The sequence below is a fragment of the Dipodomys merriami genome, unplaced genomic scaffold, assembly GCF_024711535.1.
Source record: "Dipodomys merriami isolate MVZ:Mamm:240054 unplaced genomic scaffold, mDipMer1.0.p SCAF_151, whole genome shotgun sequence".
In the NCBI taxonomy this organism is placed as follows: domain Eukaryota; kingdom Metazoa; phylum Chordata; class Mammalia; order Rodentia; family Heteromyidae; genus Dipodomys; species Dipodomys merriami.
In genome coordinates, this window is record NW_027202838.1 from 853,778 (window position 1) to 925,866 (window position 72,089).

Consider the following 72,089-nt stretch of genomic DNA (forward strand, 5'->3'; position numbering starts at 1 on the left):
CCTCCTCCTCCTCCTCCTCCTCCTCCTCCTCCTCCTCCTCCTCCTCCTCCTCCTCCTCTTCCTCCTCCTCCTCCTCCTCCTCCTTCTCCTCCTCCTCTTCCTCCTCCTCCTCCTCCTCCTCCTCCTCCTCCTCCTCCTCCTCCTCCTCCTCCTCCTCCTCTTCCTCCTCTACCTCCTTCTTTTTTCGGACATGGGGCTTGAACTCTGGGCCTGGACGCTGTCTCTCAGCTCTTCAGCTCAAGGCTAGTGCTCTACCACTTGAGCCACAGCAGCACTTCCAGTTTTCTGAGTGGTTAATTGGAGATAAGGGTCTCATGGGGCTGGGAAGGTGGCTCAGTGGTAGAGCACTTGCCTTGCATGCCTGAGGCCCTGGGTTCGATTCCTCAGCACCACATAAGCAAAAATAAAAAAGCCAGAAGTGGTGCTGTGGCTCAAGTGGTAGAGCATTAGCCTTGAGCTGAAGAGCTGAGGGACAGCACCCAGGCCCAGAGTTCAGGCACCACAACCGGACCCAAAAAAAAAAAAAAAAAAAAGAGTCTCCCAGACTTTCTTGGCCTGGGCTAGCTTTGAACTGCAATCCTCAGATCTCAGCCTCCTGAGTAGCTAGGATTACAGGCGTGAGCCACCGGCACCCAACCTTTTTCATTTTTGACATACTGTAGAGAAAAATGTCAGTCATACCTCTCAGAAGACATATCTATCTGGACTATATAATTCCATTTCAGATTCTTGATCATAAACTGTCATAGGCAAAATGACTAGAGATGAGGAGGGAAGAAAGTCTGAGTTGCTGTGCTTGGTTTGCCCACATGGTAGTCAGGGTGGACCTGAGGGATCAGCAGGGCAGGGGCCAGAGTGTGTTACCCCAGGGACTCCAGGAATGCAGTGTGTATGTGCTATCTGTGGGGGTACCATGCTCTGGTGAGTCACCCAAGTCCCTTCTCCCATTGCAAGAAGGCCACTAATGTAGAACCTGGACAGCAGGGCTGACCTGGAGCAGCCACAGTGCAGATCACAGCAAGTCACATGAGTGTCATTGTCATCCTGTGGGGCGTTGGGAGGTGAGCGTGAGGGCTGGGGTGTCAGGAGAGCTGATGCTGCCCTTGGCCAACTTACCCTCATCTCCATGGGAACATATGGACAGTCTCAAACAGTGGCCCTCATCCTGTGTGTGCAGGGTCAGCTGGAGGCCATGCGATGCTCACTGGATCCTCACCTGTAGCTCCTCCCGGGACCGTGGCCCTAGGCAGGGCCCTGCACATGACATCTCCAGCATGGACTTAAGAGACAGCAAGTCTTTTTTTTATTGTGAAAATACTGTACAGAGGGGTTACAATTACATGGGCAAGATAGTGAGTACATTTCCTATCAAGCATTGTAGCCTCCTCCTTTGTTTACCCTTCCCATCCCTTCCCAGTCCTCCCCCCCCCCAAGGTGTAAAGTTCGTTTTTGACATGACAACTTGTACTTCTCATTGTTGCAACGGGTCCACCTGTATCCTTATTTAAACGACTTGTTTTTCCCCTTCCCCTCCACAAATTATACCGACATCAAATACAGTGAAAGCAGGGGTTATACTGTGGGGGAAGGACATACAAAGCAACAAAGAAATATCTTATAAATGCTTTAGAAACAAATGCATGAAAGAAAAAAAACCATTTAAATACATATCTTAGGGTTCATTTTCCTAACATCACCTTATCTGACCCTTTCTGCTTGACTCATATATATACTAGATATTGCAAATAAGAGAAACCATGGGACCTATGTTTCTCTGGGCCGGGCTTACTTCACTTAGTTTCATTTTTCCAAGTCTTTCCATTTCCTAACAAATGGGGCAATGTCATTCTTTCTGATGGAGGCATAGAATTCCATTGTGTATATATACCACATTTTCTTGATCCATTCATCTACGGAGGGGCATCTGGGTTGGTTCCATATCTTAGCTATGGTAAATAATACAGCAAGTCTTTTCTGTGAATCCTTTGGTACTATCCTCAGCTCACTTCACTCCACACCCTCCAGATCTCCTCCCTCTGTGTACTTGTGTCTCCTGTGATAACTCCTTGGCCCCAGGTATGGGGCAGTGTCTGTGGGTCTCTACTCAAGGAAGCGTGTTCAAAGAGACTTTTGACTGTGGCATAGGGGGGTCCTAGACGGAGATGGGCACTGGAGTGAGCAGAGAGCCTGTGCATGGTCTAGGGACCATGGAACAGAGCCTGGAGGGTCCTCTGCAGAGGGCTGTAGGAAGAGCATGGCTGCTCAACTCTGGGTAGTGCCACACGGGCATCCAGAGAACAGATCCACCTACTAGTACAGCAGTCAGAAAGTGGAATGCAGGACTCCTGCATTCCCCATTAGAATTAGATTCGGGGAATCCCAGGTGGTGTTGGGGCTTTGGTGCTCAATGGCACCAGGACACAGCAAAAGTGGAACAGGAGGAGAGGACAGATCTCTGGTGAGGTTGAAAGGTGAAGTGTGCCTGAACCCCAGTTTGGGTGTCCTGAGAGGAGCTCTTAACACCAGCTGCCCACCGGGTGTGTGCCATGGGCAGGTCCCCTGCTCTCTGAATCCATACATGTTTGTTTTTGTATGAGCAGCGGTGGTGGCTGCACACAGGTTGTATTTTCTTTTCTTTTCTTTTTTTTTTTTTTTTTTTGCCAGATCTGGGGCTGGACCTCAGGGCCTGGGCTCTGTCCCTGAGCCTCTCTATGCTCAAGGCTAGCACTCTACCATTTGAGCCACAGCACCACTTCCAGCTTTTTCTGTTCATGTGGTACTAAGGACTCGAACCCAGGGCTTCATGCATGCTAGGCAAGCACTCTACTACTAAGCCATATTTCCAGCCCTGCTGGTAGGATTTCAACCAGATTCTGTGACCGGGCAGCTCCTGTTTCCTGAATGGAGGGTTGGGAGTTTTCCTCCACTCACTGATGGCTTTTTCAACTCACAATAGAAAAGCTGGGGTCCATCACCTGTCATTCCCCACAGTGCCCTCTGACCAGAACCTAAGCAGAACTCCATTGATATTGACTATGTGGACACGGATACCTGGCCAAGCTCCCCAAGCTGGGACCATAAGGTACAGGGTGTGTGGGGAGGGGTGCTACTGTTCAGCCCCAGAGGGGTCCTTGAGCCTGAGGAGGGGTCCCATAGGCCAGGGCCCCTCACCCTGTCCCATTCCATTCATTTCTAAGTTCAGCAACTGTCCTGTGCTTTAAGTCAGGTGCCCTTTGCCCTGGCCATGCTGTCCGGCTTGGTCAGCCAGCCATCAGGTCTGCGTAAACACACAAGCCTGCTCTGAGCGGAGTTACAGGAAGTCAGTCTAGGGTATTGCTTCTCATTCTGAGTTCAGATCTGTGAAGTAAGGTTGCTGGGGAAGTTGCACCATGGGGGTTGCTGCCAAGGCCACCAAGCAAGAGCCAACTTCCTATGCGTGTCCTCTTCAGGGGAGTTGTGGAGAGCTCCTGGGACACACAGAGTCTGTGGAAAGCACCAGCACATTCCGGCCCCTGGATAGGAAGGGGCAGAGGAGGTGGAGTCCAGAAGGCTGCAGGGTCCCTGGGAGCTGAGATCTCAGAATCCAGCACAGCTATTTCTTCCAGAGGGGTTGATGGCTGGAGGTAAGAACTCTGATGGCGTATTTGTACACGGTGGTAGGGTCACCTCTCTTGTGGAGAGAGGGAAGCAGTTGAGCCACTTCCGGTCCTCTGTGGCTGACTTAGGAAGTGTCCCCGTGCCCTCGCCACCGACAACCTGACCTCTCTTCCTCCCAGGAGCTCTTGAACTCTCTCTTGCAACTCCAATGAACTGCACACCTTCATGGAACCAGAATATGTTCCAATGGGCCCAGAGGGGGTACCGAGGTACCAGGACCTGCTAAACAGCATGGGGAGGAGCAGGTGACAGTGCAGAAGTCTCAGGGCCTTCCCATTGTGACCTTTTGTATTAGGAAATACCATTGTTAGTGAGCCAAAGTAGCAATTTTAGGATGTGTGTATAGACTCTGAGATAGTCTTTCTACAATAAATGTAGAGGGGTTTTTTGGTAGGGGGGGGGTCAGTTGTGAGGCTTGAACTCCGGGCCTGGGTACTGTCCCTCAGCTCTTCAGCTCAAGGCTAGTGCTCTACACTTGAGCCACAGCACCACTTCCAGCTTTTTCTGTTTATGTAGTGCTGAGGAATCGAACCCAGGGCCTCATGCATGCTAGGCAAGCACTGTACCACTAAGCGACCTTCCCAGCCCCTTAAATGTACGGTTTTGTGTTGGTTTTGAGAACCATGTTGTCATCACTGCCTGTGGTTATGTCTCCAGTTCTCATCTTCCTCTTCTTGGGGTCTTCCCTGGGGTGGCCTTGGGGTAATCACAGAGCCAGGTGAAGCAGGGAACAAGGGGGCTCAATATCCTGACCTGAAGCCCTTTCAAGTCTCCACCTTGTGCCACTCAACAAAAGAGCAAAGGGACTCATCTGGGGTCTTGGGACTGTGACTGTCCAGGGCTATGACAGTACTGCTACAGGTCTGTGGCAGACATGGGGGTGTTGTACCCACCTCTGGTCTTGGCCTCTTATCTGAGGAAAAAAATAGCTCATTTCTCCTAAGCTAATTGAAGGCTGGATGCCTGTGACTTCCTGGGATTGGCCACTATTCTTCCTTGCTTGGGTGAGCTGTCGACAGAGTTAAGAGTGAAAGTCCAGACAGCAAATATCAGCTCATGCTGTACTGCTTCCTCATATCCAATGGAGGAAGACAATTTCCAAGCATTTCAGTTTCCTTTTCTCATCTACCATTCAAGGTCAAGAGCTCCTTCAGCGATAATAGCTGGAGATCAAAGTCCCTTAACTGTCTACCTTCTTTGTGTGTTTCTACCAAGCTATCGGTCAAGTACAATTTATGAAGAGCTTCTGCCCTTTGCTCCAGAGTACATGGCCCCTGTAAATGTCATGGCACTACCCACCTACAGGGATGAAAAGTCAAAAGCGGTTACATGCAAGAGCACACTGCATATCACACCTGAGCTGCATGCAACAGCTAGATCTGGGCTTGGCAGAGTGTCATTCTCAGGTTTTAGGTTTGGAGTGAGACTCCCAGGGGGTTCAAATTTGCTATCTTTCAGGCCTAGCCATTTTCTCAGGCATCTGTGCCACAATTCAAATATGAATCAAGAACCTGGTGATGTGGAAGCAATGCCCTGGGTTATCCAGCATGATCTGGGTCTCTGCTTACTCTTTCTGGTGCTCAGTTATCCCCCTCCTCCTACTCCCAAGTCTCTCAAAGTGCTTATTTCAAAAGAAGCCCACAAGGAGTTTTTAAGTCACAAGCAAGAATTAAAGAGGAAGTTCTTGCTTTAAATTTAGCTTGATTTGGGGCCATAGAGGGCAACAAGTTCTGAATTCTAATTTCTTATCCTTGAGTTTAGTTTACTTCTATACATTGGTCTGTTCTTGGGCAGGGCAGGTCCATATGGGGTAAGCTGGCTGTAGCAGCTCCTATCATCAATTACATTTAATAGAAGTGGTCATTTAGCTATTCTGGCAACAGCACATTGCATTTCTTTACCTTTGATTGAATCATGCATCCATCCATCTAAAGGAAACTGTCATGCTTTGGTTGGCATGGATTTGAGACAATACATCCTGGAGCTGGGTGGAATCTATACAATGCCAGGGACTGAGTGTGGCCAAGATGTGTTGCTCCCACAGAAAGCAAGAATAGTAGTGTATATTGTCCCTATCTAAGAAGGTAACCAGGTCCCCTTGGTTCCCTAGTGGCTGGAGTGTGGGTGTGCAAACCACATCTCTGTACAGACCACACATATCATGTGCACTCTGGTCCAGTGCTCACATTAGCATGACAAGGCACATATAATAAAATCAGTAGCAGTGATTATGGCCATCCTGTAGAGCCCCTACTACATGGCATGCACTTTTAGACACACTTTGGTGTAAGTTCTCTGGCATAGTCTTTGAACTAACACTGCAGAAGGTGTTACTAGTCCATTTATCACTGGGAAAACAAACTTTGGAAGTGTTAGGGTTTGCTAAGTCACATTGTTAGTGGAGAGGCCCTGGGGAGGAGACTCCTCCTGGTGAGGAGCCCTTCTGCTGAAGTGTCCAGGATTCAATCATACTACCACATCATCCATGTTCCTCTTATGGATCTATTTATTTGCAAGGTAATTGGGATTTTATTAATGCTTCCTGATAAATCAAAAAATGGAAAAGCATTTTCATTTAGAGAGGTCAGGACTTAATGAGGTTGTAAACCAAAATCTGTGTGTGTGTGTGTGTGTGTGTGTACACGCATGCTGTTTTAAGAATGAAGAGAGTTGAAGCCCTATAGTGTGGGTTTGTATTTGCATTTTGTCTTTAGTAGAAAGGTTTCTGAAGCTGATACTTGTCACTGGTCCTTGAGTGATGATGTGCCAGTGGTTGGAACATCTGGATGCTGTCAACTCTGCCATGGTTCCAGGAGACTTGCAGTAATCATGGAATTGGATACAGAAGGGAAGACATTGCATGACTGTCTGGTTCAGGGGAGACGCTTCAAAGACCAAGTTCATAGTTTAAAGGCACTGCACTGGCAATGTGTCTTGCGATATAGGAATGATACCATCTAGGACTAGATTCTTTTCCTCTGCCAATTAAAAAACAAAAAGGACAGAAAGAGCCAGGTGCTGGTGGCTCACGCTTGTCATCCTAGCTACTCAGGAGGCTGAGATCTGAGGATGACGGTATGAAGCCGGCCCTGGCAAGAACATCTGTATGATGCTTATTGCCAATGAATCACTCAGAAAAAGCTAGAAGTGGTGCTGTGGCTCCAGTGGTAGAATGCTAGCCTTGAGCACAAGCAGGCTTGGCAGGAAAAAATAAAAGGCCAGAAAACATTTAAACAGATGTTTATCGAAAAGGAAAAGGAAAAGAAAGAAGCATTAGTGAGAACAGACTTAGTATCTTCAATCAGTTTGCTAGGCCCTTCAGATAAATGATTCCCAATTCACTTCCCTCTTGGGGGAGAGGATCTTTGGTCTGATTGGGTAAGCAGCAGCCACGTGCTGCTGGAGACCTATCTGATTGGCTCCCCCTGCCTGGCGGAAGCGGGTGGGCGTGCCTTTCTCACCTGCTTTCTGATTGGGAACGCAAACGTGGCAGTTCCCTTGTGATTGGTTGTCTTCTCTCCCCTCGCCCCTCGGAGCAGGGAACAGGGGGAGTGGGAGGGGCTTACCTTCCTTCTTCCGCCCTCCTCCATTCACCTTCCATCTTCTTGCGCCTCCCGCCTCCCCTTCCCTGAAGCGCCCTTGTCAGTCTGGAACCTGCAATGCCAGACGGGAGCAAAATCCTGGCGGGAACGAGAAAGGCGATTTATGCTGAGTCACTGTCCCCCGCCATGTTGGCCTTTGTCCCAGTCGCCATTTTCTTCTCGTGACTTCCCAGCCGGAGTCAACGGGCCCAGTAAGTTAGCTGTGGGATGGACCGGCCTGCAGACAGGACGGCTTCTTTCACAGGGTCCTCCAGGTGTCCTCCCCCGTGGCCCACGCTGCAGTTCTACAAGTAGGCCTGGTGTGTCTGTCAGGTGAGCCGCTCCCGCTTCCTGGACTGTGGACAGGTAACTTTCTACTTCGCTGGTGGGTAGAATCCACATGGGATTAATTTTTGCCCAAGGTAGGTGCTCGCCACGTGCTTACGAGGACATTCATTAGTTCATCAGCTCCTAGATGAGCCCCTGCTGTGTGCTGGGCTTGTTTTTTAGGTGTGAAGGAGATGGTGGTAAAGAGAAACAGATGATATTTCTGGTCCTGAACTTGGGGAGAGATCTCATTCTGACCCCCCCCCCCATAAGTGCATCCAGCACTCTGGAGGCTCCCCTGGTATTCTTGCCTGAACGTCTGATCTAGTCTAGGAAGCCTTTCTTTAGGAGCTTGGACTTAAAAGCTGTCTTGTCTTCCAGTCGTGAGGAAGAAAACATCTTATTTCTCTGGCTTGTCATTTTGCCAGTGCTCCCAGGTAAAGAGAGCTGAAGGAGATATTTCCTGTTTGCATAGTGGAAGTTGCTTGTTCTGTGTCCAAGGCCTCTTTGGATGTTGATTAGAAACCCAAACGAACAACAACAAAAAAACCTGATTAAGGCTGAAAGGAAGTTGGGGGTGGGTGGGTGGGACACATACATCAGTGCTCACAGGCTGAAGATTCTATTACTCTCAAGCTTTTAGGCTGGGCCAGGCCAGGAAAAACACCCATTTTGCCTCAGTTCATGGTGGGTCTTCACACCAGAAAACTCTGGGATTGGCCTTGGCTCACCTTTGCTCCTTAGTCTTAACACTTCTGATGGAGAAACTCCAGTGTTAGCATGGTACTATTTATTGTTTTAGAAAATTCCCTGTAAGCAGTGTGTGACATAAATTTCAAAGAATAGAAAATCATTAGTTTCGGTCAATAGATCCCTTATTACAGTAAGACCTTGTATTACAAGGAAATATGGAGACTTTCTTATTGAGGTGGGGGGGGGCATTTGTACAAATATTTTGTTCTGAATTGGGGATAAGCATCTTTAAGATCATTCTTGCTAATTTATATTGAATTTCTATATACAGAAATGTGTTCCAGAGTTCACAGGAAAGCTTGATGCACCTGAGATTTGTAGCAATGTTTTCCTTCTTTGTGTGGGAAACACAAAAAGTAGAACACTGAGCAGAGAGGGTAGAGTATGTGCATCCTTTTTTGTTGTTGTTAGTCATGGGTCTTCAACTCTGGGCCTGAGCAAGGCCCCTCAGCTCTTGAGCTCAAGACTTAGCACTCTACCTCTTGAGCCACAGCGTCACTTCCAGTTTTCTGAGTGGTTTATTGGAGATAAGAGTCTCACGGAGGAAGGTGGCTCGGTGGTAGAGCGCTTGCCTTGCATGCCTGAGGCCCTGGGTTCAATTCCTTAGCACCACATAAGCAAAAAGAAAAAAGCCGGAAGTGGTGCTGTGGCTCAAGTGGTAGAGCACTAGCCTTGAGCTGAAGAGCTGAGGGACAGTGCCCAGGCCCAGAGTTCAGGCCCCACGACCAGACCCCCCGCCCCCAAAAAAAGAGTTTCATGGACTTTACTGCCCATGCTGGCTTTGAACCATGATCCTCAGATCTCAGCGTCCTGAGTAGCTAGGATTACAAGCATTAGCCACCGGCGCCCGGCAGGGTATGTGCTTTCCTGTGCTTGCTTGCTTACTTCATTGGTTTTTGCCCTTGAGTTTCAGCAACAGCCATGGTGCTAAATATCTGCTGTCCTCAGGGGACTCACACAGAGTGGTATCTTCTCATGCTTTACTCTTTACCCTCACTATGATGCATTCTGCCAATCACTCCATACCCACATGGCCCAAGCACAGATTCAGCTCTTGGTTATGAGAGCCGTCAACATTCATGGTAGAAATTCAGAACACATACAAAACATAAGGAAGAAAATTGGGCTGGGAAGGTGGGTCAGTGGTAGAGTGCTTGCCCTGCATGCATGAGGCCCTGGGTTCAATTCCTCAGCACCACATAAGCAGAAAAAAAATGGAAGTTGAGCTATGGATCAAGTGGTAGAGTGCTAGCCTTGAGCTGAAGAGCTGAGGGACAGTGCCCAGGTCCAGAGTTCAAAGGCCCCATGACCGAAAAAATAAAATATATTTTATAAATAAATAAATAAATATGTATATATGCACATATATGTATATATGTGTATATATATATGGAAGAAAATAAACTTGAGGGTTCTACTGTATCACAGATAACCCATGGGAGGCCTTTTGGCATATTGCTTTGCCTTCTTTCTTTATGCCTGTGTGTGCCAGGTGTATTTTTTTTTAACACTTAGGAACAAATGATGTATTTCATATTCTGTGTTGCTTTTTAATTTCTATTTCTCCTTCTTAACTACTCAATGTTTTATAAACTTAATTAAGTTTTATAAACTTAATTTAATATCATAACTTGAACCCATTTCAGATATACAATTCAGTGAGTTTTAGTAACATATTCCATTCATACAACTATCACTACCATCTTTAAAATTTTTTTCATTGTGAAAATATCGTACAGAGGGGTTACAATTACATGGGCAAGGTAATGAGTACGTATCACTACCATCTTCATTGAGAACTGTGGCCTTCCACAGTTCAGGTTCCCATTTTACCACTAACCTCTAACAACTCCTAGTCTGCCCTGGGCCTCTCTAATATATGGTGTGTAGAGTGGGGTGTCCTGTGGATGCAATCATGCCCCATGTGGTCTTTTGCATCTGGCTTTGATCTCTTAAGTGTCTCTGAAGAAAGTTTCCTGGGAGGCAACAATGGAGTCTCTATCATGTCAGTGGTTGGTTCCAGTGTTCCCACAGGCCCAGCTCTTTTCAGGGCATTGGGTACTGTCATTTGGATATTTTTTTCTCCTTTTTTTATTGTGAAAATGCTGTATAGAGGGGTTACAATTACATGGGCAAGGTAATGAGTACATTTCTTATCAAGCATTGTTGCCTCCTCCTTTGTTTCCCCTTCCCAGCCCTATCCCTCATCCCCCCCCCCCAAAGTTGTAAAGTTCATTTTTCCACGTAACGTCTTGTACATCTCATTGTTGCAATGGGTCCACCTGTATCCCTATTTAAATGATTTGTTTTTTCCCTTCCCTTCCACAAATTATACCAACATCAAAAACAGTGAAAACAGGTTATACCGTGAGGGAGGGACATACAAAGCAACAAAGAAATATCTTATAAATATGTTAGAAACAATAGGAAGAAAGAAAAAAAAACATTTGAGTCCTTATCTTGGGGTTCATTTTGCCTAACATCAATTTATCTGCCCGTTTCTGCTTGTCTCAGACGTATACTAGTTATTACAAATAACTAGTTATTTGTTATTTGGATATTGTCTGCCCCCCTCTCTCTAGAGAAAGGAAAGAGGTGTCTGTGTGCTGGACTGTATTCTGAGTCCCAGAGGTCAGCAATTACAAATGTTCATGGAACTGTTGGGCACAATGAGGTATCTATCTCAGTATCTTACTGACCTTGGCAGAGACCTTATCTTAGGGCCAGAGATACTGCTTTATTCTGAACCAAAGACTATGTTACAGTTACTGATTTTCCCCATGAAGGTTATCTTTAAAACCAGAGGGCCAGGAAAATGTCTGCTTTGGAGACCATGTGAGAGCAGGGCAGGAAGCAGAGGGACTTGGTCTGTGACAGAGCCCTCAACACCCCTGCAAGTCAAACATCCTTTCTCTCCTACTGCACCCACACAGCTAATTAAAGGTCTTTCTCAAACCTTTGCCTTTCATAACTCAGAGCTTAACAGACTCCCTAGAAAAATCCAACCAGGATGTTTACAGCCTGCTGCCTCCAGACAAGTGGAAATGATATGGTTCCTGTTGTCTGGAACCTTGTTCACTCACTTCAAAGAGAGACTTCAGCAGTCACCTAATCATCTCAGCAGAAAGGAAACTTGTTTACTGTTCACACACTCTCGTCTCTGTTCACACACTCTCGTCTCTTGTCCAGGTTATATATGTACATTGTTTTGAGGCTAGTATGTCTCAAAGGATTGGTGCCTTCTGGTGAAGACATTGAATTATATGTCCCTTACAATAGAAGAGTCCCCAAACACCAAGAAGGGAAGAGTACATTACTCTCCTGGCAGAGATCCCAAGGGAGTGGATCTTCATGGGGACCTAGTGGGCATCCTTTAAACTCCCCAGCCAGGATCAAAACTACCCAACAGGTTTCCATGCTAATAATGATGCTTTGGTTATGGGGTTTATAGATCTTCTCACTCCTGATTTTTTTCTTTCTTTTTTTCCTACTGAGTCAGAGGTCATTGTAATTCATCTCCCCACAAATGGGCATACCTGTTTGGGAAACATCAGTGTTCACAGAAATAATGTATTTATAGGTATGGATTGCATGTAATGCTTTTCCCCAGAAAAGCAAATCCTTGGCTTTCAGTGATTATGGATTTGTTTTCAGGGATTGGGACATCAGACATACAACAGACCACTGTCCAACATAGGGCCTGCACACTTAAGTTCTGAAGGATCTCTTGATCCATAAATAAGGCTTTCCCTCATGTGTTGAGATCCTGTGTGTTTCCCTAGATGCCTTTGAAGAGATGTGACAGGCTACACTGCATCCTTGGGTGGCTCAGTGCCAGTGTAGGCCTGAGTTGGCTCACATTGGATTCCACAGTGGCACAACAGGGATCTGAGCATGAGAATGGAGCTCTGTTGGGTTCAATATCTCTTGGAGACTTTGTGACTTCCTGCCTGTCTTTTCCTCTCTCATTTCCTAGTCTCTCCTGAGCTATCTCTTGCCGGAACTTGACATTCAAAGCCTTTGTATTAGCATTAGCATGTCTAACTTTTTTTCCCCTTTATTCTATGTTCTCTCAAGTTACTGTCCTCACATAACAGCTGTTTGTTCTGGCCCTTTCTCTTGGTGGGCTTGAGGTTCCTCATCTTTCACGTGATCAGAGTACCCCTGCATGTGCTAAGTCTGCAGAGGCCTAGGTCCAACTCCCAGAGTTTATGCAGCCAACCTAACTGAGGGGTAGAGCCATCCCAGGGCTCTTCTGGTTCTGACCTCTGTAGAGCTGAGCCTCAGTAGAGGTCCTGGCCTCATCCCCTGAGCCTCTCTTGTGTCTCTCACCCTCATTTCTATAGCGCTGGTGATTTCAATGCTCATTTTGCACTTACACTCTTCGGTTTTGAACCATGAGTGAAATGTCACATCTGGGTTCTCACACTAGTTATAGCATTGAAAACCTTTTATATTGAGTTAGAGTCTGAAGACACTTGTGTATGTGACTAGTAGGACAGAGACCTTGCTTTTGCACAGGTCTTGGCACCTCCACCCCTCTGTCAACCTTCAGCATCTGGGAAGGATCCATGGTGTGGCTGCCAGAGCTGCAGGAGGCTATAGATAAAGACCATAAAGACCAGGAATGTTTATTCTTTTGGACATTCAGTGGGCATGCTGATGGCTAGTCTTGCACTAGGTCTTCTGTTGGGTGTTGGGTGCTGAGTGATTAGCCTAGGGCCTTGTGAAGGGGAGGGAGAACCATCACAGACAAGAGGGAGGAGTCTCTAGAGGGAGAGTATTCAGAACTGGAGAGGTAGCAGTGGTGGGCTGGGGTCATGGGCCAAGGCCTGGCCAGTGAGGGAGACAGGAGGCAGAGTGATTGCCAGGACCTCGTAGACCCTGCACAGGACTTCACATTTGGTGAAAGGCTCATTTCAATACAGGAGAGTAGTATGATCGGAGCCATATATAAAATGCTAATATATGAAGAGTGGATCTAAATCAACACATAAGATGGAATAAGGGTAGGGCAGAGCAGTGTGTTGTAGGAGGTTGTGCCTAGCTGGGAGGTGGAAGAGGCAGGGTGTGGGGCAAGCTCTCTGCATGTGGAATCCCTCTCAAGGTCTGGTTGTGGTTCTGGAAATGAACTAGAAATTCTTGGCCATGCTTGGCAGGTTTTCCAGTCACAGAGACTCAGGAGACTCTGAAGGTGGAAAGGATGCTCTGGTTGACTTGTTGTTTCTTGGATACTGCAATCTCAACAGTAGCTCTCTTCCCTTTCCCTGCATAAGCAACCAAATGATCCCTTTGCTCAGAAGGAAGGTTGGTAGCTAGCCCTGTGAGAGTAGACCTTTTGTGATCCCTTGGGAATCTGAGAAGCTGCTCAAGAAGATCTGAGCTTGGCCATAAGACTGGGAATTTGAACCCACCCACCACTGGCAGAATTATATGACTTTGAACAACTTTTTTTGTGGGGGGGGGTCCAGTCGTGGGGCCTGAACTCTGGGCCTGGGCACTGTCCCTCAGCTCTTCAGCTCAAGGCAAGCGCTCTACCACTTGAGCCACAGCGCTACTTCCGGCTTTTTTCTTTTTGCTTATGTGGTGCTGAGGAATTGAACCCAGGGCCTCATGCATGCAAGGCAAGCGCTCTACCACTGAGCCACCTTCCTAGCCCAACCTTGGACAACTTTTTGAAGTCTGGCTGTCACTTGTAAAACAATAGTGCTAATGCCTGTGTATGTATCTTACAGAGATAGCTGGATTAAATGACATAATGATGAAGAGAGTTTGTCCACGTCTGATATCATAGGTAATTAGTAAACAGGATTGTGGAATGATCTGTGTCTGGGTGACATCTTGCAAGTGATCCCTTAGCTGAGAGTTGTAATTATTCAGGTAAATACAGGGCTGGGCAAGTCTGCAAATACCCACACAGCCTTTCCTGGCAAATGTGTGTGTATAGGGGGGGTTGAAGGTACATGGAACACAGCTTTAGAGGGCATGGCCTCATTTCTCCATCTTCCCATCTTCACATCTTCTCTGCCTATGCCTGGAAACCAAGAGTCCTCCTCATAGCTCACTTGTATTGCATGAGTGGGTATTTTTACTATCAAAAGTAAAAACGGGTTACATACCCAGATTCCAGCCTTGCTATTGTGATCATTTTGGGACTCTGCTTCTAGCTCTCCATGGTAGATTTCCATAAGGCATCTGATGATTGGTTTGGAGCAGGTCTGTCTTGAGAAAGATGTGGCCTCCAGATAAATGCTGATGGATTTCAGCAGTGAATGAAGTGGCTTCTTCTGCCTCTATCTGAGGAGGAAGTCATTTTGCTCTGTGGTCAAAGGATCTGGGAAATGCATGAGGACTCTAGCTAGGTAGCTCTTACCTTAAGTATCCCCTGTGGCCTCTGAGAATCTCTGAGACAGCCAGCCAGAGGTGCTGAGCACAGGCAGTGGACAGGGAAGTGACAGGAACATAAATATTATGAATTGGCCCCACAGATCACCTCTTGTTGCCTGTGCTCTGGGCAGCTTGTCATGATGAAAGAGCTAATTTTCAGGAGCTGAGCTTGGTGGGAAGCCTTGAAGAGCAGAGGTGAGGTCCCAGCTCAGCTGTGTGTGTGATGTGTAATAATGGCTCGTCTGGCCCCAGTCCCATGACAGATGAATCCCCACAGGGCCTAGTTGGAGGGTTTGGGAAGTCTGTCTCATAGATAGGAGTGGGAGAGATGGGAGAAGAGGAAGCAGAGGAGAGGGAAAGAGCAAGTGGGAGGGAAGAGAACTACAAAGAAGTTTTCAGTGTCGGAGCAGCTTTTCCTTCTACCCTTTGCCCAGACTCTTCTGTAAGCTAAGGGATATTGGAAGACCCATGGGCGATATGCCAGGGGGTGGAGGACAGAGCTCATGTGCAGAGGAACATGGTAGATGTGGCATGTCAGAAGAGCTAACAGAATAGCCACCTAGGAAGATGGCGCTGATCACAGGGCACACCCTCCCGTGCTACCTTGGAATTGTTTTCAAAGCAGTTACTTTTCAGGTTCAACACTTCTCTAAAGTTTAGTTTAAAAAGCTGGGCTGTTGGATGCTTTGTATCTAAACAAACAAAAAACTAGAAAAATCCTACTTTTGAAAGAAAAATAAAACTTAGATCTTGGGACACAGCTGAACATTTTATTCTGTTTTGGTTTTTTTTGGTGGTTTTGGTTGGTCATGGGGCTTGACTTCTGGGCCTGGGTGCTGTCCCTGAGGTCTTCAGCTCAAAGGTAGTGCTCTGCCATTTGAGCCACAGTGCCACTTCCAGTTTTCTGGTGGTAAATTGGACATAAGAGTCTCATGGACTTTCCTACCCAGGCTGGCTTTGAATGGCAATCCTCAGATCTCAGCCTCCTGAGTAGCTAGGATGGATTACAGGCTGTGAGCCACCGGCACTGGGCTTGGGCATGTTTTTGTATTTTAAAAAATGTACTGCTTTAGGCTTGAAGATTCGTGATACTTGAACATCAGTATTTGAACTTCTGAATTACAGGTTGAACCATTCAGTGTCAAGCAACTAGAAAGAATAGTCTTTCAATAAGTTTTTCCTTGAGATGAAATCTGTTCGTGTGAAAATATGTTTCTTAAAATTTCTGCAAAAAGGAAAAAACATGATATTCTGGTCTTACTCTCAAAGTCTGGGAAAAAATGACAGCATAATATTCCAGTATTAGTTGAATCTTCTAGCTGAAGATGCGAAAGTTCCATTAACTTTGCAGATTTAAGAGTTTACATGGGGTGTTCTGCAGAAAGAGAGACATGTAATCACCACCTTCTATAAGGATTTTCTCTCCCTCTACTGAAGATTATGAACCACTGGATATATAATTAAATAATTAATTTCCTAGCTGGGTGTGGTGGGTTGTACCTTATTATCCTAGTACATAGGAGACAGAGGCCAGAAGTTGTGGGCCACCTGGGCTGCACAGTGAGATCCTGTCTCAAAACAAACAACAACAAAAACTTCCTATATTTGGAAAGTTGAATTTCTTAGGATTAGTTTAGATAATTTATGTACTTTATAATTATGTTGTCTGAGTAATGTCTCTGGTTGAGAGATTATATAGATATAGTTTCCCATGTGCCTAGATTCAAACCTCAGGAAAATATTAATTCCATTTTGCAAATGGGGAAGTAGATACTTAGGCTATTTCAAAGTCACATTGACATTGTTTGACCAAAGTTTAAACCCAGAATGTCTATAAACTTATGACAGTACTACTAAAACTGAATCAGTGGCAGTTTTAGATTGATGTTAAAGTTAGTAATTGATATTTAGGACATCAATTAGAAACGGAAAGTGTATCTGAGATTGTAATAACGCTATCATGATTTGTTTTTGAGCCATATACTCTGTGTAGAAAGAGATCTTAATGATACTAACTTCTACTTGTAGTAATCACACCCATAAGGCCATTTCTACAGAAACCTTGACAAGATCATTCAGTCTCTGATTTTTGTCCTGTGTTAACAATTTTACTTTTTTGACATTTTAAATATTTATTTCTATTTATGTTATATAAAATCTACCTTCCTAGTGTTTCTACTAAGGAACATTGCTATTAACCAAAAAATCTCTGTCATACTCCTCTATAGTCAATTCTCTTTCCCTACAACCATTCATAACTCTTTAAGAGTTTTGTCTTTTCTAGAATATCCTTATCATTGGATTCATAGAGAATGTTGCCTTTCGAATTCTTTTCTCTTTAAGTATAGTATTTCTTGATATTTAAGTTGTTACATGTAACTGTAATTCGTTCAGTGATGGGCTGAAAGTTTTTAACAACCTGCCTCCAGCCTCCATACATATTCCCCCATTGGTAGCATTTACTAATTATTGGAGAACTAATACTCTTCCTGGGACCTGTGTTTGAAACTCGCTAAGCCAGCTAACAGAAATTCTGAAAAAAAAAGGGGGGGGTTCTAGTGAGCTGTGCCAGCCAGCTTCAGTATATCATTGGGTATATTTCCTTGTTGTTGAGTAGTGTTCCCTTTGTGTCAAAATAACAGTTTTTCGATCAGAAAGTAATTGATGTTTGAGTTGTTCACAGTTTGGAGCAACAGTGAATAAAGCTCCTGCATTTACATCTGTGTGATAGACAAAAGTTTTTAGGTTTCTTGTGTTAATAGCTATGAGTTGAATTATTAGAAAAATTAGAGCTGACAAATCAAGAACAAAATGTTAGAGTATTCTTTTGTAAAATCAGTGGCTATAGAAAACTGCAGATTTAAGTTGATACATTATCTTATACATAGATTATGCCTCAAAAATTTGAAAAAAATCAATATGTATAGTGCCAAAAATATATTAACATCTTTGAAGGGTTGGGAAGCTGGAAATAGCATAAAAGGGCAAGAGGGGGTTCTAAATGTAGCCTATATTTAAAATATAATTGGTAAAGGGGTAATGATTATCTATAAGCATTGTATTTATAATCTGTATTGTTAAATGGCAACTCCTTTGAACAACCATGTAGATAATTTAAAAATAAATAAGATAAAAATAAAAAATAAAATAAAAATAAAATTGGTGATTATTTGGAGATATATATGTATTTATATATATGTCAAAGTAAATCAAACACAAAAAAAGGATATATTTTATTTCACATAAGTTACACCTCAGTAAAATTATTTTAAAATTATTTTAAAAAGTGGTTGCAGGGCACTAGTGGCTCATACCTGTAACCCTAGCTACTCAAGAAGCTGAGATCTGAGCATCACAATTCAAAGCCAGCCCAGTTGAGACTCTTATCTCCTATAAACTAACAATAAAAAGGCAGAAGTAGAGCTGTGGCTCAAGGGGTAGAGTGCTAGTTTTGAGTACAAGAAGCTCAGGAACAGTACCAAGGCCCTAGACCTGGCAAAAAAAAAAGAAAAAAGAAAAACAATAGTCAAGCAATGCAAAATTGTCATTTTATCTAAGCTCCTTAAATTACTATTTTAAAATTTTATATACACAAATGTTGAAAAATACATCTTTATGATGAATTTTCTTGGCCAGTCATCTCATATTTTAAAATCATGTATGTAGATCTCATTAAGGGAGTAACTTCATGAAATTTCTTAAGAGAGGTTCTGAATGTCTAACAATGTGTAGTGATTGATTTTTCATATATATTAAAATACGTGTTATATTCCATATCTGTAAGAGCTTACCATCAGATTTAAGGCTTGTTTTATAATCAGTAAAAATAGCAAATAAACTTGTAGATTCACAAATAATATAGTTAGCCCTATATTACATTTAGATGGAGAACTTATCACATCAAAATGGGTGTATTGTGAGTGAGGGGAGGGTGGGCAGTGGCTCAAGCCTGTAATCCTAGCTATTCGGGAGCTTGAGATTGAGAGAATCTCAGTTCAAAAATAGCCCAGGCAGGAAAGTCCATGAGATTCTAATCTAAATTAACTACCAAAAAAGACCACAAGTGGAGCAGAACACATCAAGTAAAAAAAAATCTTGTAAATATGAAAAACCAAATCAAACTAAAACATGACACCAGAGTAGCCAAACTAGCTAATGGAGAATTTGGGATGCACCCCCTCCCAGAAGTATGTGTTTTTTTTAACTATATTAATAACTTAGCAAAATGAGAACATTGCCTTCTTTTCAGTTTTTTAAAATAATACTTGTAAGGATTCTTCAAAGATTCTATCCACAAAAGGTAGATTCAGCCTCCAGTGCCAGCTGGCTTTCAGTGCCAAGAATAAGAGCATACAGAATAAGAGCATATGGATGTGAAAGAGCAAGAGGAAGCATGTATGGCTTTAAATAATTGTTTTGCAAAGCCAGTCTCATGCTTTAGACCCAAGATTGCTTTGAAATTTTGAAAAACAAAATGAAGCAGAGCTGTTCTGTTGTTCTTAAACAAACTACCCTATGACTGAAAACTTCCATGTTTCGCGGACTTTAGAACCTCAAGTCTAAGAAAGTATATTCTTTCTGTTATTTTTAATCTTCATTTTTCATGAAGTCTTTTCAACATCTTGTACTCCTGAGACCTTGTTTCATGCTTGCATTCACATCAGTTAAGTGCTAATTGTTATTCAACATATCTTTCAGATTATCCTCTAAATTATTACACTATTGCAATAGGGAACATAAGATCAAGGAAGTCAAAAGGCTGAACAGCAATGCATAAACAAAAAGCTTTATTGATTTGACATTCCATAGATGCTTCTAAAGTAGAGCTTTTTTGGAATGCATTGAATTTTCATTTTTAACCTATTATTTACCAGTATGATCAGTGTGAGCAAGCACACGTGTGCATGCACATACACATGCACCCATTTTTCATTCATTCTTCTGTCTGTATGCTTATTGGGTACTCCCAATAAGCACTGATTTCCCAGAATCATTCTTCCCTTTATAAATAACTAATATAAAATTAATATAAAATTAATATAAAATTGTGTTGCTTACTTTTCTCGTCACTGTTGCAAAATGCCTGACAGAAATAGCCTAAAAGCAGAAAGATTGATTGTAGCTCATGTTTTGAAAGTGTTATTTCATCATGATAGTGAAGAGCTGCTTACATTGTGGCAGCTAGGAAGCAGGGAAAGAACTACAGAGCACAGGGCCAGAGCAAGACAAAGGCCCAAGGACACACTTCTTACCTCTTCTAAAGAAAGGTCCCACTTATCTTCACTACTTTCACTAAGGCCATCATAATATGAATCCATCAAAGGATTCCTCCGCTAATTAGATCAGATCCCTCATGATCTAACCATATCTACAAATGCTTAACCTGATAGGCACACCCAGAGATGTGTCTTAACTGATCTCCTGTGCATTTCCTAACACAATAAAGTTGATAATTAAGACTAACCCTCACATTAAACATTGTCCAATATTCCTTTGTGTTTTCTTTTCAAAACTAGTTATGCTCCTTAAAACAGTAATACTTGAGACCTTAATCCAGCTATGATTTTTAAACCCTGAACCATTAAAATTTTATTGTCTTCCTAGAATTCATTGTCCTTTTTAGCACCTACTCTGGGCTAGCTACTATATGTAATTCAGGTTAAATTCAAAGTGCAGGGTATTCAGTAGTTGAGAGCAGCGCTTCCTGTAAAAGACATGCATGTGGACCCTGTGACAAACAGCTACAATCTCCCTTTTCTTTATACAATCATGGGCTATCCCAGCCATATTAAACTATTTCCCAAGGTGATCTTGTATTCAACTATCTCTATTTCTGGTTTAAGTTTAATGAAATAGTAATCTCAAAGATTTTCCATGTACTCCAGAAAAACATGAAGCACAGTCATACATCATGTTCTTTTTTTTCCAGTCATGGGTTTGAACTCTGGGCCTTGGGCACTGTCCCTCAGCTCTTCAGCTCAAGACAAGCATTCTACCACTTGAGCCACAGTGCCACTTCCGGTTTTCTGGTGGTTTAGTGGAGATAAGAGTTTCACAGACTTTACTCCCTGGGCTGGCTTTGAACCGTGCTCTTCAGATCTCAGCATCCTCTGAGTAGCTAGAATTACAGGCGTGAGTCACTAGTGCCTGGCACATAATGATTTCTTTTAGAACATTTAAGCTGGGAAATTGTAATTTCTTCTCAGTAAGAGCAGAGTAAGATTTTTTTTAATGATGTTCACAAAAAATTTAGAACCTTAGTACTACCATACTTGGACTGAGTGCTAATGAGCATCCTATAATTAAAGTGCAGATATTTAAGGAGGAAGGCCATATGACCAGTTTATATTTTCATCACAGAATCCACCTATATAATCTATTTAAGTTGCAGCATGCTGATTTATGTATCATAAAATTAGGATACTATAGAGAATGGATGGTTAACTCTGGAATATTATAACCTTGGGGAATAATCATGAGACTGTTCATCTCTAGCTATATGTCCTCTGAAACACTAACATCTCAAAGTACAAGATTTCCTAATATGCAGAATATGACTAGCCACAGTATTGTTGTGAAAGTTATACACACAAGTTTAACCATGTGTAGCACTCACTAGATGCCATGGAATGTTTGTACTTATATCTTGAATAATAGGATTTAATGAATTTTTTTTTTGTCGGTTGTGGGGCTTGAACTCTGGGCTTGGGCACTGTCCCTCAACTCTTCAACTCAAGGCGAGCGCTCTACTGCTTGAGCCACAGTGCCACTTCAGGTTTTCTAGTTGTTTTTTGGAGATAAGAGTCTCACGGATATGAGTCAAGCGGAAAAGGTCAGATAATGTGATGTTAGGAAAATGAACCCTTAAATATGTATTTTAATGTTTTCGTTTCTTTCATGCATGTGTTTCTAACGCATTTATAAGATTATTTCTTTGTTGCTTTGTATGTCCCTCCCCCACAGTGTAACCCCCGCTTTCACTATATTTGATGTCATTATAACATGTGGAGGAGATGGGGACAAACAATGTCGTTTAAGGATTCAGGTGGACCTGTTGCAACAATGAGAAGTACAAAATGTCATGTCAAAACCAACTTTACAATGTCGGTGTGGGGGGGGGAGGGGGAGTATAATTGGGTGGGGGGAGGGGGGAGGCTGGGAAGGGAGGTGAAGGCTAAACAAAGGAGGAGGCTGCAATGCTTGGTAAGAAATGTATGCATTATCCTGCCCATGTAATTGTAGCCCCTCTGTACAGTATGTTCTCAAATAAAATTAAATTAAATTAAAAAAAAAAAAAAGTCTCACGGACTTTCCTGCCGGGGCTGGCTTTGAACTGAGATCCTTAGATCTCAGCCTCCTGAGTAGCTAGGATTACAGGCGTGAGCCACCCGTGCCCGGCTGGATTTAATGAAATTTAATCTGAGATCTTGCTTTCAGTGAAATCATTCCTTATAAATGACACTGTCAAGTGTACAGTGTTAGGGAAAGAAGAGAGTAACAATGTCTAATTTAGCAAGAGAGTGTCTTGATTTTTCCTCTCCAAAATAATAAGATAAATTACTTTGAGATCCTAAACTCTTCATTGGATATATTTGATACACTAATGGAGAACTATACCAACAATATAAAATTTTCACAGGCTATAAGGATAGAAAGCAAGTAAGTATTGAATTCCTTTTCAGCATTTATTTATATTGAACATACTAGAAACTGTTATTTAGAATTACCTGTAGAGCAAGGAATATTGGCTTCTAGTGCAAGAATGTTCTCTTTCCCTTTCTGCCGCCACCTTTATCTGCCATCCAAGAGATTAAATTCCAAGTTACTCACTAGCCCATCAAGATTCTATTAGGTCTTATGCATCCTCCCCCCCCCCCCCCAGTTTCATTCCATATGGGAACAAAACCAAAAGTCATTACCTATGAACCAGAAAGCAGGCCCTCCATAAAATGAATCTCCTAGTACCGTGATCTGGATTTCCTAGCCTGCAGAATTGTACAAATTTAATTTTATGTTATTTTCAAGCCACTCAGTATACAGTATTTTATTATAGTACCCGAAACATACTAACATAGCTAATCAGATTTAATTTCTTTTTTTGTTTGTTTTTTTTTGCCGGTTGTGGGGCCTGAACTCTGGGCCTGGGTGCTGTCTGTCAGCTCTTCAGCTCAAGGCTAGCGCTCTACCACTTGAGCCACAATACCACTTCCAGCTTTTTCTGCTTATGTGGTACTGAGGAATTGAACCCAGGGCCTCATACATGCAAGGCAAGCCCCCAGATTTAATTTCCTTTTCAAATACTTTCTGGTGTTCCTTTATAGTACAATCTTCCCATGTGTTATAGTGGGCCATGTCTAAAGTTTGGTTAACTTAACTAACTAAAGCTTAGTTAAGTTTTTTTCTCCTTTATGTAACACTTTCTCACAAATTATGTTTTTTTGGTTGGTCCTGGGGCTTGAACTCAGGGCTTGGGCACTGTCCCGGAGCTGCTTTTGCTCAAAGCTATTACCACTTCAGCCACAGTACCACTTCCAGCTTTTTCTGTGTATGTGGTAGTGAGGAATCGAATTGAGGGCTTCATGCGTGCTAGGCAAGCACTCTACCACTAAGCCACATTGGAGCCCTTACAAATTATGTTTCAAAAATCTGTTACTCTGATCTGATCATTGTCACCTTTTGAAGGAACAACAAGAGGTAAGTTAATATTGATAAATTTAACAAAAGGTGAATAAAAATCTTGCTGACCAAAATAGGAAAACCAAGCAAGAAGATTCCAGTGAAAACTCCATACTTTGGAAACAGTTATTAAGTTGCCTCTGAAGGGATCCTGTGTACATAGTCAAAAGAGTTAATACCCTCCATTGTAGAACAGAGGCCAAGATAAAGGAGACAAGTGAAGTTGCATTATAAGGTTCTCTACCCATGTTAGCTAACCCCCCAGCATTTGGGAATGCTCCATCAAATGTTAAGTGATCCAGGGACATGAAAGATAAAGTCTGTGAGTCATTTTCTCAGTCCTTATGAAGCACAAGATCATGACTTCTAACCGGTTTTAAGCACAGCTCTCCTTGACAGCATTACATTTTATGCTGAGAATATGACCCATGAAATTAAGTTTAAAAGAACCAAGAAGTTATATTACATTATTCAAGAGATTAAAGTTAATGGACTAGTTATTTAAGTCAGCTTAACAATACTTCCACTTAAAAGAGTTTTTTTTTTCACTTAAGAATCTCAAGGCGGTCTGTAAAACTTCAGTTTATGAATTTCCCTCTCCCAATTTAGTAAAAAGCTGTAGCAGTTTACTTTCAATGAAATTTTTTCCAGTGGAAAAAGACATATTTGCTCTGAATTTAGCCCATTATAATACAATGAGAGAGGAGGGGAAGGGAGGGAGGAAGGGAGAACAGATAGATAAGATAGATATTGTTGGTTCTGCTTCTCTGGAGAAGTCTAATACCGTAATATATGTTAGCACAAGAACCAAAATCATAAAATAGATACAATGGTAGAACTAAATACTAATCTCTTCTTAGAATACAAGATTCTTGAAGGCGAGGATCAATCTTTGGATAGTTGCTATGTGATACTCAGTAAATGCTTAAAGTGATTTAATTAATATCCTAACAATAAATACTGTGACACTGAAAAAACATAGGTGAACTACTATGCATAAGACATAGCCTTAGGACTGTAATGTTAAAAGGTGTTAAATGAGTAAGTGTTCAGATTACCAGCCCAGCTATGCCAGATGGCTCAGAGAGAATATGAGCTTCCCAAATGTTATTCCAGGGAACAGAATGTTCCAAAGGAACTGAAAGCTAGGGACAGATGAATCACATCTGCCATTGTCATGGATACTGTTCATCTGTGTGAACTTGAAAACTAAAGCATTCTAGAGTAGACTAGTGGGCTACCCAGTTGAGGCTCATATGTTACTAAAAGACTTACGCCAAGAGAGCATCTTTAAATCTTTATTAACACCCAAAGTGTAGTTGCCCTTGAACAAAATATGCAAAGTGTACAAATAACAGTTTCTGTTCTTCTGTTTTGTTATTGCCTCCTCTAGGTACCCACTGGACAACTTGAAGAAATATCTTTAACTGTATTTCATCCCCAGATATTCTGACTTAGAAGTCTATTGAGTCAATTCAGAGAGCATACCCCATCCTAATCCTCCATTTCTGGTCCCTTCAATATAATCCAATTTTCTGTCCCCCACTACCCACCAGGTGATATCTAATCACTCATTTCAGTTTAACCAAAATCTCTGTTTCCTTTTTCTAATTTTCTGTTCAGTTACCTTGCTCAACACTGTCGAAATCCCTCACTTGCCCTTGTATTCAGAAAATAGACTACTTTTTTACTTAGCAGTTTTTTCTTCTGTTGCAATAGTTCCTAACCAAAATCTGTTTCATCATTTTACTGATTTCTTTCCTTTTTTTTGGCAGTACTAAGGTTTGAAAAAAATAATGTCTCACAGTTGCTGGAAAAGCACTCTACCACTTGAGCCAATCCCCTAGCTCAATTTTATTCTTTCTTTAGCACAGTTTATTATTTGACTTTCTTTGTGTGTTACATGTTATTTCTCATTTGTATCTTTTATCTATTCTTAATGGTATTTTATCTGCAACAAAACTGAGAAAAGATTTGAAGAGAGAGAGGCTTAATGAGGGAAATGTTTTCTGCTGTATATGAAACACAGGAGAGTATGAAACTTCAGAAGAACAGGTCAGACAGAAGATTAGAAAATGAGTCCAACTACTAAACCAAGTCACATTGTATGTGTGTATTGTGTGTGTGTGTGTGTGTGTGTGTGTGTGTGTGTGTGTGTGTGTGTGTGTGTGTGTGTGTGTGTGTGTGTGTGTGTGTGTGTGTGTGTGTGTGTGTGTGTGTGTGTGTGTGTGTGTGTGTGTGTGTGTGTGTGTGTAGCAACAGGTACCATGACTCAAAATTACATTTTTTAAGCATGCAAGAGGTATGGTGATCCTTATTAAACATGGACTCTCTAATTTCCTCTCATAATGCAATAAGAAAACATGAGAGTTTCCAGTGTATCCATACTACTCCCTTTCCATGATTTCCCAATAAAGCCAGGGTATCTTTGGGGGTATTTAGTAGATTATAACTTCCCATTGTGACTGAATGCTGGTAGCTAATCTCTGTAATCCTATTAGGAGGCTGAGATCTGAGGATCATAGTTTGAAGCCAACCTGAGTAGAAAAGTCCATCAAACTCTTATCCCAACTACCAAAAACACAGAAGTGGAACTGTGGCTCAGCTGTCAGTATAAAAGCTTAGGGACATTCCCCCACAGTATAACCCCTGCTTTCACTGTATTTGAAGTCGGTATAATTTGTGGAGGGGAAGGGGAAAAACAAGTCCTTTAAATAAGGATACAGGTGGACCCGTTGCAACCATGAGAAGTACAAGTTGTCATGTTGAAAATGAACTTTACAACTTTGGTAGGGGGGTGGGGAGGATTGGGGGGGGGGAGGCTGGGAAGGGTAAACAAAGGAGGAGGCTACAATGCTTGATAAGAAATGTACTCACTATCTTACCCATGTAATTGTAACTCCTCTGTACAGTATTTTCACAATAAAAAAAAAAAGACTAGTTGGGGCCAGAAACAGAATAATTTTGTTAAAATAAATTCATATAGTACACTTTAAAATTATTTAATTATAAATTTCTCTACTCTTCCCACTTTTCACCTGTTGGGAAGAAAGTTGTTTATTTATGGAAGTCTGTGAAGAAAATAAAGCAGCAAAACAACAACAACAACAAAAAAGCTCAGGGACAGCACCTAGGTCCTAAGTTCAAGTTCCAGTAGTAGGAAAGAAAAAAGCACACAAAAAACTTCCCAGTGACTGCCAAGTAAAATCCTTTGCTATTGTCTTCCAGCCCCATGATCTGGCCCTCCTTTATCTCTCTAGCCTGGTTTTGTACTATTTATTCACTTAACCCAACTGTAACACCCACTCTCTTAGATTTCTGTGCACTTTGTTTTATTTTTAAATCTCAGTTCAAATGCCATTTTCTCCTTTACTCTAGCATGCCATCAGAAAGAGTCCTAGTCATTCTCTGAATTATTGCCATATTTAAAACACTTAATGCTAGTAGAAATACCACATATTTGTTCACCTTCATCTTCACCTATTATCTCCATTACAGCTGATAGTTTCTTGTCTGCCCTGTCTTTTTGAGGTTTCACACGCTTCTGTGTTTCATATACATCAGCTGTAATGAAGGTACCTATTATCTCTATTACTTCTTGTGACTAGACCATTACTTGGCACATTATATGTTTTTGTTTGTTTTATGTCAGTACTGGGGCTTGAATTCAGGGTCTTCCTTAGCTTCTTCACTCAAGGATAGTATTCTACCACTTGAGCCAGACCTCCACTTCCTGCTTTTTAAACTTTTGCCAGCCCTGGGACTTGAACTCAGGGCCTGGGCACTGTCTCTGAGTTTCTTTTGTTCAAGGCTAGCACTCTACCACTTGAGCCACAGAGCCACTCCCAGGCTGAGGAATTGAACACGGAGCTTCATGCATGCTAGGCAAGCCCTCCACCACTAAGCCACATTCCTAGCCCTTAAACAATACTTTTATTGTTATCATCAAGGGATAATACAGAGGGATTACAGTTACATGAGTCAGTTGTGTGGCTTGAACTCTGGCCTTGGGCACTATCCTTTGCTCTTCAGCTCAAGGTGAGTGCTCTACTGCTTTAGCCACAGTGCACTTTGGTTTTCTAGTGGTTTATTGATGATAAGAGTCTCATGGACTTTCCTGCCTGGGTTGGCTTTGAACCATGATCCTCAGATCTCAGCCTCCTTGAATAAGCTAGGATTACAGGTATGAGCCACGTGCGCCAGGCAAGAGTACATTTCTTTTTGGACAAAGTCACTCCTTCCCACCCACAAGTTCTATAGTTCATTTTTCACATAGTGTCTAGTGAGTACCACTGCTGCATTTGTTCACACTTTGTCCCTCCAATTCAGTGCCTCCCTTAGCAACCCCCCCCAGGATAGATAGATGGACAAATAAGACAAAAAGAAAAAGAAAACTGGAAATGGCTCTGTGGCTCAAGTGGTAGAATGCTCTCTTTGAGCCAAAGAGTTCAGGGGATAGTACCCAAGCCTAGAGTTCAAGCCCCATGACCAACAACAACAAAAAAACCTAACAAGCATTAATGTCTCACGGTACTTTGCTACCCCAATTGGCTTCCAACCTTGATCCTCAGATCTCAGCTTTCTGAATAGCTAGGATTAGTGTGAGCTACCAGCTCTGGGCTACAGATTCTAGTTTGGTTTGTTTTTGGTTGGTTGTGGGAGCTTTGTGCAAATAATAAACAGATGGGAAAGTGAGGAGAGAAGAGGCTTATAGTCAAGTACATCACGAGATCTTACTGGGTATGTTAAAATAAAATCTTCTGCTCTGTAGGCTGTTCCCTACAAGATGCCGCAGGGTGGGATTGGGCCTTCCCTCCTAAGAGTCCTGAGAAAATTCCATGACTTGGTGATCAACTCCTCCCCACCTTTGTCTGTGTTCATGTGCATCTATGTGCCCAAGTTGGGGCTTGAACTCAGGGATATTCATTCTTTTGGGGGAGGGAGTCAGTCATGGGGCTTGAACTCTGGGCCTGGGGGCTCTCCCTGACCTCTTCAGCTCAAGGCGAGCACTCTACCTCTTGAGCCACTGTGCCACTTCTGTTTTTCTGGTTGTTAATTGGAGATAAGAGTCTCACGGTCTTTCCAGCCCAGCCTGTCTTTGAACCATAATCCTCAGATATCAGCCTCCTGAGTAGCTAGGATTATAGGCGTGAGCCACTGGCACCTGGCAGTCTTTTTTTTTTTTTTTTTTGTCATCGTGGGGCTTGAACTTTGGGCCTGGCACTGTCCCTCAGCTCTTCAGCTCAAGGTGAGCGCTCTACTGCTTGAGCAACAGCACCACTTCTGGTTTTCTGGTGGTTTATTGGAGATAAGAGTTTCACAGACTTTCCTGCCAAGGCTGGCTTTGAACCACACTCCTCAGATCTCAGCCTCCTAAGTAGCTAGGATTACAGGCATGAGCCACCAGCACCCAGCTCGGTTTAAAAAAGAAAATGTTGATTAAGTGTAGAAACGCTAAATGCCGTTGCTCACAAATACCAAGTGCTTTCTCTTGAATGTCAAAACTTCTGACAACAGTGCCTATCGTCCACTGTGGTTTTAAAGTTACCGTATAAAGAGGCTGACCCTTATCAGTTTCTGAGATTGCTATGAATAATGCCTCTACTATATATAATACAGAGATTCTTTTTTACCTGCCATTATATTCAGATTTATTAGTTGTAAGGCTAAGATGTAAATTTAGTAACTATTTTAAGAAATTTTAAAGACAAAAATAGCCACTTTGATAGAAGTAATTTACAGAATTCAATAAGTGAATACTACTGTGTTATAAAAAGAATAGAGAACAATATCAAATATATTTTATTAACAAATGCCCAGAGCATTTAACAGTATTCATTTCATGAATGTCAAGGGCCCACAGCTTCAGAAACAAAATAAAAACAACAAAAATGTAATGAAAATTACAATGACCATATAAAATTTCTTAACATTTTAAAAGTTCTAATATATGGAATAGATTGACAAGAAAATATACCAAATACTAGCTACCTGATCTTTATAATAGTGTTTAAGGTATGGTAGAATTTTAATATGCTCTAAAAGCAAATGTTGTAGGTGCAGCATCAAGGTTATGCCAGTATATGTAAAGGTTTATAATGTTCATGATAGAGCAATCCATTCTATTTTCTGCCTGAGAGGATTAACTGCATGCTCCACATAACAAACATCTAATGTACAGGTGATAAAAGGAATGATATTAGCATATACTGTCTCTTTCCAGCATTTGGAAGGTGTGGCTTATACCACTTCTTGGTTCATTACAACTTCTGTTTTTCTACTGTGATTAATTTCAATTCCAAGATTTCATGGCTAGTAAAAAAAAAAAAAGATAAAAACAACATATGCAGGTATCAAATAATAAGCATAACTTAGTGTGCTAGAAGTAATCCTACTTCAGGAAAAAAATCTTAGTATAGATATTTAATAACATGTCTTTTTGTCTTTTTGTCCTGGTGAATTTCAAAATAAAAATTTCACTGAATAAAATTGATAGTGATTGACACATATAAAAATAAGCATAATTCCAGTGCTATCTTCTTATCAGGGAAAAAAGTAGCAATCAGCACAACCTCATTTCTATGGTTATGAGGTAAAGAAAAATTATCTTCTTAATGTTTAAATATGTATTATGTAATCTCTTAGTAGATTGGAGTAAGAAAGATATTGAGGTACTATAGGCCATAAATGTCAATGCAACCCAGGTTATTATAGTAATTGCTTGGTAACAAGAATTTCTCCAGGTTTCAAGAGTGATCAGATGCAAAGGAATTTAAAGAAAATATGTGTTGTCCTCTAAGTTTCAAGTCACACAGAAGTTGGTCCCAACTGCTACTCTTTCAAGTTCTCTACTTTAATCTCAGCGTAGCTATCATCTCATTCATCATCAACTTTACATCAAATATTTGACTACCTACTATGTTCTAGGCATGGTAATGCCATGCCTTTGCAAACTTAAGATTTAGTGGGGGGCACCAGTGACTCAAGCCTTGTAATCCTAGATACTCAGGAGATCGTATCTCCAATAAACAGTCAGAAAACCAGAAGTGGTGCTGTGGCTCAACTGGTAGGTAGATCATTCGTCTTGAGCTGAAGAGCTGAGGGACAGAGCTCAGGCTCAGAGTTCAAGCCCCATGACTGACCCCCTAAAAAAAGCTAATGGGGGAGATAGACAACAAACAAGTGTACTGCATACTATATTACATATCCATACACACATAGTTAAAGAAAAGAAACCAAGTAATAGAAATGGGATAATGGCCTCAGGAAATGAATGAGTAATTTTAACTGAGGTGGCTAGATATAACCTCACCAAGAAAGGGACATTGGAAATACTTCAGGGATCCAGCGATGGGGTTATCTGTAATAAGTGAGTTCCAAACAGAGGTTAAAGCATGTTTGGAGTATTTGAAAAATGTTAAAGAAGTCAATTGGTCAGATAGAAAAAAGACAAAACTATCACAAGATTAAGTCATAGAAGTTATAGGAACCAGGGCATGTGGATATTTGTTGAGCAATTACAAGCCTTGAGCAAAAGGTTGACTTTAAAATTGCAACTTTGCCCTACACTCAGGTGCACTTTGCTTTGTTGTTTTATTCCACTGTGCATACCATCTTCCTACAAACTTTATTTTGACTTATATCTTTTTTATTTTTGTTGGTTTCTACCAGTTACATCTTACGCTCCACAAAGCTAGCACAAAATTCAGGAAAACTGTATAGAAACAAGGACTATATCCATAGAGAAATGTACTCAGAAAAACATGCAGTCAATAGAATCAAACCACAACTTTAATCAAAAATTTATTCTTTTAAATTGCTCTTTTAGCTGGAAGAGATTACCAAACTACTTATTGCCTGCATTTATTCTTTATCTCATTTCCTAATCACTTATTTTTTATTCTTATGAAATTACTATCTAGGAAACTTTTAAATATTAACATTTTAATAATCATCAATTTGTGTGTATACTACCACTATTATGCCATCATCAGAGACATTCGTTACCTACTAAATTTTTTCATTACAATATATTAATTATATAAAGGGTGTTTGTGACATTTCCACACATATATACAATATATCCCAACCAATCTCCCTTACCTTCTACCATTACCAACACAAACCTCCACCTGCCTCATTGTTCTGCTTTCATATATGCAAAATATTTCAATCATACTCATTCTCACTCACCCTCTCCACTATCCCAGCCTCTTTTCAAATTTATCTTTCCCCAAGCCCCAACACCCTGTTGATTAGCAACTGTCATTGGAGATTTATGTCACATTCATATATATTTTCATTGTATTGCAAAATTAATTACCCTCCATCCTTTATTTTTCCTTCCCTCTCTTCATATCTTTCTAAACAGCGCCCAATCAGAATTGTGTTCTGAGTACTTTTGTATATATGTATATGTGTGTATATAAATACAATTTTATGTTTATAGGGATATATGCATATATTTTATGTATATAGGAATATACATGTACATACATGTCTAGCTTCCATATATGAATGAGGGTATACAATATTTGATTTTTTAGCTTAATTTTTCTTTTTCAAAATGATATCCACCAATTTCATCCATTTTCCTGCAGATAACATGATTTCATTTTTTTATGGTTAAGTAGGATCCCATGATATTGATATATGGGTACCATATCTTTTTCATCCATTCATCTGATGTCTGACACCTCAGCTCAACAGTGATTCTACTGTTTAGTTATTGTGAACAATACTACAATAAGAAAGTATACAGGAGTATGTCTTTTTTTATTGATTCACTCCCCTTCAGATACATGCCCCAAACAGTATGGCAGTCATAGTGAAAGTCTATTTTCAGGAACTTCCATACTGATTAATAAGTGGTTGCACTAATTTACAATCCTAAAACAGTGTGTGAGGGTTTTCTTTTTTCCACATACTTGCTAGCATTTATTGTTTGTTTTTATTTTTCATTGTTATAATAAAGGTGATGTACAGAGGGGTTACAGATACATAACTCAGGTTGTTTGTTTTCTTGATTATGTCTAATCTGGGGTGAAATGGAACTTAGTGTGATTTTGATTGTACTTCCTTGTGGTTTAGTATGATGAACTTCTTCATGTAGCTATTAGCCATTTATATTTCTTCTTTTGAGAACTCCTCTCAGTTTGTGTGCACAGTTAGTAATTCCCTTTAAGGACTTAAATCTGGAGGAATCAACAAAATTCCATCAAGATTGTTACCAAAACTTCCTTAACAAAGGAGATGGTACTTATCTCTAAGTATACCAAACTAATGCTAACTTACCCAATCTTGTACAAAATGACTGAAATGTAGTAGAGTTCTTGCTGCAAGGTATGTGCAGAATTTTCTCCTCTTAGGTCTTGCCTATCTCCAAATTCTATGAATCATAATATCCTGTGAATGATTTTCTCCTTGATTAAGTTATTCATATTTAGTTTCTGTTCAAAACTACAAATAGTATAATCTCCATAGTTAGATATGAGCATCTGTAGTTAAAAAATGTAATTCAGGCTGGGCGCCAGTGGCTCATGCCTGTAATTCTGACTACTCAGGAGGCTGAGATCTGAGGATCGTGGTTTAAAGCCAGTCCAGGCAGGAAATAAGAGATAAGAGATAAGAGTCCATGAGACTCTTATCTCCAATAAACCACTAGGAAACTGGAAGTGGTTCTGTGGCTCAAGCGGTAGAGCACTTGAGCTAAAGAGCGCAAGGACCAACCAAGCCCAGAGTTCCAGCCCCATGACCGACAAAAAAAAAAAGGTAATTCAGCAAACATGATACTCAACAAAAAGGTGCTACTTATGTAATTCCTTAGAAAGCCAAAATCAAAGTTCAGCAAAATAAAATACCAGGAAGCAGGTACTTGAAATGGGTGGGGTAGGGTCAAAGGAAAAAAAAAATGAAGAATGAAAAGAAGTAGAAGGGGAAAATGCAGGCAAGATCCAATGTATATCTACAAGATCAAGAACAGTGAAGGAGGGGAGGGCTGGAAATGTGACTTAATGGAAGAGTGCTTGCCTAGTATGCACGAAGCCCTGGGTTCGATTCCTCAGTAATACATAAACAGAAAAAGTCAGAAGTGGCACTGTGGCTCAAGTGGTAGAGTTTGAGCAAAAGCTCAGGGACAGTGCCCAGGACCTGAATTCAAGTCCCAGGCCTGGCAAAAATAAAAGAGTGAAGGAAGGGGTAGATAGTAGAGAGATTGGTGACAATGTTGAAAGGAGTGAAATTGATCAAGGTGTATTGTATTCATAAACTACTTTGTTAAATAGAAAGTCTTTCATACAGTCACTTAAATAATTTTTTTTTTTTGTCGGTCGTGGGGCTTGAACTCTGGGCCTGGGCGCTGTCCCTCAGCTCTTCAGCTCAAGGCGAGCGCTCTACCACTTGAGCTACAGTGCCACTTCCGGTTTTCTGGTGGTTTACTGGAGATAGGAGTCTCATGGTCTCTCCTGCCCGGGCTGGCTTTGAACTGCGATCCTCAGATCTCAACCTCCTGAGTAGCTAGGATTACAGGCGTGAGCCACCAGCGCCCGGCTTTAAATAATTTTTAAAAGATGGTACTTAAGGTATGGGGTAGATGAAATCTCATAGAGAGATTAAAGAGAACAATCAGAAAAGCACACTGAACAGTATCAGGCAGCTATCAAAAGAGGAGCCTAAAAACTTAAATGTGACAATTGTAGAGATCATGGGAAAACAGCATTTTGAAACCACAAGAAAATTATAGCAATAATAACAAATGTGAGTAAATAATTTTTCTTCTTTTTATAGAATTATCGGTGCTGGAGATTGAGCCTAGAAACTTGAGAATATTAAGAACATATCCTATCTCTTTGCTATACCCCAAAGCAGTAAATGCTTTAAAAAAATTTTTTTTATCCTTGCTAGACACCAGTGGCTCACACCTGTAATCCTAGCTACCCAAGAAGCTGAGAACTGAGGATTGCAGTTCAAAGCCAGCTCGGGCAGGAAGGTCTGTGATACTCTTTTTTTTTTAATTTAATTTTATTTTATTTGTGAACATACTGTACAGAGGGGTTACAATTACATGGGCAGGATAATGCGTACATTTCTTACCAAGCATTGAGGTCTGTGATACTCTTATCTTTAACAGACTGCCTTAAAAAAAAGCCAGAAGTAGAGCTGTGGCTCTAGTGGTAGAGCACCAGCCTTGAGCAAAACCTCTAAGAGACAGTGCCCAGGCCCTCATTCAAGCTCAGGCCTAGCACAAACAAACACACAAAAAATCAAACAAAACAAAACAAAACAAAAACCTTACAAAAATCCTTATAGTTACATTGTCTATAATAGAAAAAAAAAACCTTAAACACCAATTTAAGTAATTAAGAATGGAGGGGCTAGGAGGAGGAGGAGGAGCATGCTAGGCTTGAGGGGAAGCTGCACAGAGTCTGGGATCCCCCAGGCCTAGAGGGGGTTCTGTGTACAGCAGGCTGGCTCTGTGCCCCAATGGCCCCCATCCGGTTCAGGGCTGGCCTCCTATGGGCCCAGCCTGATAATGACCGGGCAAAGCAGAGCCTGAGCTTGGAATGGGGTGGCCCCAGAGCGGGCGGGTGGAAGGAACATGATATTGTGGAGATAGTTTCACGTATGTGGGCAGAAAATCTGCTGTTGACCACAGGAGTTGATGGTAGCTTTTTGGCAACTCTGGAGACTTTATGTTTGCTGTTAGAAGAAATGGAGGTGTCACCCACATCAAGGTTCAGAACATGGGGGACTACTACAACCTGTGTGGAGGGGAGAAGTTTGCCACCTGGCTAAGCTGGTCCAGTATTACATGAAGTATCATGGGCAGCAAAAGAGAAGAATGGAGATGTGATCTACCTCAAGTACCCACTGAACTGTGCAGATTCTACCTACTGTGGTTTCATGGTCAACTCCCTGGAAAAGAAGCATAGAAACTGCTGATTGAGAAAGGAAAGCATGGCAGCTTTCTTGTATGGAGAAACCAGAGCAACGCTGAGGATTTTGTTCTGTGTGCACCGGTGACAAGAGAGAGCAAAAATAGCAAGTCTAAAGTGACCCATGTCAGGATTTGCTGTCAGAAGCTGAAATGATGTTGGTGGAAGAAAACTGTTTGACTCTTTGACAGATCTGGTGAAACATTACAAGGAGAATCCTATGATGGTCACATTGGGCACAGTTCTACAACTCAGCATGACTTCAATTAATGCTGACAAAATCAAAAGCCAGATTTGAGAATTGAGCAAGTTAGCCAAGACCACAGATAAAGTCAAGCAAGGCTTTCAAGAAGAATTTGAAATACTACAACAACAGGAATGCAAACTTCTCTACAGCTGAAAGGAGGGTCAGAAGCAAGAACATGAGAACAAAAACAGATATAAGAACATCCTGCCCTTCTTTCAGTCACACCAGGGTGGTCCTGAATGACAGAGATCCTAATAAGCCTGTTTCTGATTACATCAATGCAAACATCATGCCTGAATTTGAAACCAAGTGCAACAATTCAAAGCCCAAAAAGAGTTACATTGCCATGCAAGGCTGCCTGCAGAACATGGTGAGTGAATTCTGGTGGATGTGTTACAGGAGAACTTCAGAGAAATTGTTGTGATGACCAAGAAAGTGCAGAAAGGGAAGAGCAAATGCAACAAGTAATGGCTGCATCAGTATTGCTCAAAGAGTATGGGGTCATGCATATCCAGAACATCAAAGAAAGCAGCAGCTTATGGCTACACACTAAGAAAACTCAAGCTCTTGAAGATTGGACAAGGAATACTGAGAGAATGGTCTGGCAATACCACTTTTGAACTTGGATGGACCATGGTGTGCCCAGTGACCCCGAAGGCATGCTAGACTTCCTGGAGGAGGTCCACTACAAGCAGGAGAGCATCATGGATGCAGACCCTGTTGTGGCTCACTGCAGTGCTGGAATTGGCTGAAGGGAATGTTCATCATAATCTATATTCTTATCGACATCAGCAGAGAGAAAGGTGACATTGATTTTCCCAAAACCAGTGGGGTCCCAGAGATCAGGGATGGTCCAGACAGACATATAGTACCAGTTCATCTACATGGCCATCCAGCATTATATTGAAACACAACATCACAGGAGTTAAGAATAGCAGAAAAGCAACTGGAAAGGACATGAATACACTAATAAGTATTCCCTAACAGACCAGACAGGTTGCGAACAGAGTGCTGACCTGAGGGAGGACAGTGCTTGAGTCTGCAGGAACGTGGGCCTGATGAAGCAGCAGAAGAGCGTCTGGTGAGAGAACTCCAGCACAGAAAGAGATGCAGACTTTGACCCCTCCCCCACCAAGGTCAAGAACAGAGGCAGGAAAATTTGCTTAAGAGTGAACTGGAAGGCTTATCCAGTTGTCAGCTACTTTTTTTTTGGGGGGTCCGGTCGTGGGGCTTGAACTCTGGGCCTGGGCACTGTCCCTCAGCTCAGCTCAAGGCTAACGCTCTACCACTTGAGCCACAGCAGCCACTTCCGGCTTTTTTCTTTTTGCTTATGTGGTGCTGAGGAATCGAACCCAGGGCCTCGAGTATGCAAGGCAAGCGCTCTACCACTGAGCCACCTTCCCAGCCCCTCAGCTACTTTTTGATAAGAAAATCTGAAACCATTTAAAGAACACTGTATTCTAAGAAATTCCTGTCCTCAGATACAAAGAAATCATCTCTACAATGTAGACAATGTTCTTTTTAGAATTCTGCTTTGATTTGAGGAAGCAGTGAAATTGTGCTCCTGTTTTACAAATTATGGGATTGAGAGTCTAGCTGTGGGCAGTTTTTGTTTTTTCTTTTTATAACCTTAACTGATTTGACTTTCCCCCTCCCCCTTTTTTTCTGTGAGGATTGTGGGGGACTTGTAAGAAGTATCTTGGGGAAGTTAAGTAACAGCATCCCTGGGAAGTGAGAATAATTCTGTTCACTTACTCTGCCATCTTACTCTGGTTTGTGTTGCTGAAAAGAATACCATAACCATAGTCTGTATCAATTATAATGTAATTGCACAATGGGAAGCCACATCCTGCTGTATATAACAGAACAGAGGGTGCTGCAGAGTCACAGAGAACAGGAGGGGCTGAAAGCCCCTCATCACCCCTATCATTCCCCACCTCTGCAAGCATCACATTAAAGAGCAATTTCCAAGACATGCATGTAGCGGACACAGTCAGCCAAAGCATTTATCCAGTCAGTAATGGATATTCACTTTGGTCACCACTTCTCCCACCCCCCCACCTAAATGATCATTAAGCCAACATCTGAGATTGCCATGAGTTGATTATCTTTGCATTGTTATTAAATAGTCACAGGAATGAGCTGGGGGGCTCAGGGAGTGATTCACCAGCCTAGTAAGCAAGAGGCTACATGAGTTCAAACTGCTGTACCTGCACCCCTTCACCCAAAAAAGAATGAATTAAAAAGTCATGAAGTCATGGGAAACAAGCCTTATGAATTAGGGTGGGATGTATTTTCCTCTTAGCAGACAGCCAGTTGTCATTTGCTGTTGGCAGATGAAGTCATGAGGGGATAGCTGTCACTCTGTTTTTGCATTTGGCATATTTATCTTGTGTTTAGAGCAAAGGAGGTAGCCGGGCGCTGGTGGCTCACGCCTGTAATCCTAGCTACTCAGGAGGCTGAGATCTGAGGATCGCGGTTCAAAGCCAGCCCGGGCAGGAGAGACCGTGAGACTCCTATCTCCAATAAACCACCAGAAAACCGGAAGTGGCGCTGTAGCTCAAGTGGTAGAGCGCTCGCCTTGAGCTGAAGAGCTGAAGGACAGAGCCCAGGCCCAGAGTTCAAGCCCCACGGCCAACCAAAAAAAAAAAAAAAAGCTGTAGAGCAAAGGAGGTATCACAGTCATGAAATGTCAATGATATCTCCCACCTTGGTCTGAGCTGGGTCAGCTGAGTCAGTCTGCAAGTCCTAAGAATGGTCACTTAGGTGGTTGGCAGGGTGCCTGAGATGCTAGGCTTCTGTCTCTGTATAGAGTCCTCAGGGTCTCTCCTATGTTGTCTCTGGTGTCCTTCACAACATGGCGGACAGTTCAGAGCTCCAAGCTGGCAGTGACCAGGACTTCTTCAGATTCAAACCATAATTCTGTGGCTCCCCTCTGTGACCACTGATGAGACAAGTCAGGCCTACCCATTTCAAGTACAAGGGCCAGTGCCGGGGCACTTCACCAGAGGCCATCAGTCCAGCAGAGGCTGTGGGGATCTTGGGAAGCTGAGGCCACTTATAGTCGGTGGCAGAGGCAGCAATCAGATGAGAAAGTCACCAAGGGTCTTCAAGAAGCTCCTGGGGAATCCTGCCAGTGACTTGAACTTCTGCTGAACCAACAAACTATGGGGGACAGAACGTGCAAGGCAGAGCCCCTCAGATGACGCCACAGAACCTGGCACATAGGATGCTGTCCTCCCACACTGCAGCAAGGAGCAGACCCCTGTCAGATGCAGCCCGCAGTGGGATTTGCAAATGTTCTGCCATAAGTGCCTTCTTTGGAGACCTTGTTCCACTTCTCTTGTGGTGGCGGTATTCAGTGAAGCAGCTCAGTATATGAATCCGCTCCTGTGAGAAAGTCCTGCAGGGAAGTCTGGCTCTCCTCACTCAGTCTTCTTGCTTTGGCTCCTGAAAGGAGGGACTAGACGTCCTCCTTGCCCAGCAGAGGTTCTTTTCTGGAATCCTAAGGAACTTTGGGCCTCCATCCATCTGCCTATCCCTCTTGTGTCCCTGCTTCAGAGCAAAGTGTCATTGTGATGACTATCACATTACATAAGTGGATCCCAGACCAGGCTGGTGACATTGCCAGTGGCTGACTGTGCTGAGAGTCAGGTGCGAGGCTGTTACAGGTTCTCAGGTCAGGTGGTTCTGTATGTGGTAATGCAGTTAGAGCTGGGGAGACGAGCGCTTGAGGTGCAGTTGTTAATCTAAGTTGCTGAGAGATGGTCTTTGAGAAAGTAAAGGATCCAAGGCCAGAGCAGTCATTACTGGGTGAAGCAGAAACATGGATGTGACAGGAACACAGCCAGCCTACATTGGGCTCGTTGGTGGACATTAAAAATGCACAATATGCCATAGCTGGCTGAGCATTTTAAAATTAGAAGCATAGGGTTTTATATTTGGGGTGAAATAAATTTTCTGGCTCACGATATTGAGCTTTTTGAAAATCAAATTTAAGGCTCAGAATTTCTTTTTTTAATAAAAAAGTGATCTCAGCTCCATGGGAGATCAGGAGGCTTGAGATTCTAGCATAGCTTGGGCAAAAAGAAAAAAAAAAGTCCTGGAAAAGCTGAGCATGGTGGCATGCATCTGTCATCCTAGCATGACACGAAGTGCAAGTAGGAGGATCACAGGCTGGCGTGGGCAAAAAGCATCAGCGCAAAAAAGGCTGGGGCATGGCAGCAGTGGTAGAGCATCTGCTTTGCAAGTGTGACACACTGGGTCAGATGCCAACACTGCCTAAAAGTGAGATAATCCACTCCATGAAGTGAATCTAAATCAATAGTCCCTCATGTCTAGGATGCGGCCCTCCCATCAAAGCTAGTGCCCTTGGACACATGGGATAGGAATACACAAAGGGCCGTCTGGACATCTCTGCATCCTCAGCCAAGGAAATGGTCTCAATTATTTTTAGAGGTTATTTTCCTGGAGACTTTAAGAACTGCTATGAATTCTTGGGTTATTTCTAGGTCTAGGGATTATGGAAAAGTATGCAGTGCAGCTGTTAGGTGTTTGTTGTAGTTTAGGATCCAGAAGGGAGGGGGATAGAGATGGAAAGCTGGAGGTGGGCAGGTCTTCTGCCCAGGGTGGGTGAAGTTTTTACTCAGCAAGCACACAGCCTCCCTGATATTAAGAAGCCTTTCATTCTGTTGAAACATTTTTCCTTCTTTCTCTTGAAAAATGAGTTCCAAAACAGAGTTTATTGTATCTTTCATCACTAAAGTGTCTTCCTTTTTCCCTGTGGCAAGTTCACAAGTTTCACTGTGTCATATAACTTCACTATATATCAAACTAATTTTTAAAGTTTTCATCCTAAACCTCAGAGCATGTAATTAATAATTTGTCTGTTTATTTATGACCTAATTGTGGTTCTTAATAAAAGCTAATAGCAAAGGATCCTCTAGTAAGCTGATGACTAGACCTACATTTAATTTCCCTGCAGTGTATAGAATATTTTTTTGTTTTTGGGTCCGGTCGTGGGGCCTGAACTCTGGGCCTGGGCGCTGTCCCTCAGCTCTTCAGCTCAAGGCTAGCACTCTACCACTTCAGCCATGGCACCACTTCCAGCTTTTTTTTCTGCTTATGTGGTACTGAGGAATCGAACCCAGGGCCTCATGTATGCAAGGCAAGCATTCTACCACTGAGCCACCTTCCCAGCCCCGTATTTGCCTTTTTTGCCCACATAGAATACATAGTCTATTTGCAATTTTTTAATGACATTAAAAGAATAGTTTATGTATAGAAACATGAGTGGGTGTTAGTTCTATGCTTTGGTAGCTGCAAAGTCATCAAATGTATTTGCAAATTGTATGGAACTAAAAATTAGGAATAACCCCTTTCCCCCAAATAAGAGTATGAAAGTATAACTTAATTATAGGATTTGGGGCTTGTCTTCAAAATTCATACTGCAAAGAGCATATTCGATAACATTATTATTCAGTTAATACTAAACAAACTGAATATTCTCCATTATGCTCAATAAAATTTCCTTGCTTTTCCCTTGGGAAATAGTCTTCTGATGAAAGAAACACGGGTGTTGATGACCTTATTAAAAACTTAAGATAACTATCCTTACAGTATCATCACAGTAGAATTATTAAATAAATTTATAAGTATTTATTAGCCATTATACCAGGATCTTTGAGAGCTGTCTAGCAACCCAAGGAAAGTCTCTTTGGTTATGAGGAAATTGTACAAATAATTATAGCTAGAGTTCTTTAATGACTTTTGTTATCTTAAAAAGTGATGATGAATTTGATAGATCAGTGTAAGGTGACAGAGTATTCCAACAGAGGGAGGCTACACTTCTTCAATGATCTAAGAGAAAAGGAAGGATCACAGATTTAAGAGACTCTAGATAATGTATTTACAAATGAAGCATAGCAGATTTGTAGGAAGGTTGCTACAAATGGCTTAGATGTACAAGAGATTTATTAGGGAAACTATGGCTAAGGATAGAGAGCCAGAGGAGGGGGTAGACTCTAGTGCAGCCTAATATGTGGACTTCAGAGTACCATGCATTCTGAGACCTGCATCAGAAGAGGATTGGATAGGCTGCAGCACTACGGAAGACTCATCTGTGTTGACAAAAGTCTGTATGTCAGAGCCTCCTGCTAAAGGAGTCCTGTGTCTGAGTTCAAGCCCCAACACTAACATGAAAAAAAAGAACTTTCTGACTTAAATATATATACTCCACTCTGAAAGATCGCACTCCATTGTTTCTACATGTGTCATCTGAGCTGTCGATTCATCTGTGCCTTGGAAAGCAATACTGTCACCAGAGAAAGGCCTTTGGGGGATGAGAAGGATCTCTGATTAGTATGAGAAAAGAAATCCTTGATTTGGAGAAATGGAAGGTATGACAGTATGCCAGATTTTTATTCACCTCCCCAGTAATTGTCTACATCCAAGGCTTTGAAATCTACAAAAAGCATTTTGGCAGTTTTCAGCAAAAAAGGGGGAAACTCATAAGCCCAATTTAGCAAAGAAAAAAATAGGGGAAAATGGAAAGAGGGAAAGAAGCACTTTCTGCCTGACATGATGTATAGGGTGAGATAGAAGTAAAGATGCTGTCCTGGTCCCAGGTGTATTTATATCTTCTGAACTAAAGCATTCCCATTTGAGCTTTTATCCACTTATATGGCAACTTGGCAACTGGCAGTCATTTTTCCATGATACTAGTTTTTTTTTTCTATAACACAAATGTGGAGGAAATGAGTCTAGGAAATGGGTCTATTATTACTCAAACACAGAGAGAATGGGGCTATGGCAGGCCACTTACTATGAAAAGCTCAGGGAAAATGGTTCTAGTCTTTGTTGCATTCCTTTCTGGTCAAAGAATTCACTCACCAGACCTACAGTCTATTCTTGGGTCTTACTCTTCATCCAAAGCTCTTGTAACTCCTCATCTAAATAAAGGGAGGATGATGAGAGAAATATATGACTATGCATTCAATTTCTCCCTTAGTGATGTTCAGTATGATTTCTTGTTTTTGTATTTCTGATTATGGCTTTTAAAAACATTTTAATGACTTTCATATAACATTATAACCCTCCTTGTCATACCTCTATGAGCATGAATAGCATGATTGTGTCTTAGTTCTTCGTGTTCTCTATCTTAACAGGGTCTCTTATAGGATTCTGTGTTTGTGAGTTTTAATATCATAAATCACTACACAAGCATGTATATAGTGATGTGTGAAGCTCTGTTAGGATGAAAGGCAAAAGTGCACAAGAATAATAAATACCTACCACTAAATGAAAACTATGGGAAAGAGGATAGGAATAGTAGGAACAGACTTGAATATAAGAATGTAGCTCCAGTTCTGAGATTGACTGCCTCATCAGTCCTGGTCTGCAGAGGAGAGCCATTGCTACCTGTAACAATGCTAATACCCCTCCTGATAGTACCATAGTACCTGCTGGCCTTTGTTTATGCTGTGCCATCTGGGCTGCCTCATAGAACATAATCCCCTGGTATATCTTCTAACATCACCCAGCATGCCTACTTTCCCAAGCCTTTTTTTTGGGGGGGGGGGTCCAGTTGTGGGGCCTGAACTCTGGGCCTGGGGGCTGTCCCTCAGCTCTTCAGCTCAAGGCAGCGCTCTACCACTTGAGCCACAGCGGCACTTCTGGCTTTTTTCTTTTTGCTTATGTGGTGCTGAGGAATCGAACCTAGGGCCTCAGGCATGCAAGGCAAGCGCTCTACCACTGAGCCACCTTCCCAGCCCTTTACCAAGCCTTTTTTATCACTTTCTCTACCAGCTGATCATCCAACTCAGTCATGTAGCACTTAGCTTTGGTTAACTATTACTGGTTTCTCTAAGCCTTTGAAAGCATAGAGAAGAGAGTTTTCCCAGTACATTAAATTGTGTTTCAAGAAAGTATGCTTACATTAATAAACCCTTTCCTTAATATTCTGATCCCTCTCATCAAGTGTTCTCAAAATGTAATGCCAGAACCATTTCCCTGATTTCTGCTTGTAAATGGTAACTTGTTTTATAGCACTTTTTAGTTCATATTTTCCTTTTCTTCTTCACAGGCCAGCACATATCTAGATAAGTATACTGGGATGCAACACTCACCATTAGCCATCCAACAGGAGACAAAGTAGAGACAAGTACTAAGAAGACATTTGTCACTTGTGAATGAGCTTCCCATCAGGTCTTCCAGCACAGGACAAAAAATAGGGAAAATGAGCCATGACTAAAAGATTTCAAGGCTGAAAGAGGTCTATAGAATCAACACTATCAGGGATATCTATACAGGTGGTTTTGTCCCATGTTTTCAGGATCCCAGTTTACCTAGTTAAGGCCCTCACCTTAGCATAGTAGATCTAACTTGCCTGAGCATTTAAATGTCTCCAGAGCTCTGAGATTCAAAACATCAGATGTTTAGTCTGCTACTTAGCAATGTGGGTCCATTCACTGCAGAGCCCTCTATGTAAGCTACAAAGAAATCCCTTGGACTTCAACACTTAGCCTTTTATTGATTGTTAATGCTCATCAATTTCTCATTTTCCCCCTACAAAACAGCAGCCCAGATTTTCCAATAACCAGCTAATTCTGCTATCCCTGTAAACACCATGTCCCCCTTATTTTTCCAGTGCTTGGATCATTGAATCTGCAATGTTATTACCCTCATTTGAGATGGTTTCCTTTCCTGCATTACCTCTGTTGAGATCTTTAGCTACAGGTACCTCAGACTAATTCCTGATGAACTCTTTGTCTGCAGGTTGTAATTGAAACAGTCTTTTACTTGTTTCTTCAAATCATCCACTTGTGTTAACATCTTCCAAAATGAAAATGTCTGGATGGGATTATATGTGCAAGAGCTTGTTTGGTGGTGGTAGTAGGGGAATATCTACAGAAAGAGCCAGAGAAAGTAAAGGAATCCTTCATACAATAATGCACTGTGATCTTGGGAGAGAAATAGAATGGAGGACTGCAGGAAGAATCTCAGATGTACCACAGATGTGAAACCATTAGCCAGAGAAGCCTGGAGGAATCTTGCAACCAAAATCCCCTGTTAAACGAATCCATATCTCCCAAGAGTTGGCCTACATTAGAATCCATATTGTACTTAGACTGGCTGAAGAGGAGCCTGTAGTATTTACAGCATCTCTGCAAGCAAAGAAGTGGATCCAGAAGAGCAGTTTCTAGGGCCATCTGTCAATTACATTCCCTACACTTGGAAACCTAGGTGCTTCACTTTCATGTCCGTAAATTAGGGGTTCCTACAAGTGAGGCCAAAAAGTAGGCAAAGGGAGAATAGATTAGACCACACAGAAAGTTTCAGGACAGCCTGAAATTGTGTTTCAAAAATGCAAATATAGGAAGTGGTAGAGTGCTAGCCTTGAGCCAAGAAGCTCACAAACAGTCCCCAGGCTGCAAGTTCAAGCCCCACGACTGACCAAAAAAAAATAAAAAATATCCAAATATAAAAATAAATAAAATATGTGATGCTACCAAGCTTAGAATTTATCCTGTAGGTACGATAGTGTAAAAAAGGATTTAGAGAAAAGAAAGCAGAGTTAAGGGTGAGCTGTAAGGTAGGATTGACTAGATATGAGAACAAATTAGATTTGACAAGAAAACAGACCTTGACTTCCAGCTTTTTCTTGGGAAATACATTGTGTATGGTGGATGAATTTTATTTTGGGGCCTAGATGAAGTGACATTTGCCTCTTTCTATCAAGGGAAACAATGCACTCTGCCAATCACCCAGACTTAAAACATTGTTTTGTTTCTAACTCAATCTAGTACTATTAAAAATAGTACTGCATTCCAGAGGTTTGCTCCCTTCGCACAGTGATAATAGACACAAGTTTAGTATTGGAGTGAAAGTAATAGGAAAAAAAGCTAAATTCTTCATGTTGAGAGTAAATTAATTTTTAGAAAAAAAGGTGAGACAGATAAAGTATGTTTATGTTTAGATGCATCCATGAAGAAAGCATCCATTGTTGGTGGAGAATTCGCAACAAAATCACAGTATCCACCAACTCAACAGCTAAACAGAACAAAACTCCAGCCAGCCCTCTTCAGATAAGGGCTTTCCCCAGAAGAAGTAGGCCTTTGACTGCTGGAATTTTAATTTAGAAAAATTAGGCATGTAAGTCTCTAGGATGGTCTGTCACAGGAAAAGAGCTGATGACTTCTCAACAAAGGTGCTGACACACAAAAAGAAGCATAGCCAGGCACCAGTGGCTCATGCCTGTAATCCTAGCTACCAGGAGGCTGAGATCTGAGGATTGCGGTTCAAAGCCAGCCTGGGCAAGAAAGTCCGTGAAACTCTTTTTTTTCTTTTTCTTTTTTTTTTTGTCGGTCATGGGGCTTGAACTCTGGGCCTGAGCGCTGTCCCTCAGCTCTTCAGCTCAAGGCGAGCACTCTACCACTTGAGCTACAGCGCCACTTCCGGTTTTCTGGTGGTTTATTGGAGATAGGAGTCTCATGGTCTCTCCTGCCCGGGCTAGCTTTGAACCGCGATCCTCAGATCTCAGCCTCCTGAGTAGCTAGGATTACAGGCGTGAGCCACCAGCGCCCGGCGAAACTCTTATCTCCATTAAACCACCAGAAAATTGGAAGTGGTACTGTGGCTCAAGTGGTAGAGCACTTGCCTTGAGCTGAAGAGCTGAGGGACAGCACCCAGGCCCAGAGTTCAAGCTCCATGACCGACAAAAAAAAAAAAAAAAAAAGAAGAAGCACAGTCACTGTTCTCTAGCTGAGGGTTCCACATCTTTAGATTCAACCAACCATAGATTAAAAGCAGTTAAGAGGGAAATTCTACACTAGGCAAGTATAGAGTTTTTGTGCGTGTGCCAATATCAGGGCTTGAACTTAGGGCCTTAGTGTCTCTCTCTTTCTCTCTCTCTCTTTCTCTCTTTCTCTCTCTTTCTCTTTCTTTCTCTCCCTCCCTCCCTCTCGTGTTCTCACTCTCGCTCACTCGCTCTCACTCTCTCTCTCACTCTTGCTCTCTCATCTTGCTCATGGCTGGATCTCTACCATTTGAGCTATGCCCCCAGTCCAGCATTTTACTGGTTAATTGAGGCCTGTTTCTGCCCAGGATGGCTTAAGTTTTCCTTCTTAAGCGGGTGTTGAGGAATTGTTTCTACATCTACAGTGAAAAAAAAAGGATACTAATTTTGTATTAAAAGTAGTGTAATTTTTAATGAAAAAAAATGTAGATACCCAATAACTACTGAGTAACAAAATAATCAGACAAAAGTATTTTTTAAGCCAGGAGCCAGTGGCTCACACCTACAATTCTAGCTACTCAGAAGGCTGAGATCTAAGGATCATAGTTCAAAGCCAGCAAGGGCAGGGAAGTTCATGAGATTCTGAGCTCCAATTAAGCTCCAAAACAACTAAAAGAGGAGCTGTGGCTCAATTGCAGAGCACTAGCCTTAAGCAAAAGAACTCTGGCAGTACCCCGGCCCAAAGTTCAAGCCCCAGGGCCAACACACACACGCAATTTTCTAAAGCTCATTTAAACTGTAACTGTGTTTTCATTCAAACATTAATAAAATTAACAGTATATTCAACTATCATATACTTTGTCTTAAGTACTTGTATGCTTCGTCTAAAGAATAAAGTAAAATATTTGGCTTCACATTATGACGATCCTATTTTCAACTTTTACATTAACATTATGAATCTAGGGAGGCATAAAGTTACTATGCTATTTCTAAATGTATTAGTCAATTGAATATTTTATTATTTTGATAGTGGGGCTTGAACTCTGGGCCTCGGCGCTGTCCCTCAGCTCTTCAGCTCAAGGCTAGCACTCTACCACTTGAGTCACAGCACCACTCCTGCTTTTTTTTCTGCTTATGTGATGCTGAGGAATCGAACCCAGGGCCTCATGTATGCAAGGCAAGCACTCTACCACTGAGCCACCTTTCCAGCCCTAGATACTTACATTTTAGCAATTTTTCTCTATCCACAATTACAAGTGCCTTGAAGGTACAAATGATATATTATCTTTATAATCTGCTATTCCCTAGAAGTGATCTCAAAGTATTTTGCATTTAATAAGATTGAAACAAATCAGAGATGATGTTGAGTAGTAAAAAAGCAAGAAATATGAAACAAATAGAAGGATATCATACATGAAGATGATTTTAGACAAGTTGAGTCATTTGTGATTAAAATGTTTATAAAATATATTTGATAGTCTTCTGAAGTCTTCTGTTGAGCTTTAATGCTTCTCTAAATTTCCTCTTACAGAAAAGGACGGTCCATGGAGTGAAGCTGAGACATTATACTGCTGAAGTGGAATCAAGGTAGTAGTTTTCTCAATTTACATAATATTGCAATTCAATTCCATCATCTCGCCACTTTAAACTTTCAGAATGTGTGTATGTCAAATATTCTGTGGCTGCAAATCTATTAAAATTGCCTAATATTTCTGTCTCTATGACCTCTGAAAACAGCTAGATAAGCTGATAATATATTCAGCTTGCATTCAGGTCCATGCCAATCATTCAAAAGGAAGAAATTAAGTATAAGTAAGTGATAAATTAATCTTATTACATGGTATAAGCAAGAACCCTGAGGAATTGTAGAAATGACAAATGCAGAAAGTAGCTACTTTTTATGTGACCTAAGAGAAGTGAGCGAGGAAGGAACTAAGCTCATACAAGGTATGTATCCTTCCATCCCCAACCAAGAGGAGAGTCGGGTCTTGTTGGTAAGAAAGTGCTTGACACCGGAACATACAGCCTGCCAGTTTCATACAATCTTGCCAGAAGGTATAGGCTGGGGGAAGGGGAGAAGTAACTCATTTGATGTCCATTAAAGTTCCTGAAGGACTGATGTAAGGACTTGTTAGGACCAATTCTTCCCATGACACCTGGAGGTGTCATGGGAACTCAAGCATGCAGATACAAAGGTAGACCTATTGAAGGAAACAGCAACCTGACCCTTAGGAGGAAACTCCCTCTTAAAGTGTCCTTGACATGGCCTTCTGTCACTCTTGAATGTTGAATATTGCACTAGCTGGCCATAGAAAAAAAACATATAGGGTCCAACTGCAGTATCACAAAGCAGGGCAACCAATGGAAGGTTAAAGTTAATAGAAAATAAATTGAGAGGAAGTGGTGCTGTGGCTCAAGTGGTAGAGTGCTTGTCTTGAGCTGAATAATGCAGAGACAGTGTCCAAGCCCAGAGTTCAAGCCCCACAACTGACCAAAAAAAGAAAAAAGAAAAGAAAGAAAGAAAATAAATTGAGAAACAGCACAACTTCAGAAGGTCTATTTCAAAAATATGAAGTATAAATTTCATTTGGAAATCTTGAGGAAGCACTTTGCAGAGAAGGTCATTTTCCTATGGAGTAATTGAATTTAACACAGAGAGTCTTGTTTAAGAATTGGAAGACAAAATTCATGTGCAATTTTAAATGGTGGCTAGAAATAGAGATATACAGGAACTCTGATTTACACATCACAAGAGCAGAGGCTCTGAAATAAACATTTATATTTTTGAGGCTTCTCAGTTGAGCAACTTTAGCTAGAGCAATCTTATGCAAGGAAGATTTGTACTCTTTAGGAGTAGATTAATGATGATTAATGACTACCACAAGCAATATCAGGCAGTATAAACAGTGAATACAGGACCAGGAACAGTGGCTCAATCCTGTAAACTTGTCACTTAGGAAGTAAAAATTAGGGGATCATTGTGGTCTGAGCCCTCCAAATCCCCCAAGAAACATTCATGAGATTTCATCTTGGCCAATAGGTAAGGGCCATGGTATGTGCCTGTCATCTCAGCAACAAGGGGGAAGTATGGCCCTGGCATAAACTGAGACCTTATCTTGAAAATAACAAATGCAAAAAAGGCTTGGCAAAATAGTTAAGTAGTGGAAGTATCTGCTTAGCATATGTAGGGCCCTGAGTTCAAACTTTAGTACTGCCAACACCAAAAATTTATAAAGTACAAGTAGTATATACAGAACTACTAAGACCTTAACACTAATTGTGTTCTGGAAATGATGTTGGAGGTCAGTGACTGGCTTGAGCTGGTGACAGAACATACAGGAAAACAACATAGACAATGTGCTTATCACTTGGTTTTAGTTTCATGTTTGTTACAGAAGGACTTTCAATTCTAAGCAATAAGTTTTCTGAGTAACTGTCTGTTCCCATGGTGGTAGAATCAGGTGTCTTTGATAAGGATCAGAAACTAATAGCTTAAATTATAGTACAAACTTGAAAGACAGATGAACTCAAATTGATAGGAGATGCCACAAAAAGTACGCTATTCATGATTCCACTAACTTGATGCTGTTAAAATCTAGGGTGCTTTTTCTGACATCCTACCCTCTGCTCCAAGTCATACCTTTTATACTTAGCAAATGATTCAGTTTTTATAATTAGTTGAGATTCTTTTTTTCTTTTTGTGCCAGTCCTAAGGCTTAAACTCAAGGCCTGGGTGCTGTCCCTGAGCTTCTTTTGCTCAAGGCTAGCACTCTACAACTTGAGCCACAACATCACTTCTGGCTTTTTTAGAGTAGTTTATTGGAGATAAGAGTTTCATGGACTTTCCAGCCCCAGCTGACGTTGAACCTTTATCCTCAGATCTCAGCCTCCTGAGTAACTAGGATTAGAGGCATGAGCCATCAGTGCCCGGCAAGATTCTTTTTTTTTTTTTTTTTGGGGGGGGGGGTCTGGTCGTGGGGCCTGGGCGCTGTCCCTCAGCTCTTCAGCTCAAGGCTAGCGCTCTACCACTTGAGCCACAGCACCACTTCCAGCTTTTTTCTTTTTGCTTATGTGGTGATGAGGAATCAAACCCAGGGCCTCAAGCATGCAAGGCAAGCGTTCTACCACTGAGCCACCTTCCCAGCCCCGGCAAGATTCTTAATGATTCAGAACTCTTAGAAAGTTGTATTATACAAGTTGTTCATATATCAGAAAAGCAACAAATACGTACTTTTGGATAAGTAAACCACATAGATAATACAAAGCCAGTGAGATTTGGAGAGTTACTAAAACAAGAGTTAGTAATCAAAGGTAATTAACTGGTACTAATTTCCCAATATATAAGTAATCTAAATAAGTTATTTGAAATCTTTTCAAGAATATAGGATAATTTAATAGAATTTCTAGAAAGCCTAACATGGGTGAAGAGTCGTTTTTCTTTTTCTTTGACTGGTGACTTCATAGGTTGCTGATATTTTTATCTGTTCTCAATTTGTCCTTCTGATTAAAATTCATTGAGGAATGGGAACATATAATATGGTTTTACACTAAATTGGTAATATAATTGCATGTATCATGGCTATTTTGAAAGAACATAAATTTCATCTTCGAACTGATCTTTTATTTTTCAGATTCTGTCACTTATGCCCATACACAATACATGCCTTTTTAATTGACAGTTTTCAGTTTCATAATGGTTATGCATAATAGTACTTGTCTTTTATGTGTTTGGTGTTCGGGTTTGTGGTGTTCTGATTACAAGTCTCATTTTTTTTGGTCTGTCATGGGGCTTGAATTCTAGGCCTGGGTGCTGTTCCTCAGCTCCTCATCTCAAGGCTAGCACTCTACCACTTCAGCCACAATGCCACTTCTGGCCTTTTCTGTTTATGTGGTGCTAAGGAATCGAACCCAGGGCCTCATGCGTGTGAGGCACGCACTCTACCACTGAGCCACCTTCCCAGCCCCAAGTCTCATTTTTTAAAAAGAATTATCTGCCTATGGGTCAAATCCATAGCAGATACAAATCAGAAGTCAGTGTATAATATATTAATGTTTTCAATAAATTCTTCAAATATGGACTGTAAAATTAACCATGTAATTTTCAACTACCCTGTCCTGTGCTCTGCCTGGATTTCTCAAGGGAATGATTCCCCAGAAATAGGGGCAGAATAATAGATGCTGAAGTTTTCAACTGCAAAATTTCAGAATTCTCTGTCATATGAAAAGTAAATGGTATTCATTTTATATTAAAAAAAAAAACAGCAAGTGTATTTACTGTAAAAAGTTCAGAAACCAGATATGAGCATAATGAAGAAAATAAGTCAACTGTTACTCTACCATCCAGAGATATCCATTGCTATCAGTGATGTCAATTTTATTTTTATATGATTCTTTGTAAAAGTGAGATCAGTTTTATAAACTGATTTTTCTCAGGTAGAAACCTTTTCTTAGAATTATTGGGTTGCAAGAAAATACTTCAATTAGAGTGAGGCAGGGACTTAGGTTCTGATACTAGGATTTGCGTTCAGCACAGATAGGTATCATTTTGTAATCCCAGTGCCAGCACCACTGTACTTTCTGTGTGTCTTGAAATTATTGATGAAAAACTTTAATTTAGATTATCCCTCATTAAATTTGTAACAATTTATATTATTCCTGGCTCAATTAGCAATAATTTATTCCAGTGGTGTAAATGGATGAGACAATGATACCCCATAAGTAGAGCCAGTAATTTAATTTCAAAGTAATTATGAACAAGATGCTTACTCTAAACATCTCTACTATAATACTGAGCCTCTTTCGTTATCATCATATATTTACTCTGTTTTCCCTTTTGGGGTGCTGAGAATTGAACCCAGGGCCTCACCTATGCTAAGCACTTACTCTATCACTGAATTTTATACCAGCATCCACTGCATCACTTCAAGGACTTCATAATATGTGCAATAATCTGTGTAAGTAATTTTCTATTTGGGGGCGTTCAGGTTTTGCAGGCATGCACAAAGTTGTGATGTTTGTTTTTATATCTTTGGAAACATCTATATTTTCTTTTATCTCTTCTCCTTCTTCCTCCATATGTATATACAATGTAGATGTATTCATATGTATGATGTATATATGTACATCTTTTAGGCCTATCTTCCACTAATGATTAAAAACATGATATTGGATCTCTCATTTCTTTGTTTGTTTTTTGTCAGTTGTGGGGACTGAACCCTTGGCCCGGGTATTGTCCCTCCACTCTTCAGCTCAAGGTGACCATTCTACCACTTGAGCCACAGTACAACTTCCGGTTTTCTGGTGGTTAATTGGAGATAAGAGTTTCATGGACTACTTTTCTGCCTAAGCTAGGTTTGAACCGCGATCCTCAGATCTCAGCCTCCTGAGTAGCTAGGATTATAGGGATGAGCCACCGGCGCCCAGCTCAATAGTTGGTCTTTTGAGCCTGGTTTATCACACTCAACATGAAGATCTTGAGTTTAGTTCATTTAAGAATTTAATCTTCTAAATTAAAATCTTCAATGGGAAAATCATTGAGCAATGGGTACAGTAAAGGCTACCAGGTATCCATTAAAAGCAAGTCTGTTTCTTCTTCTTTCTAAATACATGGCTGCCTGACTAATCTTCACTTTCCAACCTTTTATGCAGGTAAGTGTGCCTGTGAGACTGTGTTTTCACCAGCAGAATGAGCAGAAGTGATGTGCACCATTTCTAGGCCTGGTCCACACAAGACTGGGGCTACTTCTTCCCACCCTTTTCCTGCTACCTGGGGTTTGATTATGCTGGTGACCTAGTTTTGACCCTGAACCTGACAGGAGGTGTCACACCACCTCCTGCTAATCTGGACACAGTGAGACAGGAAAAAGGAAACAGTAAATAGAGGTAAGTATCTATAGTGTGATATGAGCCTCACTAGAGCCCCCAAGTAAGGGGTCAATCTACCAGAGACTGAAGTCAAAGTATACTGATTACCTTAGGTTTTTGTTATATTGATGAAAAGCTGACTAACACATTAATCTCTAAAGTCTTTGGTATGAGAGAACCATTAGCTTCAGTATATATGATTTTCCTGATCATGACATATAAAGTATATTTAAAGCTTGATTGTAAATTTAAACATTTTATTTGTAGGAAATTAGCCATTCATAAGAACTTTAGTTCATATTTGTTTGTTTTGATTGGGATTCAACCCGGACTTATGTTTGTGAGGTAAGCACACTACTGCTGAGCCCTACTTCTTAAGCACTTTGTACAGTGTAACTTCAATTTTGTTTTGTGTTAGAAAATGGTAGAATAAGTGACTCTGAATTATGTTCTCACTGAAATACATCTGTGACTACAGAGTAATTTTATTTAAGCTCTAAGCAATTCAGCTTGAATATGCACAATATTTTCCTAATGAAGTCATTTTTATTAAAGCAGTTATTTATCTTTGAGGAGTTCATTATCTAGTTCCTATTTTTCAGACCCTACCTAAAAAGTGGCATTAAGTAGGTTTCATTATTAAAATAGAATCTAGCAAAAAAACACAAACCTGAACTTTGGTGAAACAGTGGTGCTGTAGAATGTTGTCTTATACCATGAAATAATTAAATAAGAAATGCTAAAAGAGACTAAATAATTTCATTAATCTTTTGTCAAGTGTTGGATTGATTATGACTTCCAAAGTTACTGAAAGAGCTACAGAGGTTGTCTTCATGTTCTAGATACTTAGTGTCCAAGTGTATACTTTGACAAAATATTTGGCCAATATCTCAAAAATATTAACCCTAATATTATTGCCTGAATAATAGCAGTGGATATACATCTATATTCAAAATAGTCTTATTGACAGAAAAATAATGGGCCAAATATTCATACATTATTGTCTCTTGCAATGTTGATTTAAAAAACATCTTAACATGTTGACTGAGAGAAATGGAAGATATGAAAGCATGCCAAAATTTTATTTTCTGCCCTAAGTATTATTTATTTAAATTGGAATTTTCTGCCCAGAAATTTTTGTGTGTATGTTTTGAGGGTACTAATCTGGCTAAAAGCACTTCATAAATGCTGGGCACTGTTGGCTCATGTCTGTAAGCCTGGCTACACAGGAAGTTGAGATCTGAGGATTAAAAGTCATCTAGGGCAGGAAAGTAAATGAGACTCATATCTCTAATTAACCATGAAAAATTCAGAAGTGGAGTTGTGGATCAAGTAGTAGAGTGGCAGCCTTGAGCAAAAAAGGTAAGAAAGAGCACCAAGGCTGAGTTCAAATCCTAGTATCAGCATTATATTTACATATATACATATATATATGAGTGTCTGCATATATATATAGAGAGAGAGAGAAAGAGAGAGAGAGAGAGAGAGAGAGAGAGAGAATTGAAAGCATTCTATAGCAAAACCCAGCAAGCCATGAACACACAGGATTAAATGTGATTTGTGTGTGTGCCAGTCCTTGGGCTTGAATTTAGGGCCTATGCACTGTCCCTGAGCTTTTGTGCTCAAGTCTTACACTTTCCCACTTGTAGCCATTCCTGGTATTTTGGTAGTTCATTGGAGATAAGAGTCTCATGGACTTTCCTGTCAGGGATGGCTTTGAAACTCAATCCTCAGATCTAAGACTTCTGAGTAGGTAGGATTACAGTCAGGAGCCACCAGTGTCTGGCCCAAAATTTTCTTTTATGATTTGAAGATTTTCAAACTGGAAAATGGTATTACACATGTGGTTTTAATAGAAAATAAATGTTGGGATTCTGCAATCTGAAATAAATTTCTTTGTAATGGGTTTTTTTAAACTAGATTCTAAGATACAGAGTATGAACAGAACTCAAAAAGAAACAAACAATTCAATATTAAATATACATGGAAATACTTGTCCTTATTGATAATAAAAAATAAATATTAGCTGGTTGCCAGTAGCTCACTACTCAGGAGGCTGAGATCAAAGGGATCATAGTTCAAAGCCAGTCCAGGCAGGAAAGTCATGAAGCCTCATATCTCCAATTATCCAACTACCACAAAGCCAGAAGTGGAGCTGTTGCTTAAGTGGTAGAGCATTTGAACAAAGCAGCTCAGGGACAGTGCCCAGGGCCTGAGTTCAAATCCCAGGACCAGCACACACACATTTAAATAAATGGAGCATGTGATCGATAAATCCTTGTATTTGGACACATGCAAGTTGCCTCCATCAAGTCAACTGCACTTTAGTGCTCATGCTGGCCCCCATTAACTCCTGTGCCAAGCAGGTCAGAGAGTCTAGTAACTTGATAAAGATTCTTTGGCCTCTGAGGATCAGATTAAAATGTTAATAAATTGATCTTCAATCTTTTTTTTTTTTTTTTGTCAGTCGTGGTGCTTGAACTCTGGGCTTGGATGGGTGCTATCCCTGTACTCTTCAGCTCAAGGCAAGTGCCCTACCGCTTGAGCCACAGCGCCACTTCTGGTTTTCTGAGTGTTTTATTGGAGGTAAGAGTCTCACAGACTTTTCTGCCCAAGCTGGCTTTGAACCGTGATCCTCAGATCTCAGCCTCCTCATTAGCTAGGATTATAGGTGTGAGCCACCGGCACCTGGCTTTCAATCTTATTTTTAGGTTTAGGAAATAGAAGTGATTGTGTCTCACATCCAGTGATTTTTTTTAATACCTAGATTCTCCATTAGAGACCACTAAAGAGTCCCTGTGAGTTTTTAAAATGTTTTTTTTTTTTTAATTTTTTTTAAGGCTTCCTGTTATCTCATCAGAAGGTGGGGAGATCTTACTCCTCCTCTGTCTCCTGCTGTAGAATGCTTCCTCCGTGCAGAACTGCTTGGTCTTTGTGAGGTACAGGAAACTGTTTAGAGACTCTGGAAAAAAGGCAAGCCACTTGTGGTAGTTGTAAATGAAAAGTTGATGAACAATCATCAACTGGAATTGGCAAAGCAGCTACACGAAGAGGGAAATCTCTTCTACTGTACCTGTAGGATCCTGCCTTGACTTGGACCATCTAGTCCCCTGCTTTTCCTGCTCCTGGGAGGTACCAGGATTCCATGCCACTGACTCTAACTGCCCCTTCATGCCTAGACCTTGAACTGCTTTCTGGGTACACCACTGCCTATTCTTAGGTGCACCCTACTTTGGCTTCATTCTACACTTCTATTTCTTCCCTGTGGCACGATGCATAAAAGATGGAAAAAGTACTGCAGCCAGAAGTCTTTGAATGAGGCATCAATGGATGAATATTTAGGTAGTTTAGGGCTGTTTCGAAAACTGACTGCCAAGGATGCCTCTTGCCTCTTTCGGGCTATTTCAGAGCAGTTATTTTGTAGCCAGGTCCATCATTTACAAGTCAGGAAGGCTTGCGTCTTATATATGAAGGAGAATCAACAAACTTTTGAGTCTTATGTGGAAGGATCTTTTGAGAAATACCTGGAACGTTTGGGAGATCCCAAGGAGAGTGCTGGCCACCTGGAAATACGAGCTCTTTCTCTAATTTATAATCGAGATTTCATTCTTTATCGCAGTCCTGGAAAGCCACCAACTTACGTCACAGATAATGGCTTTGAAGACAAGATTGTACTCAGCTATACAAATAATGGTCATTATGATTCTGTGTACTCAAAACAATTTCAGACAAGTGCAGCCATTTGTCAGGCTGTACTGTATGAAATGCTATATAAAGATGTATTTATCGTAGATGAAGAAGTGTTGGAAACTGCAATTAGTTTGTTTCGAAGTGGTTCCAGGAAGAATAGAAACAATGCTGTGACTGGAAGTAAGCATGCTGATACTGATCCAAAGAGTTCAACTCAGGATAGGACTGAAGAGTGTGTCACCTACTGCAGTGTTGAAAATATCCCAGAGGGATATACTCAAGGATCAGAAGAACCAAAGTCTCCAGAAAATCTGCCAAAGTTGCTCTTCCCCTTTAAGGTGCTCAAAGCCCTCGATCCAGAAATCTATCGTAATGTAGAGTTTGATGTTTGGTTAGATAGCAGAAAAGAACTCCAGAAATCAGATTACCTAGAGTATGCTGGGAGACAGTATTATTTGGGAGACAAGTGTCAGGTTTGCTTGAAATTAGATGGAAAATACTATAATGCTCACATTCAGGAAGTAGGAAATGAGAATAATTCAGTAACAGTTTTCATTGAAGAACTGGCAGAAAAGCACGTTGTTCCACTGGCTAATTTAAAACCAGTTACCCAAGTGGCATCTGTTCCTTCCTGGAATGCTGTACCAAGTCGGAAAGGAAGAGGTTATCACAAAATACCTGGGAGCTATGTCCCGGAAATAGCTATGTCCGAGATGAGCATAAAGCAGCGGAAGAAGAGCTTCAAAAAAGGTCGAGGGAAGGAGGTCTATATGAATATGGCTTATAGCAGAGGAGAACACATCCTCCCACCTCGGCTTCACCATGGAATGCGTTATGGACATGGTCCACCACTGCAGTACTCACAGATGGCTGGCAATGTTCCAGCTCCAGTCTTACCTAACTGTGCAGCAGGTGATCAATCTAGTAGTACCTCATCCGTGTCCTCACAGAATTGTTTACAGCCTGTGTTTGTCACTCCACCTGCACACGGCAAGCCAGGTGCTATGGCCTCTCTGCCACCACCACCACCTCTGCCACCACTACCCCCAGCTCCACCACTTCCTCCTCCCCCTCTTGAGGTAGGAGAAGCTTCTAACCTACCACCACCACCTCCACCTTATTCATGTGATCCGAATGGAAGTGATCTGCCTCAAGATATAAAAGTTGTGCAGTATTATTTCAACCTGGGATTGCAGTGCTATCACCACAACTACTGGCATTCTACATTCTACATGCCACAAATGCAGCCACAGCAACTTCCAATCTTCACTGAGTCACCTCTGGTAGAGCAAACTGTTCCTCACTTATACAATGAGGTAGAGATAGCCGATGGTACACAGGCAGAAGCATCGACAAATAATACTTTTCCAAATGCTGACCCTGCATCTGTCCCTCATGGAACAGTTTATTATCCAGTAATGTCAGATCCTTATAGACAGCCACCTTTGCCAGGTTTTGATTCCTGCTTTCCTCTTATGCCAGATTATCCCTATGTTACCACCTGGCATCCAGTTGGTGCAACATATGGTGGTTCTTCACAAATCCATGGTGCTACAAATCCTGTCCCAGTTGGCTATACAGCTTCACCTCACTTGGCTTCTCATTATATACCTCAGAATATGTAAGATTCAGAAGCATAAGGTATTATTGCACTGCCATTTGATTGCTATTTGTTTTCTTAAGGTGTCTTATGTATAAGTAATTTTTGTGGTAGAAGGGTTTATTGTATCTGCCTTTAAGATTTTTTAAAATTTAAAGCAGTCCTTTAAAATGAAGAATGTTACTTTTGAGTTTTTGAATAAGAAAATTGAGAAGGATGCATAACTGGCCTTATATTGTTATTTTTCTTTTTTGAATAAAAAAATTGAGAAGGATGTATAACTAGCCTTAGATTGTCATTTTTTATCAGCCAGCTTCTCAACAATGTATTAGTTGATGTTGCCAGTTGACAAATGGAGTAAATTGTACCAAAGGAGGAAATTGGAGATGGAGAAAATTAAGGGAGGGAAATAAAGTACAGACAGAGTGTGAATAGATGTTTTTGCAGGGACTCCTTGGAATGAATATGAGAAACTAAGACAACAAAAAGTAGGCATACTTGAGCTGGTGGATCACGCCTGTAATCTGAGGATCGAGGTTCAAAGCCAGCCTGGGCAGGAACTGTGGGGCACGTATCTCCAATTAACCATCAGAAAACCTTAAGTATCGTTGTAGCTCAAGTGGTAGAGGGCTAGCCTTGAGCCGAAGAGCTGGGGGACAGCACCAGGCCCAGAGTTCAAGCCCTATGATCGAACAAAAAAACAAGTGGAAATTCTATAAAGTACTTATTTATAGATTTAGAAGATAGGCATAGAAATTTGAGTAAGGAGGAGAATAATGTGTAGGGACAGAAACTTACAAGGCATCAAAGAAGAGAGAAGAGTTAGGTGTCCGAGGCTCATACCTATAATCCTAGCAATTCAGGAGGCTGAGATCTTAAGAAGTTTTGGTTCTGTGCCATCCCTGGCAGGAAAGTCCATTAGACTCTTATCTCCAATTAACCACCAAAAATCCTGAAGTGGAGATATAAGTTGAGCTGTGGCTCAAGTGCTAGAGTGCCAACCTTGAGCAAAAGTGGTATGGACAGCAGCCAGGCCCTCAGTTCAAGCCACAGTAACAGCACCAAAAAAAAGGGGGGGGGACCACATGACTACCTGTATGGCGTCACCTACACATAGGGAGTGACAAGAACAGGCAATGAGAGGTACCCCACATGCTTCAATGAAGTGAAATCCTCTGTGAGGAAATTAGGTTGCTATGCTTTCCATCTGGGCCAGCTAAATTATTCCATCTCTGGAGCTGTGGAGCTGTTGTTTGTGTATATAACATACACAAAGAGCTATAAATATTTAGTCTTTGTCTCCCTCCCCTGAAGGAATACGCTGCTCAATTAGACAGTTGTTTTTATGTGAAGAGAAAAACTCAATGTAATTTGTCTTCTCAGGTTCAAGTCCATTTGGTAAAAGTTTATATTTCTGACAATTTTATTTTCATGATAGATCGGTTATTTCTTGGTGAGAATGATAAGAGAGAATCCAGGGACTGGGTATAGAAAAATAGAGACAAAGAAGATGGTGACACTTCCCTTTTTGCAACTACATATCAGGAGAGAGAAAATGAGGAAAAGGCAAATGGAGGCTTTAGCATAACTGGATGAAACCTGTGTTGGAGAAGTATTCATTGAATTTAGTTCACTTCATTATGTTCAGAAAAGAAGATTGTTCCTTACATAGGCTAAGATACTCTGCCTTATTTTAGCAGCTGAATATACAAAAGGGTGCCTAATATATCTTCTAGATTAATAGGACTGCAGGAGTATAGGTTTTAATGCACAGTATAACATTTCACTCACTTTCGACTAGACATGTACATACTCAGCTTTCCTCTCTTCTTTACCTGTTGTATTACCTGCCTGTAGTATTCTTACTTCTTACATGTCTAATTCATCCTTTAATAGTGAACCAACTTATCTACCTTTGTAAACTCTTCTGCCATGTAGGATAAAGCAATTTGACATTAACATTCAGTGCATATTTTTTATTATGAAAATACTATACAGAGGGGTTACAATTATTTGGGCAAGGTAATGCATATTTATATAGTTGAAAAGCAATCTACTATTTTAAAACGTTTCTTATATATAACTTTAAATATTTTTATGAATAGTATGAATTTTTATATTTGTTGAGACAGGGTCTTGCAAGATCATTGCCCAGATTGACCTTTAACTTATGATCCTCCCATGCTGGTATTATTATCTAAGATTTTTTCACACTAAGTATATAATATATGGTAGCTAATTTAAAATTTATTTGAAAGAAAAATAGTTTTATGAAGGCAATACACATTTAAAATGTTTTTAAAAATGTAAACAATCCATGGATCCAAAGGAGTTATGCAAATAACTCCTTGCACAATAAAATGACCATCTCTAAATTTTGATTTGCTTAATATACAGTTATGAAAGTATATAATCTTATGAAATGATTGACAAGGAATTATTTTTATAATTTTGATAAATAATAGTCAATTAAAACTTGATGAAAAAAAGAAAGAAACTGAGTTGGTAAACTTGAAGTAGATTTTCTGTACCAGAAAAGCTAGGTTTCTGAAAAAGAATTTTTTTAAGAGTTAAGAATTTCCTTTAGAGTTAAAAATTTCCTTTAGAGTTGTATATGTTAGGTATACACCATATCCTTAACGCTAAAGATCCTCAGATGTCAGCCTCCTGAGTAAGTAGGATTACAGGTGTGAGCCACCAGAACCCTGCTAAATCTTAAGAAATCTGAATCCTGTCTTTAAACTTTAAGCTCTGCACATTATTGGCTATGGAAGACTGAGTAGTTTGTGCATTACCATTCACCACCCTACCTTGGGTTGGTATTGCTGGCAAGATTAACTTTGTAATGTCCAGCTTAATCATACTCATATTTTATTCTTGGATCAAAACACCTGACATTTTTCAGGTGCATCTTTTTTTTTTTTTTTTGGTCGGTCATGGGGCTTGAACTCTGGGCCTGGGGGCTGTCCCTCAGCTCTTCAGCTGAAGGCGAGTGCTCTACCACTTGAGCTACAGCGCCACTTCCAGTTTTCTAGTGGTTTATTAGAGATAGGAGTATCACGGTCTTTCCTGCCCGTGCTGGCTTTGAACCGCGATCCCCAGATCTCAACCTCCTGAGTAGCTAGGATTACAGGCATGAGCCACTGGTGCCCAGCGCATCTTTATTCTTAAGAGGATTATGCTCCTGTTGGTCCTTCATCCTGCTGTTTTGTGCACATTTTCTAGCTGACTGAACTTTACTGACATGCTTTTATTCCAAGAAGGATTTATGGTCAATGTCTCCCCTGAGTTTCTGTACTCTTCAGAATACGGGTATTTTACAGTTACAAGATAACTTGGTTAAGAATACAATTTAAAGTCACATTTCATTGTCCTCAAACATAAACATACTGTTTTCTAGCACTCAGGTATTACTACAGAGAAGTCTGGGGAAAATTCAAAATTGGTCCATCACATATTTCAATGTACATCATTCTGTAGCTGCTGATGTTTTCAACAGTTTGCTCTTACTCTGCAAATCTAGTCTTTATTTCCAGAAAGTTTAATTCATCTAAAAAAAATTGGAGCAGGAACTAGCTGGTGGCTCATGCCTGTAATCCTCGCTACTCAGGAGACAGATCTGAGGATCACGGTTTGAAGCTAGCCCAGGCAGGAAAGTCCTTCAGACTGCTATCTGCATTTAACCACCAGAAAACAAAAAGTGGCACTGTGGCTCAAAGTGGTAGAGCTCTTGCCTTGAGCAAAAATGCTCAGCATCCAGGCCCCAAGTTCAAGCCCCATGACCGACACCCCCCCAAAAAAAGGACTCCATTGTTTTTTTAAATTTCTACTTATTTCTGAACTGGTTTATTCCATATGCCTACATGAGATCTTCTTCCCTTATCAAATATTTTTTTTTGTTGGTTGTGGGGCTTGAACTCAGGGCTTCAGTGCTGTCCCTGAGCTCTTTTGTTCAAGGCTAGCACTCTAACAATTTTTTTTCCAGCTACTGCTCTACACCTTGTAAAGATTCTTTTTTTTTAATTGTGAAAATACTGTACAGAGGGGTTACAATTACATGGGCAAGGTAATGAGTACATTTCTTATCAAGCATTGTTGCCTCCTCCTTTGTTTCCCCTTCCCAGCCCTTCCCACCTTCTCCCCACCACCAAAGTTGTAAAGTTCATTTTTCGACATAATGTCTTGTACATCTTATTGTTGCAATGGGTCCACCTGTATCCCTATTTAAACAATTTGTTTTTTTCCTTCCCCTCCACAAAGTATACCAACATCAAATACAGTGAAAACGGGTTAATACCGTGGGGGAAGGACATACAAAGCAACAAAGAAATATCTTATAAATATGTTAGAAACAATAGCAAGAAAGAAAAAACATTTGAGTCCTTATCTTGGGGTTCATTTCGCCTAACATCAACTTATCTGACCGTTTCTGCTTGTCTCAGACTCTTAACACTTTTAACCACAGCTCCACTTACAGTTTTCTTGTGGTTTGTTGGTGGTAAGATTCTCACAGATTTTCCTGTCTGGGCTGGCTTTGAACTATTAGGCTCAGATCTCAGCATCCTGAGTAAGTAGGATTACAGGTATGAGCCACCAGAGCCCAGGTAAATCTTACTGTTTTCATATTACTTATTTTTATCATTTTATTTTAGTGGAGCTCCTCAGACTATTCAATCATGGGGATTTTTAGTTTGTTTTTCCATCTCTTTTTTTTTTCATTACATTTTTGGTACTAGTGTACCAATCACATGTTTTTATTGCTTTTCTATTATTCTCCTAACTTGCTTTGAACTCATTAATTTTCTGAGCTGTTTGATATCTACATTTTCTTCCTACAATGCCTTAAATTTGTATTGAATTCTTGAGTTTCTTTTTTAGAGCTCTCCTTCTAGAAAGGATACTTCATTAGCTATCTGTTATTCCATAATAATATTGAGACTAACTTTCTGGTTTCTGGAAACACGTACTTGTTCTCTCACAAAATCTCTAAGGAATCTGTGCATCACTGACCTGGATCCTCTGCCTAGAGGGTCTCAGGTATGGATTGGGACTGACATCTCATCAGAAGCTCATCTGAAGAGGAATTGCTTGCCAAATGTAACCTGGTTGTGAACAAATTTCAGTCCTTTGCAGATTGGCCAAGTATGTCGCTATTTGGTGATGCTTTAGCACCCATGGCTTTCCCTGAAGCCCTCTCAATATGACTGAAACATGGTAGCTGCCTCAAATGCAGCAAGGGGGGCGGTGCCTAACAAGAGTCTTTATGATCTTATGCAATGTAGTTGTAGCGTAAGTTTCTTACTATCGTGGTTTGAAACAAATTACAGTTCTTACCTACATTCAAGGAGTGGAGTTTGCAGGAGATCTTAAACTCCAAAAGAGAGGGATTGTGGGAGAAAGTTTGAAAGCAGCCCCAGGAAAAATATGAGTCACTATCTAAAACCCAAAACCGCTGGACTGAGAATGTAGCTCAGGTGGTAGAGCATCTGCACAGCAATAAGAGCCCCTGAGCCCAAATCCCAGTACTGCCCAAAAAGAAGTCTATTATGTAGGGTTGGGAATGTGGCTTAGTGGTAGAGTGCTTGCCTAGCATACACGAAGCACTGGGTTTGATTCCTCAGTACTGCATAAACAGAAACAGCCAGATGTGGTGCTGTGGCTCAAGTGGTAGAGTATTGTCCTTGAACAAAATAAGCTCAAGGACAGTACCCAGGCCCTGAGTTCAAGCCCCAGGACTCGCAAAAAACATACATGCAACATGCATGCATACATACATACATACATACATGAAGCCCAAAGCAAAACAAGGCTGAAGGCTGTGGCTCAAGTAGCAAAGCACTGTGTAACATGCACAAAGCTCTTAAGTTTAAACCCTGGTGCCAACAAAATAAATAGATCCCAGTCCTTCCATTTAAGTCTTAATTAAATACAACCTAATTTTACCAGGTTTTATCTTCAAAACCTTATTTCCTTCCTAGTGAAGTCACCTTTTGACATTCTGGGTAAACATGAATTTGGAGAAAATACTTCAACCAACTACAGAAAATATGAGGAAAAAAAAATTTTTTTTGTGCCAGTCATGGTGCCTGAACTCTGGGCCTGGGCACTGTCCCTCAGCTCTTCAGCTCAAGGCTAGTGCTCTACCACTTGAGCCACAGCACCACTTCCAGCTTTTTCTGCTTATGTGGTGCTGAGGAATCGAACCCAGGGCCTCATGCGTGCAAGGCAAGTGCTCTACCACTGAGCCACCTTCCCAGCCCCGAAATGTTTATTTTTAACTTTTGGTTTATAAGGTAATATATCATGCTCCATACGTACGCATGCTTGTCAATGAGTTGTTGACAAATATCTGCTTAAGGATGGTGGCTGATAAGAGATGGTCAGCTTATTTCTATCTTTCCTCACCTCTCCTTATTTCTGTCAGCCTATTGCCCAGAGAATAGGCTGAAGACTACACATGCAGACCTGGATTCTTCTGTAGTTCACTTCCTCTTCAAACAGGGCACTCTACTTCTATGGCCCCTCCATGCCCAGTCTTTATTGCTCTAATCACCATTTTCCCGGGCACAGCTTCCTTGAAGAGAAATCTTACATTTTGCTCAAAATCAGAGAAGACATAGTTTGGTGCTCAGCACCCAGCCTCTTCTTTAATTGCACTTTTTCTGGCTGGTGCTCTACCTCTTGAGCCACAGCACCACTTTTGGCGTTTTCTGCATAGCTTATTGGAGATAAGAGTCTCACAGACTTTCCTGCCTGTGCTAACTTTGAAACAACATCCTCAAATTTCAGCTTTCTGAGTAGCTGGATTATAGGTGTGAGCCACCAGTGCCTGGTTTTCCATTAGACTTTGTTGCTTGGGAAATCTGCTTCCTATTTCATAACTGTAGGTTGTGCTGTCTCCTTGTTTTATAGAAGATAAAGTTTAACTTGAGTTAATGTGTTTTTCCTAAATTATCTTTCAACTGTTTTCCATTATGAGTAGGTTCCAAGTAGAGGATTACAATTATAAAATGTCATTATTTTGCTTCAGCAGCTAATAGCCTCTTGTGTAGTACTATCTTTAAGAATTTTAGCACAATTATTTCACTTCTACTTCTGTAATAAGATTGAAGAGTACAATGGTACCTTTCAAATTCTGTTTTATACAATGAATTTAGGCCACTTTGTTTTTGTAAATAAGTTTTTTTTTTTTTTTTTTTTTTTTTTGGTCGGTAGTGGGACTTGAACTCTGGGCCTGGGCGCTGTCCCTCAGCTCTTCAGCTCAAGGCGAGCGCTCTACCACTTGAGCTACAGCGCCACTTCCGGTTTTCTTGTGGTTTATTGGAGATAGGAGTCTCACAGTCTCTCCTGCCCGGGCTGGCTTTGAACCGCGATCCTCAGATCTCAGCCTCCTGAGTAGCTAGGATTACAGGCGTGAGCCACCAGCGCCCGGCTTGTAAATAAGTTTTTTATTGTGAGAATGCTGTACAGAGGAGGGGTTACAGTTACATGAGCAAGGAAATGAGTACATTTCTTATCAAGCATCATCGTCTCCTTGTTTTTCTCCTACCATCCCTTCCCTCCCATCTCCACAACTACACTACACTCCCCCCCCACAACTTTGTTCTTTTTTCCACTTTCTGTTGGATTTAGATCCAAATTGTTATCATAGGAATATTCCCATATTTCTCTATATTTAAGACATTAAAAAACATCCAAAATCCTTTATATATCTGAGAATGTCTTTGTTGACCTTCAAGTATTATTGTGTTGAAGATACAGAATTCTATTTCTTAGACATTTTTTTCAGCCGCAGATCAGTAAGCAAAAGCTAAGATGTGCTTCATTAACAAAACTGCAATGTTGGGATCATTATTATTCTATATCTGTACTTTGAGTAATTCTACTATCTTTGAAAGTTGGCTATAGTTCCACATCACATTCGAGCCAGCACCCAAGCTGATGGAGAATTTAGAATATCACTAGTTGTCCTAACACAGGACAAAAAAAAGCATGGCACATTGTGCTCTAGTTCTTAAATGTCTGCTGGCAAATGACAGTCATGTTATTGGTCAGAACAAGTCACATGGTAAAGCCTGTTAATAAGGCAGAGAACAGTTGTCCCATAGGAATCAGTAGCCAATGTTTATAAACAACATACACTTTACACTGTATGTCACAAATGTTGCTCTGTTTATGCTGATACTTTCACTCAAAAAGCAGCTTAAATTAAGACAAATATGACTAAGAAAAGAAAAAAGATAGAAGGCTGAAAGCATGGAATAAAATCTGGGTAGGAGTGACTGATTTATCTAATCAGGCATAGAACTGAATTCATTAGGATTACTGAAAACAACAGTAGTATAAGGGTCAGGCAGAGAAAAAGGATCAGGTAAAGGAAGTAGGAAGAAGTGCCATGTGCTGAAGAACCAAATGGAGTGTCAGACTAATGAGGGAAACAGAGAATATGAAAGAAGGGAATGTGGCCATATTATTATAGAGGGCCTCTAATAACAATGGAAATGTTGCATTAAAGAATGGTTAGAAGCCAGGTGCAGTGTTTTAAGTCTATAATCCTAGCTACTCAGGAGGTTGAAATCTGAGGATAGTGGTTCAAAGCCAGCCTAGGTAGGAAAGCCCATGAGACTTACCTCCAATTAGCTATCAAAAAAGAGCTGGAAATGGAGCCATGGCTCAAGTGGTAGAGTACTAGCCCTGGGCAAAAATGCTCAGGACAACGCCAGATCCTGAGTTCAAGACCAAGGACTAACACACACACACCAAGAATGATAAGAGATACAACAAAATAGGGAAGTTGGAAACCAGTAACATAATTTAAGAATCAGTATTTGAAGTTAGATATGATAGTGCATATTTTTTTTGGGGGGGGGGTCCAGTCGTGGGGCCTGAACTCTGGGCCTGGGCACTGTCCCTCAGCTCTTCAGCTCAAGGCTCTACCACTTGAGCCACAGCGCCACTTCCAGCTTTTTTCTTTTTTGCTCATGTAGTGCTGAGGAATCGAACCCAGGGACTCATGCATGCAAGGCAAGTGCTCTACCACCGAGCCACCTTCCCGATGGTGCACGTTTTTATCACAGCAGAAAGGAAGCAGAAGCAGGAAGATCGTGAATCAAGAGTCCAGAACAACAAGAGAGTCTCAGAAGTAAAAGAACAGACTAAAACAACCAAATGTTTGAGTAAATACATGGCTTATAAATGCACCAAGTCTTTGGAAAGTTTAGGATTAAAAACAGATTGAGAGACTTTAGCCTTGCCCCACCACAGTAACCCTGGAACAATGTGGGGACTTGGAAATGTTTAAAGAATTTAGGATATTGGGGGGGGGGCGCATATTAAGTGCATATTCTTGCTTTATAAATTTAAGGATATATAAGAAAATTGCTTGGAATTTAAAGCCCAAATTGATTATTATACTTACATTTTAAAAAATGCAAATATATGCAGTTATCGTCAGTGTTGAATATCATAGTGTTTGGTAGTCTGAGTTCTCCAAAGAAATATTAAGAGAAAGAGAGACAGAGACCAATTCAGATACAGAATGACAGGGATAAAGTCAGAGATATACACAGAGAAAAAAGGGCAGGGAGGAGAGAAGAGTGAGAGAGGATTGAGAGATAGAGACATGAGAGAAAGATGGATATTTGTTGTAGGCATTGTATTCCATGTCTTTAGAAGCTAAGAAGTCCCAAGGTATGCATCTGGCAAGCTGAAGATCAAGGATGGTCAATGATAGAGTTTCAGTCCACGTCTGAAAGCAGAAGACTATGTCTCAAGTGAAAATAGGCAAAGAAGGGGCTGGGAAGGTGGCTCAGTGGTAGAGTGCTTGCCTTGCATGCCTGAGGCCCTGGGTTCGATTCCTCAGCACCGCATAAGCAAAAAGAAAAAAAAGCCGGAAATGGTGCTGTGGCTCAAGTGGTAGAGTGCTAGCCTTGAGCTGAAGAGCTGAGGGACAGCACCCAGGCCCAGAGTTCAGGCCCCACAACCAGAACAAAAAAAAAAAAAAATAGGCAAAGAAAATAATTTCTTGCTTTACCTTTTTGTCATTTTAGGGCCTTCAACTGATGAATGAGGCCCATCTGTGCTGTATAAGGCTCTGCACACTACAGTCAAATGTCATCCACATTCAGAAATATCTCAGATCTACCAGAATTGTATTTAACCCTGTATCTGGGTTCCTTGTGATCTAATCACAGACACATAAAATTAGCAATCATAGTAAGTCACTAAATTAGATTCAGAAGTACTTAAGTAATTTTTTTTCTAATTGATACATTTGAGAATCAAACATTTAAAAATATACTTAGTAGTTGGCCTTTAGTTGCCTTGACAAATGTTTATGTAAAGAAATTGTCATTTTTAGCCTCCACACAGAATAAACTTCTAAACTAAAACTTAAGAAAATTATGGTGGTGTATAAATGTGGAGAGAAAATGGAAACTTAAAGAACTTCTCTCCCTCTTAATCCATTGTTTTCATTTTTGCTGCTCTTAAACTTATTATTCCAACCTACATATCTTTTCAAATGTTCTTACATTCAGGAGGGTCAGTCTTCTGGTATCCAAATAAACAAGACCTGTCTCCACGCAGAAACCAGATGTATGCAATATACTTTAATTCTTTCTAAAGCAAATGATTTTCAACATATATTATACTTGAGTTGAAATATGCATGATGATACAAAAGGGTTTTAACATAGTTGTGTATGTGTGTTTTTGTATATGTGTGCACACACATGTGCTGGCAGGTTCTGGGGTTTGAATTCAGGGTCTGGGCACTGTCCCTAAGCTTCTTTTACTCAAGGCAAATGCTCTACCACTTGAGCCCCAGCTCCACTTCCAACGTTTTTAGTAGTTTATTAGAGATAAGAGTCTCACAGACTTTCCTGCTCAGGCCAACTTGGAACTGTAATCCTCAGATCCCATTGTCCTGAACAGCTAGGATTACATGCATGAACCATCAGTGTCTGGCAATCATAGTTTTTAATTGAATGTTTGGAACCTGTTAATGAAAAATAAGACCTTTACACAGACTATATTTTTAATAAATAGTTGTTGAAATGCATGGTGTATTTAAGCAGATTAGTTTGCCATGACTAAAATATCACATAGTACCTACTTTCATGTTTTTGTTTTCTATTGCAGATCACAGTGTGAGAAACATCTAGGGCTTTGAAGTTCTTCAGAATGCATTTTTTTTTTTTTTTTTTTTTGTCGGTTGTGGGGCTTGAACTCTGGGCTTGGGCGCTGCCCCTCAGCTCTTCAGCTCAAGGCGAGCGCTCTACTGCTTGAGCCACAGCACCACTTCTGGTTTTCTAGTGGTTTATTGGAGTTAAAAGTCTCACAGACTTTCCTGCCCGGGCTGGCTTTGAACCGCGATCCTCATTTCTCAGCCTCCGGAGTAGCTAGGATTACAGGCGTGAGCCACCACCGCCTGGCCAGAATGCATTTTTAAAAGCAAAAACCAACTTCCTTTCCCAGATCATTCTTGATGCTATCACAAATATTTACGTGGCAGACAATGCCAATTATTTCATCATAGAATCATAACATACACTATCACCGTTCACAGAGAAGATTTCTAAACTCCCCAAAGTACAAAACAAATACTTTGAGATGCTGGAGTTTGTTGTTTTTAGCATAAATTATATTCCCTGTAAAGAACTTACTAGTGTTAGTAACCTTTTAAAATCTAGCTCTTCTTACCACTATAGCATTGTTGCAATGAAAACACTTCTTAAGTTCACAAAACATGGCCATGTATTTAAGGGTGTGTTCAGAGTACTGGGCCTTCTCCAGGTTATGGTAACCCTTTTGCATAAATACGCTGCCCTGTTGAAGGACCCAGCTCAGGCACTGAATGAACAAGGGAAAGTATTTGCCCTCGTCCTGTTTTCACTCTCCTTGGATTATGCCTCTGTTATGCCTCTCCTTGGATTATGGATTTTAATAACTTCCTAAGATATGATTGAAGTGGTCTAGTGAATATTTACCAAAGTTTTCCAACCCTTATCACAAGAAGCTGGATAAGGGGAGCTTAGAATTATGTTGTTATAGTAAAGATGATTTAAGGTAGGGTAAAAACTGAGGGAAAACATGTCTTACTTTCTATGAGAAAATTTTTACAAGACTCTGGAAATAATTGCAATTATTTATTATAGTTACATGTATTGGTACCTGTAAATGTTTTAATAAGTTACACAGGAAAAATATATCTAGTTATTGATATTAGATACATATATTTTTAGATACCTGTGTGGCAATTCTGATAAAAGTGCAATAAGTAGTATCCAGCATTTGGTATTAAATGTGAGTGAATAAAACTTGAATAGTTTATACTGGTCATAGGCTTCTTTCTCTTTGGCACATGGAGATTGTTGACTTTCCTTAGAAGGATATATTTAGCTTGCCTTCTTCATTTTTAATATTTGTTAAATGCCTTTCTAGCCACACCAAAATAAAGTCTGTTGACACTGATATGACATTGAGGGGTTTTTGTTTTTTTTGTTTTTGTCAGCCGTGGGGCTTGAACTCTGGGCCTGGGCACTGTCCCTGAGCTCTTCAGCTCAAGGCTAGCTCTCTACCACTTGAGCCACAGTGCTACTTCTGGTTTTCCAGTGGCATATTGGAGATAAGAGTCTTATGGAGGTTCCTGCCTGGGCTGGCTTTGAACCACGATCCTCAGATCTGAGCCTCCTGAGTAGCTAGGATTACAGGTGTGAGCCACCAGTGCCCAGCTGACATTGAGTTTGACATTGACTTAGGCAGATGTTAGACATGTATATCATTTTAAAGGTTGTATTCTAGCTGTTGGAGTAGTGCTGAATGTGAGTTTTAAGTATTAAAGGGAATTATGAAAGTAAAACTGACTCTAAAAAAATGAGCTTGCCACTTTTATGATTTGGAACTTCTTTTCTAGGAGACTCAAGAAATAACAGTTCGGTTGAAGATCAAAAGCATCTGTCTGGTCATGGAGACCTTGACAGTGCTTCTCCAAGGATCAAACACAAACACAGGTAGTTAGAAAAGCCACAGCAAATGCTTTGTGAGGAGACTCCCTGTGGTTATACTTCTGTAGTGACCCTTGCTTCTGAAATGATTCTGTTCCATGCAGGAGGGACTGTTGATTCAATGATTGTTCAGTCATGTCCCTAAAGTACAGCAACATAAAGTCGTTTAAGGATTCAGGTGGACCTGTTGCAACAATGAGAAGTACAAAATGTCATGTCAAAACCAACTTTACAATGTCGGTGTGGGGGGGGGGGGAGGGGGGTATGATTGGGTGGGGGGGGAGGGGGGAGGCTGGGAAGGGAGGTGAAGGGTAAACAAAGGAGGAGGCTGCAATGCTTGGTAAGAAATGTATGCATTATCCTGCCCATGTAATCGTAGCCCCTCTGTACAGTATGTTCTCAAATAAAATTAAATTAAATTTAAAAAAAAGTACAGCAACATACATGAAGCATTGATACTGTTTTCAAGTATTTTTTACTTTTGTTTATATCCCTTCTGTTCAAAGTCCTTTTGTAACTATTTTTTTTACTTATATAATGAACTCTTATTCAAATAATTGGCTTAGTTTTCCTTCACAGAGTGACTTTGATTTTCTTAAAAACACACATTAAAATTATTGTAATGTTACATCC

The 72,089-nt window shown here is 40.9% G+C and overlaps 2 pseudogenes; both read left to right on the forward strand.

Annotated features, from left to right (window-relative positions):
• The first annotated feature begins 7,539 nt into the window (after positions 1-7,539).
• Positions 7,540-58,617, forward strand: LOC138827139 (UDP-N-acetylglucosamine transferase subunit ALG13 pseudogene; annotated as a pseudogene).
• LOC138827161 (tyrosine-protein phosphatase non-receptor type 11-like) lies at positions 34,863-36,646 on the forward strand (annotated as a pseudogene).
• Positions 58,618-72,089: the final 13,472 nt, after the last annotated feature.